The following is a 69676-nucleotide window of genomic DNA, read 5'->3' as shown; positions in this document are numbered from 1 at the left end:
AGAACTCATCTTCTGAGCTGTCGGCCAGCAGCATGGCCTGGTCCTGACGGCTGGTACCGGGGTCTCGAGGTTGCTGGGGATGAAAAATAAATGCAATACTCAATAGAGGATTGATCCTCAGTGATAAGTAAAATGAATAATGAGTGATAAATACAAGTAGGGTATTGACCTCTGGCTGTCTGACCTTCCTCCTCTGGTGTTTGAAGCTGTTCCTCCTTTTGCGATGAATCATCCTGATGCTGTAGAGGGCGCCGACGATTAGCAGGGCCCCAGTGATGCCAATGCCCACAGGGGCCAGCATCCCAGACACGTAGCCCGCCTGCCGAGGGTGGAGACACAGAGGTAAAAATAGACCAGCCGTAAACATGTCTAATCCAGGTGAATCCACTGAATCTCTCCTGCACCCAAAGTTTTTAAGAAATAGTGGTGGCTAGTTTGCCCAGATGAAGAAAGATGACTTAAGCAGTGCCGTGATCCTATAATTTTGTCATTCTCAACAAATCCAATGAAAAGAATTAGTGTGTCTGCACTCTGTCTGTGGCTCTCGGCCCAAGCCCTATGTGTAAAGACAGAAACCTTTAAAAGCAGGTCACATGTATATATATGTTTATTTATCTTTTGGGGAAAAAAGCTAATTCATTTCTTAAAACAGCTGGTTGTAAATTGAGTAAATGGTTCTTTTATGGTGGATTATTTTCAGCTGTGGATTAATACACATTTGGTGCTCAGGTGCTTCTTTAATTTATGGCAGCAGGATATTTTGTGTGATATTTTAGTGTCAGAGTAAGCCCCACACTTATAATAATCTGTAGGAACAGAGGAATAAAATACACCAGGCTTTAGATATGTGTTAGTAGAATTAAAAATGATTGGTTTTGATCTTTTCATGACACTTAATCACAATAAGAAAAACTGAATATTCCTGGCTAATTCCATCACTTACCGAAGGAGTGATGGCAATTGACATTTTTTGATGGACAAGCAAGGCTTTTCAAGGACAGCAGGGGGCAGTCTTACCTTTTCTCTGATCAGCTCTACCCAACTCCGCACTGGAAGAAAAGAGCCATTGATTTACCAGGGCAACATTCTGCAAAACTACCTCTCACTTATACTTGCCATTATAGAATAAACCATGAATTCACATGCATTTAAACTACTGCTGATATGAGCATTAAATACATTCTGTTAAACTCCGAGGTTCACAAAAAGATGATTTAGAAGCTATGTTATCATACTCAGCCCCTGGTTGCGTTGAACCCAGACAGGAGGTGGAGGGATGAGGCTGTACGGGGGCTGCGTTGAGGATGTTTTAGGTGTTTCTGTTAGGTCCTCTTCGCTCTCATCCTCCACAGATTCCTCAGAGTTCTCATCGTCCTCGTCTTCATCTGCCTCCTCTGCGGGGAACAAAGTGGAAAAACATCAACTCTGTAGCCAATTTATGATTGGAAGAAAATAGGAAAATGTAAAATAAAAATGTTATTAAGATGATACAGGAATAATCTTACCTTCAGACTCCATCTCCTCTAACCCTGATCTGGATCTGTGGACCGACTGATGGGTTGCCATAGTAACCGTTGTCATAGCATGCTGGAAGGATGAGGAGGGGCGGCCAGTGGTGGGCAAGTTCTCCTCAAGGTTCGGTGTCCTCGTGGCACCTACACGGCGCAAATCACACAGCGCAAGGAGGAAGCAAGAGAAGTGGAGGTTTCTCACACACTCTGAGGACAACTGCAGCTCATATTATCACCTGATGATGTATGAGTGTACAAGATGCCTGATAAGACTTTGCGTGACCTTCTGTCGTTCTGCTTCAGTGATTCAGACATTCGCAGATGCCTCTGAGACACCAAGCGGTATTACTTTTTGAAGTTATGTTGGAAATCCAGTGAGCAGGCAGGAACATTACACACTGCATATGAACTATGTGGTAGCTTCTCAGATTCAAGATGTTGCTGTTTGAATCTTAAGTCTGAGATGTGGATTCTCAAGCAAGTCTGTACAAGTTCACATTGATGAATTAGGGGGAAAAGATTTTGTCAAACTAACACTAAAAAGATAATTACACATATATACAAAGAAATGGTGCTGCACCATCATGATGTATTGTGGCACTATAATCCCACTTTCAAATGCAGATTCTCATAAAAATGTTACTCTGAATTACTATGTTGATAACACACTTTGTGAAATTGGTAACTCCATCATATTTGTGAATTATGTCTCTATGGTTGACAGTAACATGAAGCAGAAGTGATTTGTACCTCTCTCTGACTGGTCCTCCAGCTCAGTGCCCGCTGGCCGCTGTGAAACAGTCGGACCCGAGGAGCTGATTGGCTCCAGGAGCTCAGCGCCAGACGTCTGCCAAGGTGACGTCCAGTCTGGCATCAGCAGGGGTGGGGCGTGCGAGGGTCCGTCGCTGTCTGTCTCCACGGTGACCAGCTGGTCCAAGTCCGCCTCTGACAGAGGCATTCCTCCGGTCGCCATGGCAGCGGGAGGCTGAGCGCTGCCGGGCACCAGTGTGACCGCTGCAGCCGCTTCAGCCGGTGCCCCCTCTGGTGTGACATCTTCAAAAGGCTCAAAGATGAGAGGGAGAGCCTCAGATGACATGGTGCTCTCTGTGGCTTCATCCTGAGACAGCGGGACCACAGTGTCCACTGTAATGGTGTCAACACAAGCAGAATGGCAGAATGGGCGTCAGAATATGTGGGGAGGTATTTGATTTCTAAAGAGCCTGTTTGTTCAGACCTTCAGTGAACTACTGAACTATTCTACAGTCTGAAATTATGTTTTTTCAGGGCAAATGAACGAGGATCTTGCAGTTTCTTTACACACGATTTTGCACCCAGCTAAAATTAAAAATGTATGTGTTTTCAGCATATAGCACTAAAGTATTTATGGCAGAATTCAGCTTTTTGAAACAGGTACACGCGGTGTGGACGTGCAGTTTTCTCATTAGAAGCACTTGCACTCTCTCAGAGCCGAGTTCACAGTGCAGCTGAGACACAATGAAAGGAGGATTGTTTGAAAAGAGGTTACCACAGAGGGGGCTGTTACAGGGGAAAAACTGTTACTGCATATCTCTCAGGCATTTCCTTTAGTCCAAAGCATTTCTAAAGTAGGCTGAAAAATGCTTATAAAGACTGCAATCCTTTTACATAATGCCGTTTTGGGAATAGAGGTTTTTTTTGTCAGCTTCCTTTCTGTTGGGAGGAAGCTTCATCAAACAGACAATCCCCAAATGGACGGCAGGAACACATATTGGCTCAGACAGACTCCTTTAATCCATTTCCCTCTCCTGCCTCACTGAATAATAACCTGCCTGCTTCTTTACAATAGTCTGGATTGGGAGTGTGGAGGGTGGGAAATAAAGAGAAGAGGTTTGAGACGAGGAAAGGGGGGGCTTATATAGATATAGAGAGAAAGAGGTTGAATCCTCCACAGACTTGTATAACACACCCTGCCACCAGCCTTTTGCTGGCAGTTGTGTGTGTTCTCTTTTTTTCTCTGAGGCTCGAGTCAGGAATAGAAAGTAATTAGACTGCCACGGGTCCCAGCTGGGGTTCAAAGTGGAGCGTGGAAAAGCGGGCGCCTTCTTTGCCAATCATCAAAGGCAATCTCTGCCACTAGACGTGTCGCTTTTATTTCCGCCTCACTTTTTAATGAAGCCTCCTGGAACCCTGCAAACTCCAGCAAGCCTGAAAATATCGCTTATTGTGGGGGGAATTCTTATATGGTGACAACGACTGCAGCACATTACCTTACACCACTTTGGAGGGATTTAGTGTGTCTTAAATTTGGGCATGTTGAATTAATGACTAATAAGGGATTATGGAGAGCTTTAACCCAATAAAAAAGCCATGCACGTCCATTTTCCATCAACATTAATAACACCTTTCCAATTATTTGACTCACCCCCACTGGGCCTCACAGCCTCAGTCCACAGGCTTTCTGGTCCGTCCTCTCTGGGCATCAGGTTTGGTCCGATCTCAGGTAACAGGGGGTCTGGGAGGGAGGACATCGTAGCCCCATCACGGCCCCAAATTGACAAAGGTGTGGAGGTACGAGGGGAGGCAAAGACAGAGGGAGGAATGGGGCTATGGGCGGTCACTTTCTGGATCAGTGCTCCAGGATTTGGAGGTTCTGTAGAGGATGGCGAGCCTGTTTCTGAGTCTTTATCCTGGAGAGAATCACTGTAACCAGGTAGTTTTGCTTGGTCTTCTCCACTTTGATCTTTTCTCTCCTTGGCTGTGATGCTCAGCTGTGGTGGCACCGTGGTGGAGGCTGGAAATCCATCTGGAATCAACCTTGTGGTCCTCACAGCTGCGTCCAGCTGCTTTCTCCCATCTGCAGGACTCAATGTAGGCTCATTGGTGACAGGTATGACCTCCCTCTTACCTTCTGGATCAACAGGCGCCACTGAAGCTGCCTCCGACTGTCTTTGAGCGTCTCCCATCTCAGATGTGCTCCCGACCTTCTTTACCTCGCTCCTTGGGCTCCATGCTTCGCCGCCAGTCTCGCTCGGCCCAGATCTTCCATCAAGGCTGCCCCCGTTTTCTGCCTGCGTCACTGGATCCATCCTCTCAGGTCGTCCATGTGGGCCAACCCCTCCTCCCGCACCTACATTCAGCATCAGGCCCGTCTCATGTTCTGCATCTGAGGGTCCAGACTTAACATGCCTTGACCCAGTAGTTGTTACTGGGCTGGCACACTGCTTGTCACAGTCGCTGTCCTGGGTGGGGGTGACACCGGGGAGGTGGACAGGGGTTCCATAGATGCAGAGATAGGTCCCAGCCAGGAGGAGGGGATGGAGCATCGGAAACATCAGCATCTCTGTCTCGTCTCAGTGCCTGCTGAGAATGGACCACAAATTACAGATGCTAATAGGCTTAACTGAGGTGTGAGCAGTTCCTGCCTGCAACTTCAACGCTCTGTCACCCAGCAGCAGACATGAGGACAAAGCAAAGGTTGTTCTTCCCATGTCTGAGAGGGGAGGCGGGTGACAGGGCACATTTCAAAGATGTGCAACTGCGGATTAAAGGGTCAGAATGCAAAGTTTATTTCATTTGCGAACTTCATGCTGCCCGTGACAACCACAGAGAACAGGATTAACTGTGCATTTCTGCCCGCCTTCGCTTTGATGCTGCAGTTGCACCGTTTTGAATAATTTGGATGAAATTCCTTTTCATCTCAGACTCTTCTGTTCATTTTGCTTAAACAGAAGGAAATGCACACCCGCACAAGGAGAGAGGGAGAGTGACAAACAAAGAAAGAGAGAGAGAAAGAGAGAGAGAGAGAGAGACTGGGAATCTGACACAGCAATCCTTAGCACCCCTCCACACTTCACCTATAAATAGCAGCAGGTTTTCTATCCTCTAGGATCCTCTACAGATGGATCCATGAATGTTGGATTTTTTGCACAGCACAGACCTGCGTCTATCTAAAAAAGAGGGGATTTTTCAAACAGCATATATGCACGTTATCAAGCACTAAACTGGATCAAAAACAAAGCAACAACTGTGTGTGGCGCATATGTTGCCTCGCATGATGTGACAGCAGTAATCCCCTAATGATCAATCACTGCTGTGGAAAAGATAGAGAAACGACACGTATGTTGTTAACTGGGTGACACCCTTTCATGTTGCCTGAGTCAGACAAACGTCTGAGAGAAACCATCATCCAGCCCTGATGATGCACAGTCCAACAATGTCACAATACAACCCACTTTTCTGCCTGCGCACCTCCCCTGTGATCAATACGGTCCTCAGCCAGGACCATCGTGCAGCCCACCACCTCACAACATGATCGCTCGAGCATTTTTGGACTGTAAACAAATTCACACTGCGGCGTTGAATCACCTTTCTCCAGTCTGACTGCACAGACTGGAGCTAATCTGAGCCTCACGCAGACTATAGTGCATCCCCATAAACCGCACCATCATATTCTGGCATTGAGAGCGAAAAATAAAACTGCCTTTACCTTCCAGAGTTCATGACGGATCTTTGTGCCTGGAGGATGCAGAGCTTCTTTGGCAGTATGCAAAAAGAAAATGTAGTTGGTACGTTGCAAATTGAGGATAGTGAGGTGGAAGCAAGCTGGAGGAGAGGCTTGTTGTTGTGCAGCTCAGCGTCACTGACTCAAAGTCTCCGTCTTCTGTGCGTGTGTCCGCCTGCTTCAGAGGCGCTGCCACCAAAGGCTTCAGGATTTATTCAAACTGAGGCTCTGACATCCGCTTTATGATGCCATCCAGGGCATCTATTTCTTATTCATTTTCACTGTCTACTTTCATTTACCCCCCCCCCCCCCCCATACACACACACACACACGCACACACACACACACACACACAAGGGGTCAAGTCAGGCTCGTGGTGGTGCTGAATGGACAGCTCCTTCACCTCAGGTAAAGGTTACAGGGAGCCGTCTGGTGTGACGTATATGATCACCTTTGTCAACAAAGGCAGAGGCAAATAAATAAAATCATATTTATCAATCTTAAATCATAAATCATAAATAAATGGCAGTTATCAATCATCATGATTAATACTTTTATCCACACCTACATGATGGCTTACAAACCTGTGATATTATACATGCAAAAGTTGGTACCAGCTTTGGAATCATATTTTCATATCTGGGGAGACCATGTCTGCAAAAACTAAAGTTAAAGTATTTTTTCAATAAAATGAGTCTACATGGGACATATTGAGGATGTCCTTGTCAGTTTGGTGTAACAATGCTCTGTGTTAGAGCGAAGGGTGAACACAGAAGGTATCAGTGATTATACACACGTTCTTAGAGTGACTGATTATGCTCTGCCATGCTTTTACATGCAATCACATTGTTAGCATTTTGGCTGTTGTGCTACAGTTTGTTTTCCTTTGACTGCACAGGCCTGTTCAGTTGGCTCAGTTACTACACTGCTACTTATACAGTTAGTGTGCACTGTGGTGTATGTGCATTTCATAATCACAAGTAACTCAATTTTCTTAATTTACATAACCAACAGGTCTGTACAACTACAAAGTCTGAATTGTGTATTATGTCCCAACAACAAAAGATACTGAAGGTTTCATTGCAAATGTTTTGTTCACTGTAAATCATGAGGTTGCATTTATGCAGGAATTGAGTGATACTGAGTATATTTCATGCTAATTGCTAGATATTAACCTTGAGAAGCTCCAATGGACAGCTCAGCAAAAGTGGAGTCTGCTTGTAGTTGGGGCAGACAGAAAAAGTTCCAGTGACACCATGTGGTCAGCCAGCGAGGTTACAGCATCAGCATCAAAGGAGAAGATATACACAACACAACACAATATATCTGCAATTTGTGAAAATAAGGAGATAATGAAAGCTGCTGGAAAATATACTTTGAACTTGTCTGTCAGGTCTGTAGCGTCGGGGTAAATCAAAAAATATTGTACTTTTAATAGAGAAGTCTGTTTGACAAGTGTGCATTTGATTGATTATTCTGAAATTAACTGATTCAATATAAAGTTTCCACCTGTTTAATAATTTTGAGCATTTTTGATCAGGCAAGCTCGTGTGACGTCATCACGTTTGTAAGGTCCCAACCCAGCCGGAAGACAACAGACTTTTTTTTTTTATCTCTTAGATACGATGCAAATGTGCTGTTGTCACCGCTAAGTGTTGACAAAAAGCAATAAAATGCCCTTGTTCGATGGGTTGGGAAGTGGAGGAGAAAAGACTGCGATCGTCATTGACTTGGGAGCAGCATACACAAAGTGAGTTAACAGAGCCTTTCCGTTAGCATAGCATGCTAGCGTGGCGTTTTGTTTTCTTAGCTAGCCGCCCTTGTCTTGGCACTTCAGGTCTAACACACTTGTTAGACATCACAAGCACACAATAAATTCATTGAATTCACCGGTAGTAAATGCTGTACTTTGCGGTGTCAGCTAGTGCGCCACCCAGGCAATGCTAACTATACAAGTCAGTGTTTAGCCGCCGTTAGCTATCGCCAAGACAGAGCTAACATCAAATCCAATAACGTTAAGTAGAGAAAAACAGCTGTTCTGTAGCATCATAATAAGCTTCAGTGCCAACGCCCTACATCTCAATATCTGCATACACAGACAGTTCACTTCCTTTAGAGTTGAACTTAATCAGATTTTCATTCAGTACTGTATTACTGAAGATGTAACTGGTTTTGTTTAACCAGACCAAACCAGGCTCCCGTTAGATGAAAAGTCCCTCCATATTAAGTGCTGTTTGAGTGACCTAAATAGTTTTAAGTAAGGGCTTGCTTATCTGGAAGCTGTCTGCCACTAAAACTCATGTCATTATACCCTAAATATCTTTCCACATGTAGTGCATTTACAGTCAGGACATAACTGGAGATTTACCAAAAATGATACAAAAAAAAATCCTAATATTTGTTGCTGCATCGATGCTACATAATCTATCTTGCTGTAAGTTTAAGGAATGGTATAATTTAGTAATGATTAGAAAGTGGCCTGAGGGAAGTCACATGAAGATCAAGAGGAACTGTTTTTCTCTTTTAACAATGGAGGCTTTGTCTGCAGTTTGATACAGAGCTGCACTGATATTTTATTTATACTCAACTTACTAAAGTTTTGCCATTTCATAAAATTGTTATGTGGCCCCAAATCTTTGTTCCTTATTGTTCCTGACTAAAACTTGATTGCTATGTTGGTATGCATCATGTTTACACAGTTCACTAGCATTGCTTATTGTATTTGTAGGAACTTGGAAAAGAGTTACTGGTTGCATTAGTCTTGCTAATAAGGTTACTGAGCAATCATTAATTTAAAACATATTTCCAATATGTGAATTTTCTGTGTGCGTCCTCTAGTAGCTCCACTGATAATTTCCTTTTCTTGCAGATGTGGCTTTGCAGGGGAAACGGGGCCCAGGTTCATCATTCCGAGCGAGATCCGGAAACCAGGACAACAACAGGTGGAGCGCCGCTGTGCTTAGCTCAGTGTAATGATTTAGAAGGATGTGTTAGAAATTGCAGAATATATGTTAATGTTGTATGTGACGTCTCACTTTCAGGCCATAAAAGTGGTTCAGTACAACATCAACACAGAAGAGCTGTATGTCATTCTCAAAGAGTTTATCCATTTACTGTACTTCAGGTGAGACTCGTCTGCTGTGTTAAACATCCTTTTTAAGAACATACACTATTCTTAGCTGAAAATCAGAGTGGTTGAGCCTCATCAAATCAGAGTCTGTCCTGCTTGTCTCAACCAGGCACCTGCTGGTGAATCCTCGCGATCGAAGAGTGGTCATCATCGAGTCCATCCTCTGCCCGTCTCACTTCAGGGAGACGCTCACCAAGGTTTTCTTCAAACAGTTTGAGGTATTAAAACCAAGTAGATCAGAGTGTTGACATGGAGCATGTGTGTCATAAATGTATTTTGTATTTGCAGACAAGCTTATCTCTGCTCATTAAACTGACAAAATGCGATCTCTACATCGACTTGAAAAGTAAAGGGACTTAAGTTTGACAAGAATAAACACAACTTCTGTTTAATTTCACTGACAGCCTTAATAGTAAGTGTAAGCTACAGTGTGTAGTTAGTTAAGAGTTATTATTTGTTGGTGTTTTTCAGGTGCCCTCTGTGCTGTTTGCCCCAAGTCACCTCATGGCCATCATGACTTTGGGCATCAACTCTGCTCTGGTGATGGACTGTGGCTACACAGAGACACTGGTGCTGCCTGTATCCTTTCCCTGTCATCTTGGAGTCTTTGACCCTTAAAGGAATGCTGCTTTAAATACTCCATTAAGCACGTCCCTTAAGTCTCTTGTTAGTTCAAAGGAGAGACATTGTTAGCCCATTCTATCACAAAGGCTTGGAGCAGGGGAAAACCACATTATAGCATCTTGTTTGGTGGCACACTAGTCATCCATACATCTGAGAGTCAGTAGGGTTTTGTTCTAAAGCTCACTATGTGGACACAAGCTCAAGAGAGTTGTTGTTGGGTCACTCAGTGGCTCCAGTGCATGAATCAACTGCTCATTAAACCACAAAGTCTTGCTTTGTTTTCTGTGTTTGTAAATGATACAGCCTGTGGTTGTTTGGAGGCACCCTCATCAGTGCTTTGTTAGCTTTCCCCTCCATTATCACGCTAAGCTAGGCTAAACATCTGTTGGACCAATCCCTGTCACGTTAAAACTTACTTCATCTTCAGTAAGAATGGCTGCCTCACTATTGAGGGATTACTGAAGTCGTCTTTTATTGCTTTGTGATATTTCTGACTGCGTACGTGCAAAATGAGGGTTTATTGTATTGTGTGTAATTTTTCAATTTCAGGGGTTTATGTTGCCGCCTTAACTGTGAAATCAGGTTTATGAGTGCACTCCTATTCTGCCAGCATGGGAGGCTTTGCCTTTGGGAGGGAAAGCCATCCATAAGTACGTAGCTTTGATGTATTTAAGAGGAGTGTGTAAGCTTGCATGTCGGTGTACTATTTTGAAAATCTTGTGTGTTCTTGTTTCCTCCCATGACTGCATGTGTCTGTATTTATTGCAGAGAAATGGATGCACTTCTTGTGGAGCAGTGCACTGTGGACACAGACACCACCACTGGGCAGAGTGTACCAGCTGCCATTGGTAATTACAGAAAAAATACTTATACACTGTATGTCTTTGTCTTTAAATGGATAAACTGACTCTGATGTGGACTGCTGATTTGCTTTACAATGCAGGGAGCAGAAAAATACAATGGCTTTGACCCGTTATGAGTCATTTACTATTCATAAGAAGAACTTGTTTCTGTGTGACAATTGAGTGAATTCCTATCTCAATTTGTGAATTATACATATGCACACAGTCTATTTTAGAGTTTTCTCTCCACACTTTTTCTTAAATGGAGGAAACCAAACTGAATCATCGTGTTGAGCTTTGAGATCTAGAGCTGCAGCGGAGTGAGGGAAGCTACACATACAGTGTATGCATCAATAATTAAGACAGACAGCTCACTTGACTGGACTGTTGAACGAGCTGCATTTCTGCAGTAAGCACAGAAGGGCTGAGGTCTCTGTAATCAGCCATTTACACTGTGCATGACTCAGGAAGAAAAATGAATGTCCAAAATCTGAAGTCGTCTGCATGACAATAGTGACAAAATACCAAAAAACAAGTTTTGTTTGCAGCAACTTCTGTCTCTGTTTTACACCATCATTTGTATTTGATACTTGTCATTTGCTGCAGTGTCAGCTCACACATTACCCAATCGCTGATTCAGCCTCAGCATATATCTAACTTGGAAGTGAAATGAGAGAAACGGCTGATTTATGCATAAGTGAACCAAAGTAAATTAAGCTTCACTTTATCTCTTTTTCTCGTTTCTTGTTTTTGATCTTTTCTGCAGGGACCATCCCAGAGGAGACCGTGGAGGATATCAAGGGTACGTTTGATTGAGTTGTTTTCTGCTTTAAAAACTGCACGTCCCACTTGGCTCCCGTGAGGATAATGGATCAAGCTTTTATTTATTCCCTTCAAAGACAGCGTTCCCAAAGGAAAATTACACACAAAAAAACAAACTTCTGTTGAGGCTGTGGCTGCTTCCTCTTTACCATTCCTACAGTAGAATATTATTCGAGCAACACTGACCTGCCAAAATGTTATCAACTAGGAGTTGACGCGAACCTGACTGTAGATATGGTCATTTTCTTCAATAGAAACAGATTTAACGCTGGTTTTAGGATGTTTGGGCGGACAAATGTAATTTACTTTTAGTTTAGTATCATTTATGTCTGCAAATAAAGCTGTAAATTGCACAGAAATATGGGTTCATTCTCTTTTATGATTCTAATATTTTACTTAATAATTAATGCAGATGTGTAATTTATGTGGTTTGTGCTAGAAAATGGGAAATGTCAGTTATGTATTTGGAGCTTTCATTGAGAACTAATGTTGTTAACATTGCCTGCAGTCATTGATTACATTGATCAAATGTTGATCCTTAGTTACAAAGCTATCTGTCTTTTAGTGCTCATTGGTTCCATTTTGTCTCCTGCAGTCAGAACATGCTTCGTCAGTGACCTGCAGAGAGGCCTCACGATCCAGGAAGCCAAATTTAACCTGGATGGTACAGCGGAGGTACGCAGAATGTTGTTTGTATACTGATCTCTATGCTAGTTGTCCTCAGTCTGTAAACATTCGCATTAAATAATGCACTGCTGTAGAATTATGTACAACTCTTTGTTTGTGTGAATGTGTTTGTAGCGTCCAGCCCCTCCTCCAGATGTTGATTACCCTCTGGATGGTGAGAAGATCCTGCACATCAAAGGATCTATCAGGTAGTCCATCAAATGATGTAACTGAGCAGACAGACCCTGAGATTTACTAACTGTTTTCTATACATATACATACTAAACAAAACTAGAATGTGTTACAGCTTGAGATATTTGCATGTTTGTGTATTTTATTTTTCAGTGTAGTCATGTTTCCTTTTGTGCTGGTCGAAGGTCCCTCTGTACATTGAGATCATCACTGGCGTTGATGTCTTTGTCTCTCTGCTGTAATGTCCATCTGTGAGACTTTACATTTGTGTTGTAACTTGCTTGTTTTCTTTACTGTTGTTGTTGTTGCTCATTGAAATTTTTTTTTTGTCCAGGGACTCTGTGATGGAGATCCTGTTTGAACAGGACAACGAAGAGAAGAGTGTGGCCTCCCTGATACTTGACGCACTGGTCAAGGTAGAGAAAAGTTATTCATCCCATGTGTGAGGGCAAGATCGTATGTTTATGCTGCTGATGATGCAGTCTGAACTTAAGTAAACTGTGGAAGATTTAATAGGATCTTCAATGGCTCTCTTTGTCATCTTTGTTGCCTTTGTTGAGATTATTTCATTTGGATTTTGCCTCACTCAACGTCCTTTTGGTGGATATCAGTTTATGTCCAATGATCTTGCAGCAAACCATCAGTATATTTGGCAGGAGGAATGCAGCAACCCAGTTTTGTGCTCCATATTGTTTAACCGTTGAGTTGATCGTACAGTTTGCCTCGGTGTGGTTGCTATGGCTACACTCAGCTGTGGCCATGCCACATAACTGAGAGCAGATTTGTTGCTCCATGTGCACAGCCTAATTAATCTCAGTGGGTGCAGCGGCAGCAGCATTAGACAACCTCTAACTGCCTTTAACTGTAGCAGCAATATGTTTAATCCCCAGTCTGTGCAGTACTCCACTCAGGATATATTGATACTGATGAATCATTTGGGCTCTACACACGTGAGAGGGCACTGCAGCAATGCCCTCCTCAGCTGCTTCCACATTGTGTTTTAGTCTGCACGTGTACAGAAAAGCAGAAAGTGCTGTCCTGTAGTGGCTGACCTGCTGCTTCCTCCTGCCTCATCTTTCCTCCTGCCGCACTGATGTAACGGAATATGGTGATTGTTTATGTTAATTTCATCTGTTTGTTTCATGTTTATCTTTATCTGAAAAGTCAAAGGCCGTGTACAGAATATAATGTAATTCCATTCGGGTCACATCAGGGTGGCACATATGCAAATAATCCAGATTTTTGAATGTGTGATGTGTTTCCCCCGCAGTGCCCCATTGACGCACGCAAGGTGCTCTCTGAGAACCTGGTGGTGATCGGAGGCACAGCCATGCTGCCGGGTTTCATGCACCGCCTGCTGGCAGAGTTACGCCTCCTGGTGGAGAAACCCAAGTACAGCGAGGTGCTGGCCAGCAAGAGCCTGCGTATACACGCTCCACCTGCCAAGCCCAACTGCACCGCCTGGCTCGGAGGTCAGATATGACGTTTTATTTAAATATTGGCTGCTGAGTTGAATGTTTAAATTGGAAAAACAGCATTGTGGCTGAAATTCTTTTCACTTTAAAAAAACAGTGAGGACTGACATGGTTTTTGAAAGAGAAGATTTTGGAAAAATATTGTCTATGGCCTCTGATGTTATTTGGAAAGTCCGCTCTCTGTATTCACATCGTCCTCTTCTCAACAGGTGCCATCTTTGGGGCGCTGCAGGACATCCTGGGCAGCAGATCGGTGTCACGAGACTACTACAACCAGACAGGCCGCATCCCAGACTGGTGCTGCCTGAGCTCCCCCCCTCCTGAATCTCTCTACGAAACAGGAAAGACCCCTCCTCCACTTATGAAGAGAGCCTTCTCCACAGAGAAGTAGAACTTGCTGTAACATATTTATACAATGTGTTACTCTACCTGATGGAACAGTTCACTAATCTTAAAGGTAACATCTCAAATCTTGTTAATGTTCTAACTTCACAAACAGCTGTAGATGTTTGTAATGTCTACCCATGTTTTATATGCACTGATTGTGGACTGTTTGATCGGGAGAGCTGGTTTCTGACCTTACCAGACAGATTCTGGATCGTTATGGAGTTACATTGATATCCTACAAGGAACACAGTGTTAGAATTTCAAATCGCTCCTGTGCCACGTGCAGCCATGTTTTCTGTTTCATTTGAAGTCCCATTTAGCAAGACACTGAACATGCACGTGCATGCTCTCAGTGCACTTTGTTCTAGACTTATTTGGCAGTCAAACTGAAAAAGCATCACCATCTGTTCGCCAGAAATGTTCCAGATGATTACCAAGTAAAGCTTTTGTCATCCATTTGTCAGAAAAATTACACGAAACGTTGCAAAGCTTTGAAGAAAACATTATTCCAGTGTGATGTATGTGTATGTGTGACTGCATTAACAGTAATGTCCCATGGAGTCAAAAAAAGTTTCACTTATTTATTGTTATCTTGTAATAAAGGCCCTGTACACTCAAACAGGCATTCTGTTATTTTGGGCTAATTAACAGGCTTTTTATTTGCGGAGGTGTCATGGGAGGTTGTTGAGGTCCAGTTGAGGTGATGAGTCCAGAGAAACAAAGAGTCCAATCAAGCAAAATAATTGTGTTTGTGTCGACCGTAGCTGTTGTTGTTTACAGACTTTAAAATACAGACCAAATGGTGTCATCATGCTCTGTAACCTTTAAACCTTCAAATTCAACTATTACAGCAAATAAATATTCAGAGTTCAATCAGATGTGCTTTTTCTGTGCTTTTTATCAGAGAGGGACGTCTGTTTAAAAAAAACAATGGAAAGTAAATTAGTAACTCAAATATTTCCTAATTAAACCAGTGATCAGAGGGATATTTTTGCTTGATGAAAGCTTACAGTATAAATCACCCTGCCAGACCCAAAGTCTTCAAACAGTCCACAGACCTACTTCCACAAGCTATAAAACAAGCAACTGATTTGTAATGCTGTACCACAGCTCACTGCTAAAGATTACTCACAAAGAAACTTTAAAGACACTGGATTAGTAATGTCTGAATCGTGTGTAGTTTCAAATAGGCTGAAGGTCAATCCAGGAAAAGTACCTTTTTTTCCCACATTACTGCCACGAGTGCAGCCAAAAAAAACCTTGTATGACAGGGAGATATGTTTTATCAGGCCTCACCTCAGTCTGAATTTCTAAAAAACATGAAAGAGGAAACGCTTGCCTGTAAATTCAATCTACACAAGAAAATGCATACATCTCAACTCTAATCCAACAGAGTGCAGTGGTACACGTATAATCCATGAAGGGACTGTATGTTCCCCTCATCTATACCAGTGTCCTGAGCTGCGTCCACCAGCTCTTTTCTCTGAGGAGGAGAGAGTGTTGGTGGAGCCAAACTGCACACAGTGTAGGTTATGTCCTTGTTAGGCTAAATTTATTCAAGAAACTCCCAACACACTGTTAAAGTGTGCGTGTCCCAGAATGGAGCTGCATCTGTTTGGCCTTTTGGGTCACATTCATCACTCTGTAGGTCCGTCTAGCTGCTGTGGGCTTGGGAACCAGTAGCGTTACCCACAATGCACCTGCAGCTCAAGACTGGCAAAAAGTGTGGGAAATCAGATTCTAATCACAGGCATAAAAATAGACAAGCCTGTACATGAAGAGGTGTGTATCTGTTCCTTTGAGTGGCAGCAATAAACCTCAGCAAGCCTTATGGTCAAATAAGGTCATTTTCTTAGTGCACATTTAGATGAATAGTTTACTTTCCAGGTTATGTTTCAGTTTCATCTCTTTCCATGTGATGTAAGGTCAGAAAAGATGAAACTCAAGAGGGATTCTTCAGAGGAAAAGAAAAGCTTTGTTTACTGATATGACCATATAACGAAAGACAGTCTTAGGCACATCTGAGGATTTTACAGCAGAGCTGTGTAGTCCCACCTGCTCCAGCTGAGGGAATCCTCATTCTCCCTCGACGGGGACTGGGACTGGAGCATCGGTGTGGTTCCCAGAGACAGGAAGCAGCAGCTGTCCGTCTCAGACTGGGACCCCAGGAGGGGAGGGGAAACCCCGGAAAGTGGGTGAGTCCTGCCTGTAAGGAGCGCTGGCAAACATTCATTAGAAGACCAGGAAGTTCAAAAACAGTTCACACACTCAAATCTGTCTGAGTGTTGGCTCAGTGCTCATGGTGGGCTTTACAGATGTTAAACGATTACTAGACATTATCTGGATTTAGAGATCGCCCTGATAGATTTGGGTTTGAGCCCAGTGCTTTTGTCTTTCTCTGATACCAAGAATATTGCAGAATACTCACTTCGTACATTAATTAACCTCATGCACAAGGGGACATAAACATGACTCTTCCTACATGGGCGCCTCGCTACTCCACCATCACAGCCTGCAAAGACTGAGGGGCGAGAGGAGAGGCGCCATCCGTCTTGCTTATCTCCTTCACGGACAACACACACCGGCCCAATTATCCCATAAATCACACTGGCTGTGAAAACACATCTGAGCCCTCCTAATAAATGTAGGGGCACTGCTGTGCTTGTTATTTACACCCTGCAGAACGAACCAACAAGAATCGTGGCTGGTATCGCTGCACCTGAAAGTAATTTTGGGAAGTGAACATCATCAAGAATCAGCACTAACTGTAAGACAGGTATTGTGTAATAAGAAGTCTTAATTTATAGAGCAGATGTTTATAGAGCTCATGGACACTGAAGATAACAGATATGGTATCTGTAGTAAACACATGATTGTGTGTAAACTTGCCACGATCAGGAATGAAGGAGGGCGCCTCTGACACATTCTGCTCATTCCAGCAGCATCAGTGTTGATAACCAGCGTTTGTGCCAGGCCACAAACTGTGCAGAAGAGCCAAACTGCTTAAACCGGGAATCAGATCCAGAAGTGGACCCAGAGCACCTCTGTGTTGGCTCTTAGTGCAGAGGTGCAGGGATCCCCTGGTACTGTGGACTTACCCTGGCAGACAGCATTTCATAATCATAATCAGGACAAGACAAAAGAACGAGGGCACTTAAAAGCACCATATCAGTGTGTGTCTGTGCAGATGGCAGCCATTGGTTTTCATTCATTTCTGTTAACACTTTGCTGTGCTGTTGAAAGCATGTATGTCTAAAATGTAAACTTTTTATGAGGCATGAAATACATCCCTGTTTCAGCTTTGGAACAGTGTTTCAGATAATCCAGTTGCTTTTTAAATTGTTATTTAGCTTTTGAGAAATCAGAGCTTTTTCGCAACCCACAGAGAAACACCTAATTCATCATTTTAAATGAAAAATTCACCAAAACTCTCACTGAACAGTGACCATAGTATGCAAATCAATTAGTCTGGAAACTTTCTGAAGTTGTATAATCACATCAAGTCTGCACTAATTCTCTCAGTGTTACATTATTGTTGTGTGGGACTGCAGTTTGAATGCAGGTTGACTTGAAAAGTCTGCACTGTGTTACCTCATTAAGATAATGAGACTTTGAGAAAAAAGAATGTACGACATGAGAGTTTCCTCGTAGATTATCATATTGTATAGAAATGAATGGCAACCAATAGCTGCCTGCCAGTGAAGTTCCTAAAGTACAATTGTAGTTTGCAACTTATTATTTATAGTAAAGGGGCTAAAAAAAATAAGAATGTACAGTAGATATGGTATGGATCTGTAACATACTTCATACAGACTTGTGGCAGGAGCACACAAAGGAGATTCACTTGGACAGCAGAACATGACACTAGACACTGATATATTCCTAATTATAGTCATCATTATTTATCTATGCATTAATTATTGTCTGTTTATATCTTACATCATGACCTGACATTTTGGACAGAAATGATAGAGACATTCTGTGGTAACTCACATCATCCTCTCTCTTCTCTTTTCTCTCTCCTGTTGATCATCAGCTGTTCATATATATATCCATGGTGTTTGGTGCGCGCCCTCCATCCCGGCTCGCGCACAGCGGGACTGCGCGCCAATCAAAAGCCGGACCGCTTCAGGACGCTGCTGCTCAGACTTTTTCACTTCAGCCCGGAGGAGAGGGGAGGTGACTTGTCCTCGGAATCATGCAAAGTTTCGCCCGAGTCTCGCATCTCTTATTGGTTCTTCTGCCGCAGCTGCTACCTGCGCAGGTAATGCACATGTTTTACAGGATGTAATGTCATTAAAATCAACTGTTTTTCTAAGTTAAGATGGGAAGTTTCAGGGTTCAGCTGTGGAGAAATGCTTAAATGTGTTATTTATCACGGTATATTTTGCACGTTGAAGCGCGGACTTATTTCTCTGTGAGAGGACACATCTGTTGTGTTCTGGCTGGCTGTGGCCCACCATGAAGACACCATCTGTGTTTAGGGGTTTGGGAATCGTCGTGTTTGCAGCCATGTGCACAGATATTGACTCAGCCAGCCAGCCTCAGATGCAGCTGCTGCATGTTACTGATCCAGGTTCAGACAGTCAGAGTCACCCATTGAAATTCTATGTAGGTGTCTCTCACATGAACTTTTGAAGTCCAGAAAGGAGTACAGATGTGAGTCACCTCAAAATAGATTGAAATGCTTTGTTTGTTTGTTTGTTTTAGCATCCAGAGGACTATTTCATCCATCCACACAGTTCTGCTGTGTTTGAAGGGACACAGCAGTGGGTCAGGGATGGAAATCTTAGTACTGATACAAATGCAATCAGCTTTCATTGTGACTGGTTGGGCTTAATTTAATGTAAAAAAATCAAAACCAGTGCATGTTTTGTAATATAACATTGATGTCCTGCATGTGTAAGGCACAGCGTCAGTAATAAAAGCTAGTTCATTTTTAGGCTGCCATTTTTAAAAATCTATAATGACCACTACATGAATAATTGGTTGCCCTCAGTATGTATCCAAAATGCAGGTTTGCAAATCTCAACAAATTTGAAGAAAAGATCAAATCGGGACCCTGACAGATACTTTGATTTACTAGAATCTCATCATCCCAGATGATACTTTGTTTTTCAGTGTTATAAAAGAGCAAAGCCAATCTTATTTGCCAGGCACTCAATCAAAACATGCATGTTACATTGGAATATCACACGGAGAGAGACAGCAGGAAGGGTGGAGAGAGAGAAAGACACATGAAACCAGTGGATGGAAAAAAATGCCAAGAACAACTCGAACGTCATGCCGTTTTTAATTTTTGGTCATATGCTAATAATTATTGTGCATTGTGCTTTGTGTAAGTTTCAAACTTAGAGGAACAAAAATGGAAAACAAGATAAGGGACAATTAAGCAGTAAAGACTCCGGATTTGGTGCAAACATAAAACAATAAACCTACAAACCTACAATAAAACCTCCTGTTGTCTGTGCTGAGAGGCGTTCCCTGTCTGTGGCATGTGGAAGACAATGTTCCCATCAATGTTCACAGAGCGAGAGGAGAAGAAGAAGATTGTTGATGTTCAAAAGAAGACGAGAGCCAAGATCAACTTTGCTTTCTGCTCAATTTGCCGTTCAGAAATCGGGATCATTGCCATTGAGGGTTTGGAGGCTGGATTGTGAGAACTTAACTAAATTCATGTTGTGCCATGATACTCCACAGTGCTGCCTTTGTTTTAACTGTGTTTATTGTGTGTGAAACTCCCATGAGTAAAAAGAAGCAGCTATTCTTTGCTGTTATTCTTCGCATACTTTGAAGGTTTTCACTCTTGTGATAATAAACCCTCTAGTATTTCAGCAAATTGCGAAATCATGTGTGTTTTTAGTTGTTGCTTGGCTCATCTTACTGCTTTTTTGCTGATTTTCAAACAGGGCGCAGTGGTACTCTCCTGACACCATGCTGCATCACTGTTTTTACTGGACCATTGTGTGTGCACTACTTTTTCTCTGCCACGAGAGGGCGCTCTGCAGCTACTTCTACCATCCTTATTTCTCCTTTTTTATCAGTTTCCGGATTGTATGCAGGTTCTTCCTCATCACAACCTTGTTTGGCATTAATGCTAATACTTTTATTGAATGAAATCGAAGGTTGGTCTCTGTAGATATCAATTTTTAAAATTTTTTTTAATGTATTTTGCAGATTTCACACTCTCCAGTGGATGGTCACTCAACAGGTAAGGGCCATGCTCTTCATTATGTCCCACTGAACAAACATGTCTACTTGCAAATGCTTGAAAGACCAAAGAATGAACTTGTCTTATAGCAATGGCGTTCAGGGAGGTGTGGGCAAAGAGCATGTGCCGGCCCATGGAGCAGTTGGTGGATGTGGAGCAGGAGTACCCTGGAGAAGTGGAGTATATCTACCTGCCTGCTTGTGTTCCACTTTGGCGGTGCTCTGGCTGCTGTGGGGATGAGTACCTGGAGTGCCAGCCTACACTTGAACGCAACGTCACTCTGGAGGTGTAGCATGATGTCTAATCAGAAATGATTTATCGGAAGCACATAAAGGGGAGTGTTTAAAATGCACTTTTGGCTAACATTAAATATGTGATCCTATATTCAGCTTTAGTTTTTCCTTCCCTTTGTTTCTCAGGTGATGAGGATTCATCCCATGACATCTATGCACCATGTGCAGCTCAAATTTGTGGAGCATCAGAGGTGTGAATGCAGGTAAATTACTGATTGTTTCTAATAAATGCCAGATGCTAACAGACATTTTTATAGCACAGCTGATTGCCAATTGTTTTTTCTCCTATTTCAGAGCCCGTCAGCAACTTCTAAATAATAAAAGGTCAGTAGATGAACACTTTCTCTATCAGGCTTTAACACATCGGTATCCTCATTGCTCTTCGCTCTTCCTCCACAGCAGCGGCGAGTCTATCAAGAACAAACCACGAAGGAGGAAACAAAAGAAGACAGCAAACGGCTGTGGCAAGTAAGAGATGGATTGCCCCCTTGTGGGCTACACACACACACACTGTTTCATAATGTTTAGACATTTGTGGCTACATTCATCACCGTTTCCTCCTCACTGTGTGGCTACCAAGGACAGATGGGATTGAATATCACAATATATTGTCTGCTGTGTTGCTCTTCTCTTTGGCAGGCCTGTAATCCAACAGCAACAGAGCATTTGTAGCACAATAATCCAAAGCTGCTGATATTTCCAACCAAGGACTGCCAGTGTAAGAATAACCAAATTCACATATCAGGGGAACAACAAAAAGAATACCACAAAAAAGGAAGGGAAACGAGGGGATCAGTAAAGATTTTGGGGTATTTTCTGTGTTATAACACTGGAGATGAAGGTTCAACTCTGACCAAGGGATAAATCCAAAAAGCAGCCAAATTCAAATTCAATACATGAAAATACCTTTTTGAAGTCGAATCCAAAGGACCCAGGGCACAATCAGACGCATCATTTGACAGACCAATTCAAGAGTTTGGTGTTTTGTTTGTCTTGGACTTCAGTCTTTTCACATACAGATCAAAAGGGCAGCGTGTGTCACAGGTAATCTCTCTGTGCTGCTCTCCCTCTCTTTTATTTGAAAGGGGAAATTGTCGTGAAACCAATTTTGAATTACTTTGTAATGACGTAATAAAGAACGAGATGCCCGAAATAAGTAATAAGTAATGGGCACTGGAAAGGCTCCATTGTGAGGTTTAAACGTTTAAGGCTGCAACCAGAGGGTTATGAAGTGCTTCTGTAAAAAATGCCACCCCACAGACTTTTACATATAGAGATCAGATTAATCAGTATTAAGAATCAAGCAAGGCCTCGTTATCAGCACTGGAAGTGTCACTACTGGCTCAGTAAATGAAGTACGTAAACCTTTCCCTCTTGAGGACTAAGGAACAGCGGTGGAAGCCGGGTCAGCTGTTTGAAGCAGGGACTATAGGCTTTCTACATCTCCTCTGATAAGAAGAAGGGGGAGGGAACATCTTATCCAGCAGCCTTAAAAGAGTTTGAAAGAAATCTATCTGCTGAATCGGCTTCAATAAAAGCCAGACATCGGGGTTGAGGTCATCGTGGGGTAAGGGTGCGTCTGGTGGTGGTCCGCAGATTTCCCCACATTATGTATCAACAGCGTAGTGACCTGTGTGGCCATGTTGCTCTGGCTCCTGTCTGGTCACGCATTCCTTTGTAAACCATTGCTTACCCATGACCTCACAACACCCCCACCCCATCTTTAGCGGTCATGGTACCACACAGTTGCAGAGTTTTTAATTTCTTCCAGCAGATTCAAAATCGTATGACGCCATTAGTGAACAGAAACTGAAATGGAGGAAAGCTTCCCACATAAAACCAGAGGGAACAGACATTGGCTTTGATTGTTTCATGGTGGCTTCATTCACGTTGCTTCTGTTATTCAGAGGGAAATGTCACTTCACACAGAGGCTCAGTCTTAAGGGACCTATAACCCCATGAGCTCCTGAGCCTGTGCCCTGTAGGCTTGCTCTGTGATCCATCCGGCTAAATGTCAAAACCATCATTCGGGTGGAGCTTTGGAGCGCTTTTTAGCACATCAGTGGGTTTCATAATATTAGGTCAACTTGCAATTTGGAACATCTATGGATAAGAAAAATCACAATGTAGACAACTTTACAGATGCTTTTCATAGACATATAGTTCAATTGTTTTTGTATTTTTGTCTTTTCAGGTGCCAGTTGCCTCAAAACAAGATAACTCTTCACTGATTCATGCATCTGTCCAGTTTCATCCTGAGGTGTGACTTTGGAGTGTCGAACAACAGCACATCCGTGAATTGATCGTATCTGACTATTCGTCCTCTGTCCATATATCTTTCCTCATCCAGTGCATCCGTCAGACATCAGGCTCTCCATCTTGTCCATGACACTCTTTTCTTTATTGATGAATTATCAAAAAAACTTCATCTGCTGTGTTATAACAGACTAAAATCAATGTCCATTTGAGATTTTAAAAACCTAGTTGTTTTTGAGTGAGGGACATGGGATACAACCAGATTCAGAATAATGGGTGTAATGCTGTGAGGGTGTTGCCAGGGGAAAGGATTAAGGCCTTGATGTGTTCACTGATTAACTGTCAGATCAATGGCAACTTTCACAGAAAGGCCACAGACCTTCTCTATGACTGCATGTTCATTGTGACTCTTGCAGTGGGATCCCTGTTATAATCCGAAACATATTCTTTGCACAGCTACACTGACAAAATACATCATCTTGTGTGACTTTCTTGTTTTTTAACTCTGCCTAATTATGGGACGTGACAAGTCCATGAAATAAAATGCACCCAAAATACAAGGATCGTCTGTGTTATCTACTTTTTTGTGTTTGGGATGGGTGATATGTGAGGACACTGAGCTTTTTATCGGTCACGACTCTGTAGTAGCACTGTTAACAAAGCACAGTGGGTTACTGTTATCCTTTGATCTGTATTAGGTTTCACAGCCTTTCAGAGACATGTGAGACGACAGAGGTGTGGTTAGATTTACAGCCAATATTCATCACATCATACGAAACTTTAGAGGACAATAGCCTTGCTAGACAACTTTGTGAATGATTTAAATAAACCCTACTTGGGTTTTGTTTATAGATTTCAAATGAGGGCCATCAGATACTGTAGCTACTATGACTGTATACATTTCTATGACAGTATATAAAACGGCCTATTATGCAGCTCTTAGTGTGTTATAAGTTGTCTTTTGTGGTTGTTTTCTCTTCCTAGGCATGCACGCACACTTTCTTCACCCTCCATTTGTGTTATTGCAGGCATGGAAACGAACAGTAAGAGCACAAGTGCTTAAGATCAACATGCATGCACGTGAACGAGGACGTTTTGTACCGTGGGGGAGTGTTGTGTTTACTTCTTCAAACGTGCAGCACAGCAGACTTGCTCTGCTTGGGTTAACGTTAGGCCAAGCGGGCTGTTATGTAATACACAAGAACATTACTCTTTACACACCTCACGTCACCGGGGTTCCCATAAGAGATGCTGGCGCTGTACAGTACACATCCCAACAGCACGGCGTACACAATGTCCTTAACTTGCCACACATTTGGCCTGGGTCACGTTTTTCAGCTGCTGCCCGCGCCGACCAATCAGAAGCCAGGAAAGCTACCAGGTGGGCGGGCATAGCAGCGTAAAGAATGTGACGTATGTGGTACTCCAGACAGCGCTCCGCCCTTAACTGCCAAATATGGCAGAGCGGCTCTAACGAATATCCTGTCCTTAGCATTTTTTCGCCGTCCAGAAACAAACGCCTGGAGAAAACCAAAGGCGCTCAAGTCGACCACAGCCTACTTTTCCGTTTTGACGCTCTCGGGGGACAATTAACCCGCCATCGTTAGCGGCTGTTGCCACCGTGCTCTGCATGTGACCGAGCGGACTGGGAGGGGCGCTCTGTCTCGTGTGTTGTACCGTGGAACACTGAGTCCCAGTCAGCGTAGCAGCAGCGGCCACACCAGCGGGCGACAGCACACACGACGATCCGTCTGTGAGCTCGTATCCCGCGTCCTCGGAGACAGCGTCGTAGGAGCAAGCAGTAAGGACAAAGTACGCCTGTTTTTCTGCGTTTCCCAGACGTTTTTTGGAGCTTTTGTACCCAGACTGCTGTTTACTTGGTGTCAGTTGACGCTGCGACGTCAGCTTTGCCATCAGCCGTTAAATTAACATTAGCGTTAGCTAACTGATGTTGCCAACTAGTGCTGAGTTTAACTGTGTGTTGGACTTTTTAAGAGTTAATTTGCCTTCAGCAAACTTAGCTAGGCCGCCATTAATCATATGTTATAACTACTTCAGTTAACTACCTTTCCTTTTCGTTTTCATTTTCAAAATTGGCTAACGTTTGTGTCACAGTAGACCAATTAGCCTCATCCTAACTATCTTCATAGTTTCAGCTATCTTAATACTGTAATAACGGTACTTTCTACTATATTTTTTCTACAACAGTTATGATTTTTGGTGTGTTTTTCAATTTTCAGTGCGCAACTCCATATTCAGTCATTGATGTGAAAAGAGGATCCATTCAGTGTTGTTTGAAAATGGCACCCAGCTTTTAATGTGCTGATATATTTGCTGTCAGAGACTGTCGAAGCAAGGACATTCATTGTCAGTACAGCAGGAAAGCGAGATGAGCACCAAGAGGAAGGCAGAGAGTCACTCAAGGCCAGCAAACAGACCTCGCATTATGAAGTCTGGAAACTCCCGGGCTGATTCAGAAAGAGACTCCGGATTCTCAGGTTCGATCTTGTTCCTTCCACTATTTTATTATAAGGTATCACTTCATTATTATCCTTATTTGATGTTACTCTTCTTCCTGGTTTATAGATGCAAGCTCGGAGCACATGAGCACAGTGGATGCCACAGACTATGAGGATTCACCCCGCCTTGTTGCACAGCAGGGGCCACAGACTTCTGGCTCGGGTCCCCAGCCCTCTCAGCTGGCTGTGGTCAGAAGCTCCTACTCCAACCTCTCTCCCATGATCATCATGAACAACGTCCTCCTGAAGCAGGTATGATGCTGCTGCACAGCACGAACTTAACTATTCTAACAAGAATCTGAGTTTGTATGTGTGGATCAACTCGTTCTCTGCTTCCAGTCAGGTTCAGCCCTCATCCTTTTAACCTCAGGCAGTCGTATAAGCAGGTCACAACAGGAAAGTTGTGGTCCAGTTTTAGTTGTGCCTGTGTTTAACTCGAGTGTCTTCACAGTCTAATCACAGCTGCCTGGAATATGTCACCTAAAAAAGACTGACCATTCACACAAGGTTGAGACTATTTGCAGAGAAAAAGCAGAACTGTAAAAGTAAAGTTGAAGTAGCACAAAAGTTAATGCAGATTTCATTAAATAATGAAAATAGGAAAAAACATCAGACAGTGAAAACTAAGACAGCAGCTTTCTTTTTGAGTGTATTTTATTGGTAACTGGTAACCCCATTTTGACTTCAGCTGTCACATGAATGGGTCAAATGCAGGTTGAACATGTGGTCAGTAGACCCGTTTCATACGCCAGTCCCCAAAAAGAGGATTAGCTATCGCAGAACAACTGTTCAAGTTGATATGTAGCCATGAAAAAATGTGTGGGGAGTTGTGTTGAAACTAATACTGACAGTTAATCAACAGAGAAAATATTGAAATCCTTATAACTATTGATTGTTGTAGTCATTTGTCAAGTAGTAAGTAATCAATTTTAGCTGGAGTATCTGCCTCCTGGAAAATTGCGTTGGGTACTGTATTTACCATTTAATAGACTAAATGATTAACTGGCACAGTGTGTGCTTGGTTGTTCTTATTTTGCATTGGAAGAGTTCTCAGCTCTCCAATTTTGAATTCCTTTTCACTGTGTGTCATTGTAAACAATGAAAAAGAGGTTTAAATGGGCACGTCTGTGTGGGGGACACACTCTCTAAAGCTCTCAATTTTGTTGCATTTACAGCCTGGAGATAATCCTTCTTCTCTGAAGCCCTGGGGGTTTAGTCCCACTGTGGAGGTGGTTCAGCCTGTGGTGCAGCAGCCTCAGGTGGTCTTCCTTCAGCCTGTAGTCTCTCGTCAAGCTTCCCCTGCCTCCAAAGAGTCCTCCTCTAGACATCGACGCCCTAAGAAGTATCTTCCAATCCTGAAATCATACCCCAAGATCGCTCCACACCCTGGAGACAGCTCAAGTTCCTCAGGGAGAGGAACTGCTTCCTCATCTTCCTCCACCTCCTCCTCCTCTTCTTACTCCCCATCCTCTGCTTCAGGGTCAGAGAGAGGCAGTAGTTTGACCTCCAGCCACCGAGAACACTGTCAGAGAGAGAAGCAGCAGAGAAGTCAGCGTGCAGGTGCCACTGACCCTGGCTCAACCACTCCCAGTCTCCCTGCTAGCCCTATCAGTATGTCTCCTCTGCCACAGAGCCGACTTTCTCTCCACACAACAGAAGCTGGCACCAGCTTTAGTCCTGCCAGCGAGAGGCCTTCATCAACCGTCAGCCAGACAGAGGTTACCACCTCCTTGTCTTTCACTCACACCACTTGCTCCAACAGCCACACACTCCCTGTTCCTCTGGGCACCACCCAAGAGAGCAGCTCACCGGGCCAACATCAGCAGACCGACACTGAGACTGAGACTGAGACTGAGAATGATGCTAATGTAAAGAGGAAGCGCTTCTATAACACTTACAACATCCTGAGCAATTCTGGCCTGCTTGGCATCGCACTCCGCACCAAGGAGCTCCATCGGCAGAACCGCCGCAGCCAGAACGACCTAGACCAGCTCAAAGAAGACACAGACCTCTTCCTTCAGGCTCTGTGGAGCGGTGACACCAGCATCTGTGTTAAACTGCAGGCCAGACTTCAGGAGGAAGACAGAGAGAAAGAGAAGGAGATAGCTGCTCACACCAGCTTAAAGGCAGATTAGACCTAGACTAGACTAATGTTAGTAATCCCGTAGTCTGAGATGGCATGGGAAGGCCAGGGTTGGGGGTTGCAGCGTGCAGAGACAGATGGACCGAAAGTAATGTGCTCTATAATACACCCCCATTCCCAGACTCTCTCATACAGACAGTGTGCTGTGGCCTACATTTTGGCTGCCTTAGGGCCCTGACACACCAAGCCGACCTCAAAAATTTAGTGAAGGTAAAGACTTTTTGTTGCCTCATGTCTTCTGTTACAATTTGCAACTCAGTGTAAGACTAGCAGCAGTCTGGTGACCAGCTGACCTCCAACCAGCACATATGTGCTGCTCCTGTGTGAGAGGAAACATTTCAGTCAGCAGTCTGTACTTGTAATCCAGGCTAGTAGACCTGTGGTCAAGCCATTAGTGAAGTAGTCGTCAATGGTTATGATATTAATTTAATTATTTAAAATTTTTTTGTGAGGAATAAGAAAATGGTTTGCGACCCCGAGCTGAGAAAGAATGAGCCTTTATAATAGAAATGCACACACAAAGTGGGCTTCCTGTTAATGATTCTGAATGTGTCAGAACAAGCATTGAGACCAGCCATGAAAACGTGACTGACTGAGTGTCGTCACTTCCTGTGTCTGTCGTTTCAAAATAAATGTCCTCTAGGTATCATGCACGGTACAGCTGTATAGGTTTTATTTTAATTATGACAAGGTGTAGGTCCTGAAGGGAGCTTGAGGCTTGTCTGAAGATTCTCAGTCATCCAGGTCATAGTTGTGTCCTTAGGAGTTGAGCAAAAGTCAAGTCTTTTGACTTGACTTGTTGAACCTTTTGACTTTTTTGTTGAATCTTTGACTTTTGACCTTTGCTCAACTCCGAAGGAAGAGCTTGAGGCTTGTTTCATTTTTTTTTTTTTTTTTCTGTGACCAGCTGAGCAAAGAAAACTCGGTCGACTGAGACTCTTCTCATCGATTACTGTTTGGTCGACTCGTAGGGGACAGCCCTAAGCGAAGCAAACTGCACTACTATTTTTTGCCACAGAATTTGTGAAAATAATCTCACTATATGCTCAGATTATGAATTGGGAATATCATTATATCTCCCTTAAAACTGTGGTCTTTAGACTGTGTTAAAGAAGAAGGTGGTGGATGTGGGAAAACCACACCAAATATGTGAAATCACAGATTTGCTAGGTCAGTCAGAGAGCCCTCTCTAATCGTCTCCATGGCTGATTCAACAAGCTCGTCCCATTAGCCACAGAGAAGGTCTGACTAGTGCTATCAGCGAAGGACATGCTGTAGCTGTCAGCTTGGTGTGTCGGGGACCTACGGCGAAACAAGGCCAGAACCACAGCTCACTGTTCTGCCACAGCGAATCTCTCCCACTAAAACGGCCTCTCTGCTGCACAGAATCCTTTCATTCATTGGCAATCAAGACCCAAAAGCCCCGAGAGGTTTGGATCAAAGGCATGAAAGGGTAAACAAATATAAAACTTTTACTAAATGCACAGTACAGGCTCAGAATCTGAAAGCTTGATTAAAACCCTTAATCAAGACTGGATATTTAAACTTCAATGTCAGTAAACTACTCATTCTGAGTTAGGGTGATGTTTCTGTTTTCGGTTGTGTTTCATCATTTGTGGTATTTCCAGTTAAGAGTTAAAGTGTGTACATGAACCTGAAAACTTTAATGCAGCGGTTACAATAACGTAAATATTCTCATGCCACATTGTTTGCATGCAGAGCCTTTCGCCAGTCTGCACCTTTTCAATAGACTAACGTGCCTGAAGTGTCTTTTTAGTTCCTGCTGCATTTTAAAACTTGATGTGGAAGATTTGGCACGACACGTCGATGGCCTCGACGTTAGCATTCCCATCACGTTGATGGCAGCTGTAATACAGGGCAAACTGGCTGGAAGTAAAGCTCTTAACAGCCATTTAGATTCTTCCCTGACACCATCCCAGCGCAAAGGGTGCTTCCTGTAGATCAACCATATTTATCAGTGACTTGTATCTATGTTCTGTCAAATGTTTGTGTTTTTTTTATTATGTACACGTGGATGTAATTTAACGTGGCAATGTTATCTAACTTAAGTGCAGACTTTTTCTATTTTAAGTTCATTTCTGAATGTGTGAAATATTCATTGGGTGAAACTTTTTTGTCCTTTTTTTTCTCTTAACACAACCATCAAGTCGGACTTCTTGATGAAGACTGGTTGTTGTGCATCAACTTTGGGCCTCATAAATCCAGATTTTTATTTTCAGTGGACACAGGGAGTCTGACTATTACAACGTCCAGATTAGGAACAGTTGTGCAGTTTTGTGATGCTTTATTTTACTTCTTTTTTTTTATGTTTATAAATGATGGCCTTAATATCCAAACCCAGTATATGTCACAGAACTTTGCACTAAAATAATAAAAAAGGAGCTCTCAGAATTTAATGGCAGCTATGGCAGCTCATTAAGGCAGACTGCAGGTCTCTTTGTTTAAGTTACAGTACTTGAAGTGTGAGGCAACATTAGCTCACAACCGTAGACGATCCCTGTAGTAGCAGTGCACAGCATTTATTTTGTCAGATTTTTGTATTAACTAGCAGTTTCTGCTGTATTAAACCAGTTTTGCATTTTCTGTTTTTAACTACATACTATTTGATGTGATGATAATGTGCTTGCTGTGCTAATGTTGATGAATATCTCCATTAAGGGATGATTTACAGTCGACTCTTGCAGTCTCACTGTGTGAACATTAATAGAGTCGTGTCGGGCCATGTATGCTGCCATGAACTGAGCAGAAGCCTTTGTCACACAAACTCAGACGTTTGGATTCTTTTGTGACTGAACTGTTGGCGTTCTGCAAATAACATCACATCTGTCTTTGTTGCATATCAGTTTTTAAAGGGACCGGAGGGCACTGATTAACTTTCAGCTTTTATTTTGTAAACAGACAAAACTCCACTGTTGAACTGTTTTGTACTCGGGGAAAATTATTAATAGAGAAGAATTTGTGTGTTTTTTTTTTTTTTTAACTTACTTTGGCTCCAAGTAAAATTCCTGACTTGTGTAGATCTCTTATCTGCTTTCCAGTACATCTTAAATGAGCTCCTTGTGTCTTGTCGCCATAACAAATGTGGTTCAAGCTAATGAGCGACGCCAAACTGGCTCTGACTGCACAGACAGAGACGGACATTGTAGACCCGTCCAGTTGACCCACAATTCATTTATGATGGGTTTTTTTTTTGTGGTGTGTTAAAGGTGCATGTTTAGCAGACATAAAAATAGAAGTTGCAGAAATAATTGAATTTCTTCCGCGCCATGACCTAGACATGCATCTTACAAGTATGTAAACCTCATGACCTCACTTGTAAATCTATTTAGATTTTAAATCGGTGTTTCAAAAGCCACCTGCGAGTTCATAGCAAAATAGGTTTTGATGCATAGAAAAGAAAACACACGGCTGTAATATGCGCGCTGTTGTCCCTGCAGTAGACCGGTCATTTGTTTTAATACCACTTGTCCTTAATGAAGGCCTTATCGAGACACTCGAGCCAGGACAGCAGCAAGATCGCTGGAACTATTTTGGTCTTTTGGCCAAAAATAAATGCCTCTGTGTGTGAGAGAGAGCTCGTTTTACAGCAGATTTGAGACCCCACCATTGCTAATTTTCTTTTCCTTCATTTCTTTTACTAATAATACACCTCACACATTTACCTAAACTCTAAATTTATAATTATTACAGAATCAATTTGAATTCTTTCGTCGACCCCGTCCTCATCAATCAGCTGCACAGAGTTTGTTTTTCTTTCCTAACGAGTGAAAATGGTTTGATGGACTCTGATATTGGTTCATAGTAAAATGTCAAAAAGTTTTGGCTGAAAGTAGCACAACAACGCCGGTCAGGTCCATCTTTTTGAAGCTGCCGTCAGCTACCACGTCACATTTATTTATTAGAGGGTGGCTAAGTTTGTTTCTGTTTACGTGGATCCACACTGCTGTCTCTCTCTCTCTCCCGGATCCTGTCCGTGTGATTTTGACTATTGCCTGAACTAAGTGGAACCACGAGTCTCTGATTTCTCTGTTATATATGCTAAATGCTGTGTCATGGATTGTTACTGCCGTTGTCTTGACAAGATCGTGTTATGTGGCTGCAATTTTTCAACTTTGAGTTCACTGAAAAAGAGTAAAGACTTTTTTTTGTTATTGTTGTACAGTGGCACTGGATTTTGAGTTTTTCATCTAAATGTTGGCAGCTTTGTTGCCTCAGTGCATTTCAGTCTGCCTTCTTTCATTTTAAAGATGCTGGACATGTTTGTGTAAAGGATTGTGATTTTGTTTCAGCCGTAGTAATAATGGACAGAATGATCATCAGCCCAAATAATTCCTTTTCGTAGAATTAGGCAGACTGAATGTAATGTGGCTCGCTGGCAGTCTTTTTTTGCTATTCTAAAAATGTAGATGCAGACAGTTGTCGAAATCCTCATGGGACTGTGGAGGATTCACCAAAACATCTGTTTCATGTCTTACAGTTGAAAAACCACTGAGGACATAGAACTTACTTCAGTTACAGCAGATCAATAAAATACAACTAAACGTGGGTTCGATGTGACGTATCTTTAGGGCTCTTTTTGTACATTTTAAGCTAGAGACTCATTGCTTGTGTAATAAATGTCATTCCAAAAGGTGTGTTCTTGTTTAGTGTGGTGTTATTCGCCTCATTTCTACACTGACTGAGGAGGAGCACTAAGTTTTTAGTCTCGGACAGAGGTGAGAGAAAGGAGGACTGAAGTGTCTATTTTTGGAGTTGTTCATACACCTCTATCATCACACTAGCCCACTGAGAGGAAGACTGTGATTAGACAGAAATGTGTGTTTGATACAAACAGTGTGAACAATGTGAGGATTTTGCAAACATGAGATCACACTTCAGGAGCTATAAAGTCTGTTATGCCTCTGCAGTCTTATTGAAAGTTTATTATCTCCACCAGAGAGGTCGTGTTTAGGGTGCTGATGGTTTTTCTGTGTCAGCAGGATTACAGAAACACCACTGGCCTCTATTATTCAGTTTTCATGAAACTTGGTGGAAGGATGTCACTGTACCTCCGCCAGTGTGAAGATCCTGTATATCCTATAATGAGAAACTTTCTCAAAATAATGACTTGAGATACTGGGTGTGTTTATTTTGAAAAAGTTTCTCATTATTTTGAGATACTACATCATTATCTCAAGAAAGTTTCTCATTATAATGACTTCCAAGAACTTTTTTTTATTGCTTCACATTGGCAGAAATGGATTTCCACTGCACATTACATTTTGGAGAGGATCCAGATCCATCTCATGAACAAGCAATGATACTGATCAAATTGTAACATCGGCGTCTACAGCAAAGTGAGTGGTGTGGTTCAACTATACACACAACAAAACATTTTTTGACAAAATTCTTATATGTAGATATATCCAGACATATTATACACATACACACACACACACACACGCTGCTTATCTAGTTCTTTCATTCTTTAAAACAGATATAGTGTACATATGTTTATTGTATTTTTTATTTTATTTGTTAGATTCTACATCGTAAATATCTATAGTTGAACTTTTTTTCTTGTTTATGCACCAAGGGAAATCCCCTGTAATGTGAAAACTTGTGAAAACAAACAGCGTTTGTGCTTGCAGACTTTCATATAATGGAGGACTAGACAATTGGAGACCTGTCTGTCCTGGTGCCCCTCTAAGTTTTTATGTTTTTGGTGAGAACTACTTGTTGTAAATACCCCAAAATCATAAAATACACGTGACTTAATTGTATTCAAAATGACTTGGACCTTTATTACAAATGGTAACACCTCTGGTGGACCCAGTGTTTGTTTTCGTGTCTCTTGTGCATGCATGGAGGATTAACTCCAGATCGCCTGCCTCGATTAAGCATTGATTAATGGATCTTGTTAAATAATCAACAACAAGATTAGAGATTAAGACAAAACGTCAGAAGATAGGGAATAGTAAGGGCTTGGTATTTATCTATTTGTTAACTCACCAAGAAGCAATAATGCCTCACTATCTTTGTGATTCCCCACTGGATTTTGACCTTATAGTGTAGTTCACAGTTTTGACCGCTGGGTGGCGCCCACGGTACAGGCTCACTGTGTGGCAAACGCGGAAGTGCTCTATTATTGTTCCATCAGAGATTCCGTAGAACAAACCTGCTACTCTGTTGTGGGATATTTATCTAGCTTCTCTTAGGTTGTAGCTCGATTATACAACTATTACAAGGTAAACGGAGTAGTTTTATGTTACTAAAGATTTAAATGGTGGATAATTAGCTACCTTGGTTTGACACCGGGCTGCTAACATCAGGGTGGTAGCCCCAGTGCTAGTTTGGTAACTGCTAACCCTGCTAGCTAAGTTAGCAACGCAGACTGTCACCCGTCTGTTTTATCCTGCACAGTTTAGACTGCCGCTGTGCTGTCGTCTTTTAGCTACATTACATGAGCGATTAGTTATTTGCTCTTTAATTGTCACACTTGCAGCGGCTGGCTGTCAACTAGCCGAGAGTGAGGCTTGATAAATTTGACGTTTTGTCCTGATGTCTGACCGCAGACTGTGCGATGGTTTTCACTCAGAGATGATCTGCAGCCTGCGCGTATGACCGACAGAGAATCACAATCAGTAGGTCAAAGCTGAGGTGAGTGCTGCTTTGATTAAACTTGAGAAAATCGTAGTAATTTCGGGTGCGTTTGATGCATCAGTGTCATCCTGTCATTCTGCAGACTCCACACAGGGTGACCCATGCTTTCTGATGAGCTTGACTCCAAACCAGAGGTGATCTTCTCTTCATGTTCACGCTTCAATGCATTACATAAGACGGAAGCTTCACATCCAGACTGTCTCACTCTTCTCTCTTTTGTCACCTCTCAGCTGCTGGTGCAGTTTGTGCAGAACGCGTCCATCCCCTTGGTGCAGGGTCTGGAGGACTCGGAGTCCAAACACTCCTGTCTGCCTCTGCTGGCTCCAGCTGAGAGCTCACTGTGCGGCCCTCTGGAGCTCACAGGTCAGCAGCAGCTCACCGCTCCTGTCCAAAATATTAGCAGTAGCAGAGCTTACTGATCATCAGTGTTATTGTGGAGCACACAGTCCCTCAACTGATTGTTTTTAATGTTGTTGTTTTTACATTGTTATCTCTTCCTACTTTGTCACATGTTTTACTGTTGTAGTAGAAGAATAATTCCACAAATGTTGCATAACAAAACAGAGATGAGATTTACAGGGTATCCCAGATTATGTTGTTCATGTTAGAGGTATCCAGTACAAATGATTTTGCATCTTGTTGTCTAAGACAATCATTTCTGCTTTATCACTCATACCTGTGGAATTAAAGAAGAAAACATAATATTAATGTTATAAATAATAATTTCTTAAAAATGTCTGAAACAGTTGCATTTTTATTTACAACGCTATAAAATGTTTTTAATAAACATTTGCAATAAATAAATATCTAAATATTTAAGAAGCTATAATTGATATTTGCACAATACCCATGTGTCAAACAACAAGATGAAAATATGTGTCCTTTGCTGCAGCAACAGGCAGTGTTTTTATTGGTGAAAAGCTGTGAAAATCCAACTGAACACAACGTCCTCGGCACCAAATATGGACACAGAAAGTTAGCAGCAGGCTGGAGAACAACGTGGAGCATGTAGCAGCTAGAGAGACAGATATTCCCCTCGGGAGTAGGTGGACTTTGCATTCATCATATGGTCAGAAACACCTCTCAAACTGAATGATAATGTTGCTTTGTAACTGCTGGATGTGTAAACAAGCAGCTGTTTGCTCACAGTGGTTCACCATATTGATTTAAAAGGTGATGACATGCCAGTGATGATAGATCGGCTTGTTTGTGCCTCCTGCCAAAAAACAAGTTATTGCAAGTTGACAGAATGATCAAAATTATACATTATTGTAAGAAAAATAGTCAACTGTCAGAAAGATTCCCCAATCAAGAGATTTTTTCAAATCTGGATCCAACTCTGCACCAAAATGCACAAGTGACAGACGGTCATGGAGCGCACATACATTTTTTTAATTCAAGACCTTCATGATTAAAGGGTGAATATGTGCAAAAATGCCTTTTATGCAATGTTAAGGAAATGTTTAGAAACTGAATCTGTTTGTCCCACTGTTCTAGGTTTGTTTATATTCTTATCTTTGAATAAATTTCTTTGCTCTTTACATGACTGAAAAGGTTATTTATACATGTATATGTATTTTGAACCTGCATTGTTTCACTGTGCACGTACCTGGCAAACAGTGTAACCCATAGGTTGATTATTCGTGGGATGCACTTGCAGATAACAGTTTGCAAAGTTTTATTCAGGACTAAAATGAACAAACACTGTTTTTCTCCGCAGATGGAGGCCTGAGCCATGAGACTGAAAGTTCTCCTTCCCTGTCAGAGTTCGGAGGCGTGTCAGACCGAAGCCCATTAGTGGTCCAGACACACTCTCACCCACAGGCCTCACCCAGCCCCCCACCCATCCTCCACGACCTACAGCAGTCAGACAGCACTTCCTACGTCCTACTGAACCTTGCTAAAGGTAAAGCATAAGCCAGAGTCCAAAGTTTACACCCACCATGTGCCAGTTAAAAGTCTGTGCATTTTAAATTGTTACACAGCAGAATAGAAATTTATGCTGATTAATTAATCAATTAATAAAAAAAAATAAATCAATAGATCAATCGATAATGAAAACAATAGTCAGTTGCCGCCCTAACAGACACTCAACGCTATTCCTGTATGATAAGTCACTTGATGGATTTCCAACATCAAGAAGATGAGGAAGTAGTTTGACATTAAAACTCTTCAGTCTGATTTTGTGTCTCGCCAGGCACTAAAAAGAAATGAGGTGACACATTTTCATGAAGGAAACTGAATTATTTTGGCTAGAAGAAATGATCCTTGGCAGGCACATTCTCCTGGTTCATCAGCGTTTGGCAGGAGAGCCAAAAAATTAATTTTGGTCCCTTGACATACACCTTTTGTGCGGTGTGCAGGGTTCTGTCTGTGAGTCAGTGTGAAGGAGGGAAAAGATTTTTCAGTAGACAAAATCACTGTCTGTATATTGTTACATTAGATTAAAAGCCTGAATAAAGAGGGATGTTTTTTTGTGCTTTTTCAATGAGGCCAGCATCCTCTCTGCCTTTCAGAATAAAGCCATAACTATAAACCTAAAACTGCTTAGCGTGATGAGAGGACAATAATGAATTCAGAAATGTGACCTAGAGGGCCACAGGCCACTGATGATCTTGCTGAATATTGCATTTGCCTTGAATTTCTTGCTTCACGGTGATCCTCCTCTCCCCTCTCAGGCATCACAGCCTCCTCAGAGTCCCTGATATTCGCCGCAGATGGCGCCGGGGAGGATGATGATGAGGGGGTCTCATCAGGGGACTATGGGATAGATGGCAGTGCTCCCTGGTATCTGCGGGTACAGGAGCTTGCACACGACAGCCTGATTGCCGCCACACGGGCACAGCTTGCGAGAGACGCCAAGGCCAGTCAGGACGCCAGAGCTCCAAGTGTCAGTAACGGTAAAGTCACTTTGTTTCATCAACACGAACAGAAACACTTTTAGAGGTCTTTTACTCTGGAAAGTAAAGTCAAACAGGCTCTTCAGGAGTCTGTGTGTGTGTGTGTGTGTGTGTGTGTGTATGTGTATGTGTATGTGTATGTGTATGTGTGTGTGTGTGTGTGTGTGTGTGTGTGTGTGTGTGTGTGTGTGTGTGTGTGTGTGTGTGTGTGTGTGTGTGTGTGTGTGTGTGTGTGTGTGTGTGTGTGTGTGTGTGTTAAAACAGTACTCTCAGACAAATGTCAGGTTACGTGTTTTAACATAAGCATATGTGCAGTGCAATATAAGAGACATGTGCATTACAGCCAGCTACCTGTGATGTAATAACATTTCTGCAGGAGGTAGACTGTAGATCACAGATGGACATCGTGCTCTGGACGCCACAGGAAAAATACACAGAAACAAAAGAAAACACATGATGACACATTTTTATGGTGATGTTATATAGCTTACAAAAAATGGATTAAAATGTATTACGTAGAATTATTACACAGTGCATTATGTAAAGGGATAATGCACAGCGATCCGGTCATTGTTGCAAAACAATATGGTGATGCAACACATTATCCTGCTTATTACACGACTTCGTACTGAAGACATCAACGATTTCACACAAAATACTGACTTAAAAAAGTTTATTGATTGAAGAATGATTTTCTTGCTTTCGCTATCAGAAGTGTTTCCATAGCAACGGTCTGCTATACAGAAATAGAATATATAAACTGAAATAAGTATTCAACAAAATATAATACAGCAATATATGGTATATTATCCTATATTGCATGTTTTCTCCTTGTGTGAGGGAGATATGCAACATCCAGGTGTACATTTTGTCATGGAGGACAGTAAAAAGTTAAAATATTTGTACTCAATATGACATTGACATCCACTGTTACTGATGCTAGTGCTCTCCACCGGTCTCGCTGAATTTTACCGTCCTGCTCTCATCCATTAAAATGATATCCGGTTTGCTGTCTACTGTCTGCCCGAATCCATGTGAACGCAGCTTAAGACTTAAATTAGAAAAAGAAAAAAAAAAATCAAAGAAACTAAAAAAGAAAGTAAGCCTGTGTACGGGAAGCAGCACATTTCATGGGGAGATAACATCCGCTGGTCTACTTACGGCAGGCATCAAAGACAGAAAGAGGAGAAACGAGGTCAGCGATGAGATGAAAATGTAGTGTAATCAGCACTGACTGAAGCTGTGTTCAACACTTCTCATTGTAAGTCTCTCAATCACAATTAATTTGTAGCTTTTTTCTACATGGACTCACAAGTCTGACTGCAAATATCCAGCAGAGTTTGTCAATGCCACATCATTATGAAGCATTGATCATGCTTTAGTGCTCGTGCTGTGATGATGTAATGTTTAGTACGATGGCGAATGCAGGCTTATGAGAGGGAGAGAGCCCTAAACCAAACCTAGCAGGAGTCGTAGCTCAACATAAACACTTGAAATGGGAGAAACAACAACGCTTTTTCTAAAAGTACCAAAATCAACCAGCAAAACTTGTCAAAATATGTTTGAATGTGTTGCTTATCATGAGTTAAAGGTTGTCCACGCCTTAATCTCTTCTCAGTCTTCTTGCTGTAAAGCTCTCCACTCTGGTCTCAGACAGACTTTCCTCTCCTGCAGCACACAGCGCTGCAGACAGCTGTTGACCCACAGCAGGAGTCAGGACTACATCACAACCCATCTTAACTTCCCTCCACAGGCTGCCCGTTGGATAGAGATTTTACCCGTGACATTCACGGCTCTTTGACTCCCAGCTACGTCTCTGATCTTTGAACTCCATCTGAGCCAAATTGCAGCCAGAGGTCCCGGTTGGAGAAGAGATATGAGACTGAAGTTTATTCCCATCTTTGCCTGCCCTTAGTTTATTTCCCCCCCCCATTACAGACCTGAATTTACTTTCATGGTGTATGATCTTTAACTTGAATGCTCCTTCATTGTATGTGCTGTTTCATTATCATTACTGTCAGTGGTTTAGAATTTACATATGCTGTATTTTGGTGGTTAATCCCCAACATGCTCAGGAAACTTGCTTCAGTGCCTCAACTCTTGAAGCTAAATATATATATATATATATATAGCCTATATAGAGTTGGCACACAATTCTCTACTTAAATTGAAAACTGGGCGTTTCTGGCTGACCTCAGGTGATCATGTAACCTAGTTTAATTTCAGTTGGACCCTCATGGTGTTCTTTCTTTACCTACTTATGATTTGTCCACATCTATCCTTGACCTCATTTCATTACCAATTAATCTGAAGTAATAACGTTTAGCAAAGGAAAGGAGAAAACATTTTTTCGACTATGCAGATCCAGCCTCGTACATCTTTTTTATGTGAACTCCCAACACCAAAATGAAGTGTTTTTCACATGGTAGCACACTGAAAAATATAAAGGTTTGTTCTGAGCCAGTGTGACATTTGACAAAGGGCTTGAAATACTTTGTACCTTGTTGAATAAAATGTCTGCAAAAAACACTGTAGCTGGTTTCAGTGTGGGACTAAAACTCCCTCTATCTGAGCCAGTGTAATGGCTGCCCTCCCACTATCATGCATTAGATTAGACAAGTTTCCTTCAGCAGCGGGGTAGCAGTTATAGGTGCATTACAGCTGGCACGCTGTAAGCCAAATTGGATGTGTTAAAGGCATTCAAAGTGGTAGATCTGTGCAGGTGAAAAGGGAGTGATTGCATTCAGCTCTGGGTTGTTTTCTTTTGGCTGCAGTTGTTCAGCAGGTCTCAGTCAGTACCCGATGATTAGCTTTTATACAGGCGGGCTCCAGAGGGCGGCCACCTGGCACTCCTGGATTGTTTTCTGCCCCACTCACTCTCCTCCTGTGGTTGCCTAGGTGACCACACACACAGTCTGACAGCAGATGGGGACAAGCGAGAGCTGCCGCCTCGGACCAGCCGCCCCCTCGCCAAGCAGATCCTCCGCTGCTCGTTTGAGGGTTGCTGCAGGACGTTCACCTGGCCGGCTCATCTCAAGTACCACCTTAAAACACACAGGTAGCGCATCGCACACACAGCGGCACAAGATAATGGATCCAGGCATCAGTCCCAACAACACGCCCCTGCTAAAGCATCAATATTCAACCCTGAGCACATCGTGGCTAATGTGGATTTTCCAAATTGAAAAGTGATTATGCAAGCTTGCAGGCTAATATAGTTTCCAACTTTTCATGCAAGTAATCACACACTGTAGCTGTTAAATCATCCATCTCATTAAATTAGATTTTGTTAATAGGAAATTCCAAGACATTATTACACATAAAACCAAAACACAGTACAGATATTTGAAGTCTAAAATACAAGGTATCCCTTCTAAAGCGCTTCTGTGATAATTGTGCAGGCATCTCATTCAAACAACTATGGCCAGTCATTTTTAACAAATGTATATACCCCAGATTGAAGATCTAAAAATAAAGAAAGACCATTTGAGTAATTTTCACGGATTTTAAAACCTCTATGTCTACAATAGAATTCTTAATATCACTGACAAAAACATTTAGTGTATAAAGCTGCAGAAAATAGAGTAAATACTAATGAAATAGTTCATCTTGTCAACTTTAACCCGACTCAAAGTCGGAGGGACGTGTTGGAGCTGTACAGATGTTTTACAGCTTAGGAGTGATCACATGATGTTTTCCACAGGTTGTTTGTGATGGAGGCAGACAGAGAAACACAGCTGAGACTCAGAAAGAAGTGTGTGCTTGTGCTGCAGGAGCTTTCTTAACACCAGTGTAGGAAATCTATTTGTGGCTGCCCTGTCTGACCTCGTGGCGGGCTGCTTCAAATGAATCGTGTGCACAGGAGACGCCAAGTCTTGCTTGTTTGGTTATCTCGGCACCCAGGAACGACCGAATGTTCAGGTGCGCCGCGGAGGGCTGCGGGAAGAGCTTCTACGTGCTGCAGAGGCTGCAGGTTCACATGAGGACTCACAACGGCGAGAAGCCCTTCATCTGCAAGGAGAAGAACTGTGGCAAGAAGTTCACCACCGCCGGAAACCTGAAGAACCACAGACGCATACACACAGGTGGGGAGCAGGAGATACCCACGTAACGCTGGAAGCAATAACTGACTCAGGCCATTTGCCTCTGCTCATTTAATGCTTCCTTGGTGCTGTCAGGGCTGGAGATTTGAAGAGTCAGCAGCACTGGCGCCTCCATTTCACTGCTGCAATGAGTAACAGCACTCTGTCATATTTTATTTAGGTTGACATTAAGATTTTTGATGGCCTGTTCCACAGGCTGCGTCTTCTATCTTGGGACCAGTTAGCAGACCAGCTACACTGTGTACAGTGTTTATATTTTGCCCATATGTCTGGAAGAACAGCTTTCTATGAGCTATTATATCTACTATAGAGCTGAGCTACTATATCCTCTTAGTTGGATACGTTTGTGTACGTCAAAATAGGTCAGCTGTCACCACAGGAAAACAACAAGAAAAGATGCATTCTACACTTTTTCATCTGACAGTTCAGTACAGTTCTGCAGTAATGAGTTTACTACATGTAGTCTCTGTATTATGGAGTTCTGTGTGTGTGTGTGTGTGTGTGTGTGTGTGTGTGTGTGTGTGTGCCCCCGCGGTGGGTGGCTGCTTCCAGGAGAGAAGCCTTTTCTGTGTGAAGCAGATGGTTGTGGGCGATCCTTTGCAGAGTATTCCAGTCTACGAAAACACATGCTCGTGCATTCTGGTGAGTGGGACAGAGTTTACAGCTGTACAGCTGAGCACCTTATTTTTATTTTTTTTTGTAATTACAACGCTACTGATATAGTACATCATCATGAGCCTTGTCGAGATGCATCCTGCATCAGTTCAGAAGGGATCACAGGAGAGTACATCTGTTTGCGTTTGCGTCTGTGTTTACCAGGTGAGAAGCCTCATCACTGCGGGATCTGTGGGAAAACGTTCTCTCAGTCCGGCAGCAGAAACGTCCACATGAGGAAGAGACACGGAGAGGAGGGGCTCGGTAGTGAAAGCAGAGAAACAGGTTATCTTTTACACACTCACACACACACGCACGCTGCAGTAGGTGGTTATGCTAATCCATGGATTATGTAGCTGCAAGCAGCCCATATATTTTAAAATGTGCATAGAGATGATGTTGGTTTAAGTTACATTTAGGAACATTTTTGAATAATTAATGCCTTTTAGCACTTAAAAATTTATCATTCAGTTTTTTATTCTTCGGGGCCAGTAGCTGAATTGTTTTAGACCGCTTCATATCTCCGGAAAAGCAGAGACAGCACAACTCTACCGCAGAAATAGGCCTGTTAGGCGTCTTGTGATGGGGTCAGATTCATCTGAAAAGTATGTTACGTTAAAATGGCTCAGTAACTCAAATTCGTGTCTTCAAGCTCCTCTTGCCTTTCTCAAATGTCTTCTTACTGACTTAAATGAGTGGATACTTGAGTGATTCCGTCACTGCAGCTGTGGGAAATTGACTGTAGTTCACTCAAGTCTTTGTATCAGTTTCAGGACCTCCTCAGATTAAAGGCATCTCTCGACGAGCTCTTTACATTCCAACATATGGTCTAATTGTACAAAATCAGCTTAAATTAGGGTTTTCTCTGCGTGAAACAATGAGAGCAGACAGTGCATTTGCCTCTTTGTCACACTTGTGTAGAAGTGGGAAGCACCGCAGCTGAATCACCACAGACGAAACGCTGCCAAAGCTCTAATTATAAACAGCAGATTTATTCGGGTCAGCCTCCCCAAAGAGGCTGGTCTTTTGTAAAAGCAGAGCACAGGAGGATGCAGCCTCACAACACAGGGACAGTTTCTGTGTTATTTATACAGGATGAATTATTAAATCGACTGTGTTGGAATACCTACAGTCCTAAAAACAACCCAAAAAGAGATTTTTGTATTGAACATCAAACATTCTCAGACTTGCAGTCAGTTGGGTGGCTGTAGGTCCTGTAAAAATGGCAGATTAAGTACAGCGCATGTCAATTTCCTGTTGAGGGGCGGGAAACCAAAAGTTTCTTGTCTGTTTTGCGGCCGACAGGAGAGGCTCTGACACAAAGCAGTCTGCTGGAGGCAGACGGCGAAAACGGAGACGGTATGGTCGCCATGACGACGACTGTGGAGCCCATGAATCTTCACCATGCCATGCTGAGATCACCAGGTAGGCACTTCAGTTCGTATAGAAGGGAAAACACAGTGGTGGTGGTGGGGGGGGGGGAAACCATCTCACAGCACATAAACCCTGCTGTCAACAGAAGTTTAGAGAAGCTCTGTGAACGTCCGGAGCGCTGAGTCGACCTGTGGTGCTGCAAATGTCCTGTTAGTGTTTTTCAGTCCTTGCTTGAGACTTTTGGTAGCCACTGTTTGACAGTCCAGGTTTATGGTGTTTCCCAAAGCTGTCAAGACTTGAAGAGGTTTTCTTTCAGATTTTTAGAGCAACAACCGAACAGGCAGCAGGTTTTCAGGCCTCTCTGTTTAGTTTGCTTATGCTGCCTTGAACACTCGCATTACACTAACATGTTGATTGTCAAAATAGAAAAACAGCCAGTTGGTAGCTCGCTCTACTGAGTGTGACTCAGATGTGACATTGCTTTTGTAATGATGTAGAAGATTTTTGTGACTTTTTCTTCCTCACACATTACATAACTTTGTGTTTACAGTGTTAACTTTGTTTAGCTGCAGTTTCATCCCCTCTAAAAACCTCACCATCCCGCTTATAAATTACACATTCTTACAGAGGACACCTGAGGCCCGCTGCTAGATTGAGGATCAGCCTTTGAGAATCTGATAAATGTAGCACCTGCTCTTCTGCCGTGGGCACATACACTACTCACAAAAAGTTAGGGATATTCGGCTTTCGGGTGAAATTTCAGGATGAACCTAAAATGCATTCTCACCTTTCCAGGTGAACTTAATGTGACCTTCTCTAAACCTTTGAATGCACATGTCCAACTGTTCAGTGTTTCAGTACTTTTTGCACAAGTTGCTGTTCTCTAACAAGAAGCTTAACAGCAACATTCACAACAGGTTTGATCCATGAATCCACCAATACATTTCCTGCTTCAGTTAGAATTGGTATTTAAACAGTCCTCCTCATCGTGCTGTTCACATTCTGACATCACGAGACCAAGACGACACCTAACAGTTGATCAGCAGCACCTCAACACTGGAGGCTTCAAACAGGAAGTCCTCAGACGGAGGTGTTCACTGAGCTTAGAGGGTCACAGAGTGTCATCAGGAGGTTGTAACAGTGATACAGAGACTGGAAGAGTCACAGAAAGGAGAGGAGTGGACGTCCTTTGGTCACATCCCAATTTATTGAGACACTGAAAATCTTTTGTTGTGGTATACCCACCACTGTTGTTTGCTTTTCTTTCAATAAATTGTTTAAAATGAAGAAATCACCATTGCATGCTTCTACTTAAATGCCCTACTTTCATGATATAATATCACTGTCGCATTAACTTTTTCCATAAATTTCACCTGAAAGTCGAATATCCCTAACTTTTTGTGTATATGCGTATGTTTAGCTATTGTGACGCTGTTTATGTGTTACACCGTAAGCAGTCTGCTCAGCAAACCTCTCCCCATCTGTCCCGCCTTGTGTCTTTCTTTCTATAGTCCTGCTGTTCATCTCGGATACATTGCTAAAATCGCTCAGTCAGGTCCAACCCAGCAATGATTTCATAAACTTAAAATAATATTTTACCACTGGAGCGCTGAAGTTACATGGTGCAGTTATTGGTCCCATGCTGTCAGTATGTCATATTTAAAAATGTTGATGCAGGAAACGCTGACGTATGTTAATGTGTGGCTGTAAAACTTATCTGCCTGTGCAGCGTCGATCCTGTAGTTATCACCTAATGAAAAAGGGCTGTTTCTCCGGTACACACTGGATACATGTTTTCTTAATTTGTTTTTTCCTGCTGATATTCCCATATTTTTTGGCCAAATCTTCTGCAATCTAAACCCAACATAGTGAACCAAAACAACGAACTTTAATGGTGTTCTTAAGTAGACTTTTACTACCACTTACTGAAATTCACTAAAGCATTTGAATAAATATTTAAGTAACAAAACTGCAAAAATTGACAAGTTTAGTACACACCTCCTTTACGAAACTAGTACTGACTCCTGTGTTGTCATTTTGTCCACTGTAGTAGCTTTTGTCCACAGCTAAGTGCTTGTTCAATATTAGTGTACTGTTTTCTACAGTATATTGTGCTAACATTTCTTGAATATAGTTCATAGACTCAGACACATCTTTGCACCTCCTTCAGTTCTCCCTAACTCCCTAATTGGTCTGTTAGCATTAAAATCAAAGGCATAACCAGATGAAAGTTTGCAGAAACTGCAGGACAAATGTGTTAGTGGAGTTTTTGCCCTGACAGGTGTTTCATCTCCTGAGTGTCGCTGGACCTTTCTGTAGGTGCAGACAGATTGACGGGGGTCTCACTATTCAGCAGAGCTTATCTAAGCAGGTTTCTCATTAAACTCGTCTTTGTGTCCCTCCCTCCAGGCTCTGCAGACTCGGTGGTCGTTCTCTCTCAGCCACATGAATTGGTGACCATGACAACTGAGGGCCATGCATATGGAGAGGACGTGGTGGCGCTGCTGTAGATCGCCATCATGAAAAAATGTCACACACTGCCTGTTTAAGCGGCACGGAGCATCACAGTGGACTTACAGACATCTATTTGTAAATAGATTCATCTCTGACCTTCACCCCTGTAGATATTTGTAATTAGCAATTGATGATGGTTTTATTTTGACAAGCGTGAAATGGCAAAGTTTGTATAAGCAATCTTTTTTCCTTAAGTTTTTAAAAAAAAATTCTCCCAAAGAAAAACTGAGACGGGTTTAAAAGTTTATGAAAATATAACGACCATGCATCGTTATGTGTATTATTGTAAACAGAAGTCTGAGGTTGAACTGCAGTGATGATATTCTCCAATGAATAATGAGTCCCTCTTATCTTTAAACTATCAGTGGTTGACATGATCGACTGAAATGTGACACACATGCGTAAACCCCACAATCATCATCCTTATTAATAATAACAACACATCTGACATTAAAAACTGCTAAAGTGTCACATTTCTGCATGTAAACACTGGTCAGCTGAACCAGCCTCACAAGCCAGGTCGCCCTGTTCACCAGCCTGAGTAAAGCACACAAACATGTCAACTTGTGTATCTAGTAATGCCCAAAGCTGCATTAACTCTGTGTTATTGGTAACATCTTTCACTCAAATGTCAACCTCCAGTGCTGCACTTGTTCTCTGAGTGAGGCACACATTGCTCATTTACAGCTCAGTAAATTAACACTTGAGAATAATTGCTTGTAAAAAATAAATAAATCAAGAATGACTTCTGAGGTTAGTTCTGCTCCTAAGAAACAAACAGCAGATGTCTGGAGCTGTCAGATAAGGTAGTGCAGCATTACTCGTCTTTGTTATTGAGCACCGTCTAAATCGGCAGTGTTTGCTCCTCCCTTCTCCTCAGTGGATCTTCAGGTTGTGGAAGTGGTCCAACGTGGCGCCCAAAGCCCAGCTTGCCTCCACGTTGTTCACTTTCTTGGTCAACTAGGAGGGAAAAAAAACCACCAAAATCACTCAAATGCCTTTTTTATTTATTGAAATAAAAAAGTAACAGAAGTGTTGTGAAGAATTTCCCTTTTTTCAGTCGCTTTTTATGTCAGAGAGCATGAATTGTGCTGTTGAGGTTTGGAGCATCACTTCTTTCAGATGACATCAATTCATTACAATTTCAAATGTAATAGAAAAGGGTTAGACATAGTTATTTTAAATCGTATGAATGCTAAATGGAGGCTAAACTTAGCCTGTGTTCTAGTGAAGCTTGTGATTTATATATTTATATCTGAGCTTTAGAGGTTCAAACACGAGTATTTGATTTTCTAATGCCTTGTACCTTTTGATCAATGTTCCTTCCTGTCTTTTCTTTCTGTTGCGTCCTTATAAGAAAGGCATGTATCACACTGCCTTACCTGTAGCACGGTGCGCTCCTTAAAGCCGAACCCATCTTTGAGCAGACAAGTGATGTAGGTCATGTCCATACACAGGAAAGGACTGATGGGAGGGTACTTGGTCATCTTATTGCACACTGAGCAGACAAAGGAGAGAGTCTGTTAGCTTGGATAATCAGTCATCTGTATTCTGCAGAAAGGATGAGGGCAGGATTTCAGATAGCAGCGAGGATGCAAGTTCAGACTATTGAGATGCACCCTGCGTCTCAAGTACAGGGAGCTGCAGATGTGTCATAGTAACGATGCATTGCTCTACCCATCTCACCCTCTTTAGCTCTTTTCTTGAAGTCTCTGACCTCCAGCATTCCTCCTTGAACCCCATCTGAAAAGGGGTGATACGGGTCATTTCCTTCACATATAAAATGCTATACCATTCATTACGAGAGCTGATCTACATGCACATTTCCATAATACTAATAACAGAGCTTGCGCCCTTTCAGCTTGGACTAGCAGAGGATAGCAATTTCTTTAATAACTACACACCTATGGCTCGTCAAATCCACAGACGTGCAGACACTGAGTGTTCTGCCTCTGTCTCACATTGGAATGGGTAATAACACCCTGCTGGGTCTGTATAATTATGTAAGGTGTGTGTGAGTGTGTGCTAACCGATAAGGCCTGCATCCACCGCTCTGTCAAAGTAATAGGAGAATGCATAGAAAACATTGCTGTCTTCAAGCTCATACGGCTGATGAATAATCCCCTTCACCACTGAAAGCACTTCTTGATAACAAAGCTTGTATCCTGCATAACCTGGAGAAGAAACGGAGACAGTGGTGTGAATTATGCATCTTATGTTGGAACGACAATATGAAATGATGTGTAATTCTACTAAGTCCATTTTAATGGGCTTTGGAGACATTGCTGCAGATGTTTGGTTGCAAGTACAAGGATTTCTGTTTTGTTTTTTGCTCAAATCTGTCACTTATCTTGATTTAATCTGGATATTGGTAGTCTGCAGAAATCCTGAGTTTAGCCCCATCACAATAAAATTCAGAGGGATGTTTAAAAAGCATTCAGTTCCCCCATTCATTAGCTTTGGGTTTACTTGACTCAGCAGATTGATTGTACTTTAAATAAACAGAATCTTACCATCAGGGTCCCCGCTCACTTGATATGTCAGCCCTCCAAAGCTCCATTCATCCCTGAACTTCTTTGGCAGGCATGAACTTCTAAAAACCCGCCACTCCAACCCTTTGAGAGAAGACATGACTCGTTTAATCTTTTAACTGGCTCAAAGGCTGCACACTTGGTCAGACTGACTCAAGAATTCACTAACACAATCTCTTCTGAAGCCCTGCGGTGATTCATCTCAGGGTCTCGCTTGAATTGTTTATTAGAATGAAAGACCAGAAGTACATCCATCAGAAACACCTTTCTTACGTTGCCTCCTTTACTCAGTATTTGGAGAACAAGCCAGAAAGGGAAAAAAAAAACACCCGAGAGAACAACATGGAGAACTGACTCACTGTTGTGTCTCAGCGTACTTTAGAGACACGCTCACAATGAACAACACTGAACCACAGCTAATTACAGTGGGCCGCCTTTTCTTCAGCACAGTACCTTCTGCACCCAAAGCGCCCAGTGTGGCCAGTCGCGCTGCCATCAGTCCATTTCCAAGGTAACTGGCGGAAGTCGAAGGATAATTACACAGTCAGAAAACCAGTCGGGAACAGACTGCGTATGTAACAAGTCAGTCGTTGAGAAAATAAGCCAAACAAATGGTCTGCCTATTATTCACATCCCGATGACTAAACAGATTACAGAAGTTTTCCTAATAAAAAACATCCAAATAAAGTTGGAAAGTTGCATTTTTAACTGGTCGATGCTGGAGGCCAGTTAAGAACAGAACAGCGATTAAATCAGGATTCATTTGATGCTATCATGAATAATTCACTGTGTTTTATGAAACATGCAGTAATTATTGAATCTTTTACCTGTGGGTGTACAATTCAAATGTTGAGTTGAAGATGACAAATCTGGCAACGTAATCAGCCGCAGGGACACTTTCAATGGTTTTCTACAGCGGAACATGCAGGACAGAATGGGCTATTAACCACTTAAGAGTTCACAAAATATACGTTTTCACAAATCTCTAAACATGCCAACAGACAACTGACCCTCAGCTTAGGCAGGAAGGTGATCTGCGTGGATCCTCCTCCCAGATCCAAGATTCCTACTGTATTCTTGGTTTGTGCATTCAGGTGACCTGCGAATATTTCCCACTTAAATCTGGCAGCCACGACAAAGAAGAGCAAATCAGCTGTACCTTTGATGCTATCTTCAAAAGGCCCACTTGGCGCAGAACATGCAACGCAAAAGTATGAAATCCCAAAGCTGAGCCTGATAAAGATCAGAGGTAACCCCTCTAGGCAACAAAATCATGGCTGTGTGCATTCAGCCTGTATTTGTGTACCAGGGTCTATTATAAGACACTATGACAATGTCAGACACTAAGTTAAATTTGAGTATACAGTAGCTGAGCTCAAAGAATATAATATAATCAGGAAAAACATTTGTGGCGTTATGTTGCAGACCACAAAGACGTGAGTTTACAGCACTCACCTGTCAGAAAGTTCAAAGATATCCAAGCCAGGATTCCTATGTTAAAGAGATTAGCGAACAGGCAAACAAAGAAACAGAAAACAATAATTTCAGGTGGAACGCACAAGTTCATTTTAGAAAAGCTGACGGCAAATTTTCACAGAAATTACAATGCTTACAGCATATACAAACACGTGCAAACATGTGAGTAAGAGCTATAATTCAAAAAACAAGGCTGTAATGCTGACAAATCAATTTCAGTGGCATGACAGACAACAGATTTTCACCACATAATTACAGACTTTTAATGTCACAACTACTTTGTGGTGATGAGCTATTTCATTTTCTTAACTGTCATCATAAAGAGATGGCAATAATATTCTGAACTTTAGTTAAATGTCTGCAGTAAACAAAGGTTCCTTAAGGAAATTGCACAGCACGCTAAAAGTAGGGCAAACGGATCATTGATGCCACCTACAAAGTACTGCAGGAGGAACATGAGTGGCTGTGGTAACAGACGAACGTGTTACTTGTCAGGGCAGAAGGCAGGGCGGACGCTACCTTCATTTGTGCCGTTCATAATGCTGACGCCGTTGTCTGGGACCAAAAAAGGAGATTCATCAAACACATGTTGAACCTGTGGGGGGAGAAGAGGAAAGCGAGGGAAGGCATAATAAAGGGAGAGAGAGAAAGGGAGAAAGAAAGCAAGAGGGAGCCGAGGAAAGCAGCAGAGAAACGGCCTTAATATTATCTACTGTAATGGTAGCTCATCCAGAGGTGCCCTCTGTTTGAAGGGATTAATTAATTCCCTCAGGGGGATTAATAAAGTATCACTTATCTTCCAAGGTGCCCCAGGGCCATCCATTACTATCTTATCCCCTACACAAGACCCGTCCACACTAAGCTCACACCACTGCGATAACAATACTCTTCCTCTTGTCTCTGTACCACCTGCCACAGCACTGAAAATGTTCTTCTCTTTGCTGTCTGGATAAGAGGTTGCACTTTCCTTTGAAAGTGTCAAACAGTGTAGCGTTTAACAACTCCCGTGCACTCTGCCTAACAGCCTCAGTGCCGCTGCACTCCTTTACCTGGTCCAGAAGAGCCTGGGCTTTCTCTGCAGCCAGCAGCCGAAGTCCGGCTGTGGCTCTGAGGACCACTGGGGTCCTCTTCCACTCCAGACGGGGCACAGTCTTCTTAGCCACCTTCAGCAACATCCTCACTGTGTGTCCAGCCTTTAAAAAGGGAGACAGTGCTCACTACAGAACAGCACTGCTCTGAATTAGATTATTTCTTATCTTCATTACATAGCGACAGTGAGAAGCCGGCTGGCAATTGGGCAGAGGGGGTTTACAAAGTTGTCGGCTGGAATCGAACAAGCGACGGTTTCGACCATATAGCCATGTAGCATGTAGTGTAACCATTCAGCTGTTCAGCTGTCTTTTAACAACAGGGTGACTGGCTAAAGTCGAGAAAACACTTCAAGTGTCACATATCAGGCTGCTTAAAAATTCACTTGTTTGTCATTTTGCTTCTCTCACCTCCTACTTTCATTAGCAATGCGATTCCCCACAGAGGGAGGTTATTGGCAGTGTTTCTGAATACAATGCAGAGCCAGCCGACCTTTTCCTTTGGGCTCAATATGATTGATTAGCTTTGACAATGAACTCACCATTTCAGGGGAGTCAGCATATGCTGACAAACCAGGCTTTATGGAATGGAACATCTCATTGTCCAAAACAGGCAGCTCCGCTAAAAGATACAACATCCACCCACATCAAATATGAAACAGCTATTAAAGCATTAAGAGGCCTAAATCTGCTTAGCATACATGTGTAGAATATATCCCCTTATTCGAGATGAGGCATGTCGGCTCAAATCTGACAAAAATATGTCCTACTTAAATAGTTAATGAAGTCAAGTATAACCTATGCCCCCTGAAGTGCAGACAGGTTTGCAGAACTGAGAAAGGAATAGAGACCGTTACTCTGCTGTTTGTAAATCAAATAATCTTTTTAAGTATTTCACAGGCCATGTAAATACATTACATGACACCATTAATGCAGTAAATACACACATGATTGGACCTGCCTCTAACCCTAGATGTTTATATCATGACATGACTAAAAAAACAGGTGGAAGCAGGTCAGATTAACCTGGAGTGATTTACCTGAGTCACTCTGGATGAAGGTGTAGACATGAATTCGCGTCCCCGTGCTCCCTGCGTCAAACATCACCGCATAAAAGATGCGGCTGTGGTTTGCTGGTTGGCTGAGAGCAGGAAGGATGCTCCCGACGCCGTTGGTCAAATCCAGAAGAGAGGTCTTGACCTGTGTTCGGCTCAGCCCTGCGACAGCGAGCAGGACCAGGAGTACAAGTGGCACGGTGAGCTTCATCTTCACTCTGGAGAAACAGCAAAAAACAACAGCACAGTAACACTATTATTCTATCAAGTTGTTTTGAACTACTCAAACTACTGTTGACTGGTATGGAGAGGTGTTAAATCACTGCATGACAACAGAAGAGTACCAAGGGATAGTTATTCACAGCAGGGTATTTGACCACTCCCCGTCAGACTTTCTAACCAACCACACACGTAAACCCCAAATCAACCTCTCCACCTGCTGAGTCGCTTTGTAGACACTTTAGAAAACATCGCAATTTCATCATGTTGGGCTTAAATTGGTGGACATCAATCCTTTGATCTTGATGATCAATAAACAGCAACTCAGGCATGTCTCAGCACCTCTCCACATAACTCAGATATCTAATGTGAGGAATTATGTCTTAAAAGCCTCAGTCAGGCACTGCACTGTGGGAAGCCCCAGATGAGACACTCTCATCCTGTTTACAAAGAAAACTAAGGGACCAAGGACATTTTTAATTTTACCGCCTACGAGTTCCAACTTAAGTTTTATATTTCGGTCATTTAAACTGCACTACTGTCTAATGCATGTAAAGCATTCCTTTACAGTTAGAGGACTGTCTAACTACTGTCTGACTGGCCTGCCTTGCTGTGTCCCTTTATTCATCACTGAAATGTTTCATAAGCTAAGTGCCATCTATGAAAAAAAGAGTTATTGCTAGAATTCCTCAAGGTTTTTATTTGCCTACTGCAGAGGGTGCATGCTCCTCTGTGTGAATTTTAAATGAAGCTCATTTTCACTTGTGGCCTTGCTCATTTGAAGCTATCCTCTATCCTCTTTGAAGTTAAAAATTCAAATGCACCAGCCTACATAAATTTACAGAACCAGTTGTGTGTAAGACACTGGCAAATGTGTTGGGTGATTCAGAGAACTTGTGAACTTGTCATGACCGTCTTCCTCAAAAACAGGTATTCAAAAGTCTGGCAGTAGTTGCTTTGTTTTACTGACATCTGAGGTGACTTGTATCAATGTAAAATAAATCTGTGGCTCCAGAGTGGACTGTTTGCTCTGAAGCAGAGCAAAAGAAGAAAGTATGGCAGACTCTGAGAACAAAGAAAACTTTACATGATTCACTCAAAGCACCTTATAATCCTGTTTAGTTTTTATAACTTTATTTTTTTTTATTATTTTCTTAAATAGCTCAATTCCCACTGCTGACAAAACACATGTAACTGAGGCTCTGCATTCTCAGAGTCGTACTGCAGAACTAGTCCTTCATTTTAAATAATGTTCTCACAGCTGCCTGGTAAAGCATCACTGTTTATCAAACCATACAAACAATATTAACTATTTGGAATTTATACTGGAAACAAAAAACTCCTGGAGTCTACAAGATCCTATAAAAGATTAGCACTGGAAGTTAGTTATTAGTTTCAGGCAGCTGTGTTTTTCTATAGTTGTATAAAGTTGTCTACATTTGTTGTGCTTTTGGATCACCATATTAGTGCTTTGGGGTGGTTTAAGATGCTTTGATGCTGGATCCTATTAGGGCTGCATCCCTTGACAGCGGATATAATAAGTGGACTGCAGATACTGCAGCATTGATAAAAATGGTCCACAAAATGTTTGCATAAAAACCTACAGCGTCCATAAAGTTAATAATTCACAGTCAGTGATGAATTTGAACTAACGGGGCGTCAGTGAACAGGAAGTTTTATCGTCCACTGTGCTCTGGCTGAGTGAGTTCAGTAGATAGAAACACTGTTATCAGTTTAGTGTTAACTACCCACAGCACTGCAGCATTTCTACAAGACAAACTCCAGTCCTCAAGGTTATTACAGTGTGTTCTAGATAATTAAATTAATTAAACCAGCTTTGTTTGAAGGATAGCGAGTATTAACTTTCAGTGGTGTCGATGCAATTCAATTCAAAGCGTATTCACAGTAGTTTGACTCCTCAGTCACACTGTTTCCAGTCAACTACAGTAAGGTTAGCTAGCTAAGCTAAGCTAGTTAGCTGGTTAGCCATCTGCCGCGGGTCACAGCGGGTCCCTGAAGCTACAAGTGGAGGCAAAAGTCTGAAAACAAGCCGAAAACAATAAAAATCCAACAGCACTGAACGTGTAATTCACTCATAAAGGTGTTTTCTGGCCGCTACAGTCAGTCCGAGCTCACCATGATGTCCCTCTTTGACTCCTGGTGGGGTCACGTGTGTTGTGATGACGTAGTTTTGAGCTCGTGCAGGGTCAAATAAACAATAATAATGATGATGACGATGATGATAATAATAATAATAATAATAGCAGCAGTAAAATGATAGTCTAGTCATTGTTGAGTCAGAATGCAGCCATTGCAAATTAGGTGTAAAAAAAATTAACAAACTTTCAGCTGTGTTCAATGAACTCAAAGAACAATTTGAATAGCTCAACACAACTAATATTGGAAGTGGTTTCTCCAAATTCAACACACCTATGGATCAGCGTTATGTCTGGAGGAGGAAGAATGAGGCATATACTGAAAAGAAAACCCTGCCTACAGTGAAGCATGGTGGTGGCTCAGTGATGCTCTGGTCCTGTTTTGCTTCTTTTGGCACTGGAAACATGCAGAGTTTGGAGGGCAAGATGGATTCAATCAAGCATCAGGAAATCCGGGGGGGAAAACGTCAGACTGTCTGTGAGGAAGCTGAAGCTTGGACATCATTGGACCTTTAAACAGCACAACAATCCCAAACATACCTCAAAGTCCACTGAGGCTTGGCCTCAGAAAAAGTCCTGGAAGATACTACAGCGGATGTCACAGTCGTCTGACTTGAATCCCATATAAAGTCTCAGGTGGGACTTGAAGAAGGCGGTTGCAGCAAGCAAACCCAAGAATATTAGAGAGCTGGAGGCTCTTGCTCATGAGGAATTGGCTAAGATTCCTCAAGAACGCTGTCTGAACCTGGTGTCTAGATATGAATCAAGTTTGCAGCAGGTCATAACAGATAAATGGTGCTTCACTAAGTACTAAAGATGCTTTCAAGAAGGGCTTGAATAGTTTTAGCACTGCAGTAGTCATTAAAAGTGGCATATTGTGCTGAATTTGAGTTGTTCATTGAACACAGCTGAAAGTTTGTAAATTTTGCCAATGAATCTAATTTGCAAAGGGGGTTGTAACTATAACTCAAGCTCACACTCATCTACTTTTCCTACTTTATATCTGATTCTTTGCTCCAGTTTGATAGTTTTCTTTGTGTAATAAAGGGTTAGGGTTATCATTTCAACAAAAATCAATTCAAATCAAAAATTCAATTGAATCAAATTACAGTGTCTTTATTCAAACAGGCTCAAATACTCTTTTCATCTCTTAATCTTCAGCCACATGACCTAAGAGAGAAATCAAGGGGACAAAGTTTGAAATACCTCAAATGCTTTGGATGAAAAGATGTCTAGTACATACTGTAGTCTAACTCTAAGCACTGCAATTTAATCCCTTTGCTATTCATGAACACAAAAAAACACCACTCTGACATTACAGTACAAAACTGACCACCTCTATTCCGACACACAGGACACATGGTAATCCCATCACTGGACAGTATACAGCAGGATTTACATTTGGAGGACAAGAAGTGCAGCCATTACTTCAGTTTTAATGGAGTAGCAAGGAACAGGTGTGCCCTTGTTCTGATGTAGCATTTGTTCTATTTATATCTACTTTTCAGAACAAGCTGAAGAACCTCAGAGGATACTGGTGGAAGACGGTTGCTGTCAGTGCTTTAAAAGGCAGAATCCATGCTGTGGGTTTTAGGAAATGTGATACCAGAGCACATAATGAATCATGATAATGATTGACCATTGCTAAATCATAGTCCACCCAGTCAGAATAGGACAATGACGGAGAAAACGGGTATAAAAATACAATAAACCCACGAAGACACGCACAGCACCATTCATTGCATCAGCTCAGTTCATCCCCTCCACCTCCAAGTGAGGTTTAAGTTTCATTTGTGTGTATTTGTGCAACAACACTGTCTAGGATGTTCAAACAATCACCAACTAATAATCCCCAGTGTGAATAATTCTCGACATGTAACCTTTTTCCCCCCCATGGGCTTCCTCTTAAGGCATGTAAGAAGTCACTGAAGGTTACGCTGGATGTGCCGTCAGTTTAGCGTCCCATGGTTGGCATGGTAACAGCCGGGCTCGTCACAGTGGCGTCCTCAGCCTTCCACTGCGAGGTCACAGTCTTGATCTGAGTATAGAACTGGATGCCCTGGTGACAAAGAGACAAGTCAGCTGCCTGGTAGATGTGCGATTTTCATTCGGAAACAGGAGTATTTTTAGGATCTAACACACGTCAAACTGCCTTTTTACCTGCTTGCCATAGAAGTTGGTGTCTCCTCTGAATGATCCTCTGGAGCCGGTGAAGGAGAACATGGGGAGGGGGACGGGAATCGGCACATTCACGCCAATCTATAAAAATGCATACATATATACTTAAATAGGAAGTCATGTGTAACTACTGCAGGGGTACAAATCAGGGTCATTTGGTTGGTATAGCCTTCCCAAAATTTGACAGAAAGCATGTCTAAAAGCCAGATGTGACAGATCAGTGTACTGTATTTTCATCTTTGAGCATGTACTCGGTGGTGCTCTGAATTCCCATTAAGAGTAAAAGTGAGAGGAACATGGACAAAGAATTCACTTCAGATGAAGGTTGTACTTGAGAAATGTTGCTATACAAAACTGTACATCAGTAAAACCATTTCTATTATTTATAAATAAAAACTCATCAAATGTCATCATTTAACCGTCTGGAAGTTAAAAAATAGGTTCACAGGTTTTCAAACTTGGTTTAAAACAGTATACAGTTTTTGCTTACTGTAATCATTCCTCCAGTTCATACTGGCCATTAAATATTGCTTCCCATTATACCTTCAATGTAAATTTGAGTATATGCATATTGACTTAAAAACTGGGGACCTATCCTTTAATGCCACTAAAATAATTACAAGTGTGAAACTCAGGTTTAAAAGGGATTAACTGTTAAATGATTGATTGCATTATTTCTTCAAACCTTCAAGTCTTTCCAATAAATATTCCTGCTTCACCATGAATGATGTGCGTCTCCTCTCTCTGAAACAGGAAGCCTCCCACATAAAACTGTCTCACATCTCACACAGGTGACTCACCGAGGACCAAAATAACACCAAAAGGTGACCAATTTGGCTCCTGACAGTCACTCTGAAAGCACAGCCAACAGCTTTCTCTACTACATTTCCAGTGTCTTTCTATCCAGCGAGTCTCACCTGGCCCACGTCCACCTCATGTGTGTATTTGCGTGCTGTGGCTCCATTGGTGGTGAAGATGGCGGTGCCGTTGCCGTAGGGGTTATTGTTGATTAAAGAAATCGCCTCGTCAAGACTGTCGGCCTCCAGGACGACAAGCACTGGTCCGAAGATTTCCTCTTTGTAACACTTCATGTTCGGCTACAAGAAATGATGAGAATGAGTTTCCTCCAGCACTGAACATCATTTACAACTAAAACTCTACGAGGCATTAACAGTACATGTAAATGTCCCCTTCGTGGGATTAATAACGGAATATCTCATCTTATTACCAGTTTGTTCAGAGTTTATGGTGTTACATCAACACAGAAGACGGAGAAAACAATGCATTTAGTAATATTTACAGCTACTTTCTGTTTTGTATCAATGTGTATTACCATCACAATAGGAAACCTTGATGGGTGGGAGAAATGTCACTGAGTGATGAGTATTAGGTGATGCGTTTTCGAGTCTATACTGTGACAGCCAAGTGGTCTGGGTGAGAAGATCAGTCCCAAGGCCCCAAAATTCAGAGTGGTCTGACTTTTAGGCTTAAGAGTAAAAGCATTTAATCAGCTTTCTTAAACTTGACAATTACTTCCATCTCCTCAGGTTATAGAGAGAGCTGGAGAGCCGCTCTAACCTCTGCTCGGCAGAAAAAAGGAGGCTGAAATATGATATAAATTAGCAAACAGTCTTCTCAAACATACTGAATCGATTCAAGGATCTTGTGTTTATATTTTGTTTGGTATATCTGCTCGAGAAGCCCCACAGAAGTAAGTTCTTGCAATTTCGCTTTAGGGAAGGACGTGTTGTGTTCTTGGTAAAATGTTACAAATGTTGTACATTTTTCACAATCTCCCATTGGAAAAACAAATTCTAATCATTAAAAAAAAAAAAAAACTCACCTCAACACCGCTCAGGATGGTGGGTCCAACAAAGTTTCCATTTTCATACCCTTTGACTTTGACGTTTCTCCCATCCAGCAGCAGCTTGGCACCTTCATTCACCCCACTCTGGATTAGAAACTCCACCCTGGCCTTGGCTTCAGGGGAGATCAGGGGACCCACATCTGCCCCAGGCTGATCGCCTTAAGGACACGTACATGTAAAATAAATAAATAATAATAATAGATTCTATTATATCATTATGAAGGGTAGTATCCTGCTGCAACAACTTATATGAACTGCATAATTACAAATACTATTTAAATGCTTGGCAAATTTGTTGTGAACCGGTTCCTGATTAAGTTACCTGCATTTACACGCAGTGATTTGGAGCGCTCCACCAGCTCTCCAAGCCATTCACGAGATTCCCCTACAAAAATGGCAGTGGAGAGAGCCATACAGCGCTGGCCAGCTGCTCCGAAGGCAGCACCCACCAACTGGTTAATGGTGTTCTCTTTGTTGGCATCAGGCATCACCACACCATGATTCTTGGCACCCTAAAATGAAAATGTAGGACACAACTCAGTTGGGTTTCTCTCCAGTTAGACAGTAAGACTCCAAACAGAGACAGCACAGTGCTAATCACATGTTAAAAATATCAGTGATTGGCAGCTAAGCACTAGTTTTACTAACAGTTATAGAAAATGCTTTGCTCCATTTTTTTCTGTCTGAGACAATAAAGACCAGAGTTTAGTATGTGGGTTATCATGAAGTTTTCATAATCCCTACTTTAAGAGCAGTATCTTTAGTCTAAAGATGGTAAAAACAGAAAGAAAAGTAAAGTAAAATGAGCACTGCGAGTTGTGGAGTACCATGTTGGACTGCACTCTCTTTCCATTCTTGGATCCCCGCTCGTAGATGTGCTCTCCAGCCGGGTTGGAGCCCACAAAGCTGATGGCTTTGATGGCCGGATGGTCACAGATGAAGTTCACCGCTACACAAAGATAGGAACGGATATTGTAAATCCTCTCATCTTCATCCGTGCTACACCCTCAGGGCCCTCAATATAAGAACACAAAGGCCTTGGATACACAGATTCAAATCGTCTTGCCTCAAACACTTGTGAATTACTTACAGATATACGCTGCACAAAAATTTCCCCATCTACATATTGCCAGAGGGTATGTGATTGTGTTTGAATTATCCTTGGACCTTTCCCCACTGCTTATTATACACACACAGATTGTGCATTTCTAAAATTAAGATGGAGAAATAGACACTCACCTGCGTGCTGGCCGTGGATGATGTTGAGTGTACCATCTGGTGCTCCGGCATCCTGGAGCATTTTGGCCAGGAGCATGGTGCATCCAGGAACCCGTTCAGAGGGCTTCATCAGGTAGGTGTTGCCACATACCATGCCAATGGGGAACATCCACAGAGGAATCATGGCAGGGAAATTAAATGGGGCGATACCGGCACACACTCCGATGGGCAGGCGGTAGGTGTAAGTGTCCATGTCCTTGGTGATGGAAGGTAAGGTCTCCCCCAGCATGAGGGACGTAATGCTGCAGGCGTGCTCAACCACCTCTGAGGAATGAACAGGAAGAGAAAGGATGAAGTGAAGCAACACAAAAGTGAAGAGATAAATATGAGACACACAATAAACTAATGGAACTCCGTTAAGACGTAAACATAACGATGCATTATCCCACGAGTACTTGTGCCTCTTACTTAAGAATAAAAAACTGACTGTAAATTGATTTCTTTTCCCTAAAAGTAAACTGTGAAAGAACTTGTGAAAAAGTCAAGCACTATTGGTCCCAATACTGTAGGAACATCTCTAAAGCTGGCAGCACACCTGCAGATGTAGCCTGCCTTTCAGCTGATAAGTTAAAAGTTAACATGCCAGAATAGCTCGGGCATCCCAAAACTGGGACCTGTACCAAGAACATAAAATACTTTGGCAACCTCCATCTTGTAACAACCAAAATATATCTTCCTTCATTTGGAAGTATGCATGGCTGTTTTAATTTCTCAACATGGTTCTCCATGTAAGTCTGCCAAAGTGAGCGGGTGCTCCTCAATGAGGGGAACTGCATAACTATCTTTATATATCAAGAAACTAAAAGCAGAGCCTGCAAAGCGTTTCGTATAAAAACTAACTAGCTACTTGAACTTAACCATGAGGACTTAACAATATGATGCTGCAGGGAAACCGTTTCCTAAACTCTTGTTTTGTTATAATTGGACACTTTAAAAGCCTCTTGAAAAGCAGTTTAAGCCTCTATATGCCAAAGTGGCCAAAACAGAGCCCATGCCCCATTACTAATTTAAAAGTGAAAGTCACTTTCACAATGAGTGTCTAGTTACACGCAAACAATGGACACCCTGCAGCCACTTAGGTCACCCAGGCAATGGCATAAAGGGTTGCCAAAGGCACAGACTTTTCATCAGGAGATACAGATACTATAGACAACAGTTGAAACAGAGAAATTTGATCCGTGCTATATATTCACCAGCACTTTAATCAGGATATCAAAACCCAATAGCATTCTGGGAGGTCTTCACTTTACTTACGCAGTCCCCTAAATACATCTCCCTCTGCATCAGCTAGAGTTTTTCCCTGTTCCAAGGTGATCATTTTGGCCAGTTCTTTCTGAAATATCACAGAAAAACGCAGAAAATTCAAGACATCAGCGAAGAAATAAAATAACAAGATGTAAACAAAACTACTTCTTTGCTTTCTTAAAATGGAAACACAGGTGAATGATCAAACAGTGACAAATTTCCCTACAATGTTGTCCTTGATGAGCTGCTGGTAGCGCAGGAAGATCTGCTGCCTGCTGAGGATGGACGTCTCGGACCAGGACTGAAAGGCTCTGGAGCAGGAATCCACGGCTGCCAGCATCTCCTCCTGGGTAGCTTTGGGAACACGTCCCACCACCTCATTAGTGGCCTGAGGAGCAGGAGACAGTCCATACAGACAGGTTGACTGAGAGCAGTGGAAGTCATTTGTTGATATTACTGCATGCATGTCAATTCATTAATATTAATGACTGAATGTTTGTTTTCTATCCTTAACTTGTTTGATATTAAGTGATGGAAGTAGATTGCTGCTCTTGTATGCTATAAGCATCCATCACATCCTGGCTAGAGGCTTATACTTGACAAGCTAAACTACACGGCTGGCTGTGTGGGCTGAGCTCTGATTTCTCTCGCTTTACAGAAGACGCTACAAGAAATTAGCAAATTAAGACTGAATTATTATCTCCTCTCCAATGTTCACAAGTTACCAGTACAAAGTTGCACTGGTTATTTGCAGCCTCTTTGCAGGGTGGATATAGTTCATCCAAGGATACTTACAGGGTTGTGAATGTCAAGCCATTCGGAGGTGGTGGACTCAATGAACTTGCCATCAATGAACAGCTTGGTGGTGGGCTATAGGATCACAGAAGCATATGGTTAAATCCCTTCCTGCCTGGTTACATAATCACCAAGTTTATTAAGGACATCCGCGCATCATTTCCACATACAGTATACAGCGACTTTCTAAAGCATTAACTTAAGAACCTTCACTTTAACGGCCTCCACTTTCTGTACATGGAGTTGAATTAATGGTTCATTTTGACAATTTAAAAGAAGAGTCTTCCTGATCAGACATGTATAAGCAGGGTCTTGATGGTTCAGAGAGTCTGGCATGTTACATTAGCCATCTCCCCGTAAAACATACTAAATCTGAGCAGGTTTTGAGTATATGATGTGAACACACTGGAATAGTGATAACACTATCAAAATGGTAGATTTTTGAATGTGTTCTTGGTGTATGATTTTGTCCCATGCAATGAACAGAGGAAATGTAAAAGCTAAAAGCAGGGATTAATTCTTAATTCTTTGCTCTCTTCATGTTTGAGCAGTGTTTTTCCTAAGCTGTAGTTTGACTGAAGTCTGATGGCATACATGTTGTAATATTTCTTGTAAAACAGTATAATGATTTCTTGAACACTAACTGCAAACAGTGATGTTTTGGGGGAGTTTTCCATGCAGTCTTGAACAGGCAGAACATCCTCCATCCTACAATGAGTACTGGGAACTTCTAGAGCTTTAAAAATGTCTTTTAAAAAATCCCTTTTTGGATTCATACCCCAGCACAAGCCTTACATAAAGGACATAATTGAAGTTTCTTTGACTCAATGTCATAATTTTTTCATAATTTTGCTCTGACATTCTGAAAACTATGAAACCTTACAGTATAAGGCTTTCACACGTCTTACAAAATCACTTCCTGTCAAATAAAATAGCCAGAATCTTATGTAGAGACTGATCATTCAGCCAGGCCAATACAATCAATGTTACTGCAGATACATCAATGTCCCCTGATACGTTACACAGCTGCTAACAAGATAATGTAGCAAGAATAAGAAATACCAAGATATGTTTGGGATTATTTGTAAATCAATCTCTTCATGGCATTGTTGGTCAACCAGGAAACACTGAAAGGGTAATTTTTCAAAATAATGTTAAAATGTCCCACTTGGTGCATAGCTTGTCAAACTGCTTTAACATTTAAAATTTAAGGGACTGTTACCAAGACTGTTTATGTGAAACAACGAATACCACCCAATTATATTATACTATATTGTATGTGTTAAACTTTGACAAATTAATGTTAGAATCATAAATACAGTATCATTCATGCTATTGTCTTTAGGATTATTTTAGGATAACAGGATGTACCTCAACTCCATTTCACACATTAATGTTAATTGTGATATTTCAATAAAACTTTGCAAACATTTTCAAAATCACGGTGTGGCTTTGACATCACGAGTGTCCAATGATGAAAATATTCATCTATTTTGAGTGACCTGAACAATGTGGTAAATTTCTGGCACTCAGACTGACTAATAGAAAAAGCCTGCGCTGAACACTTGACATTCATTCATTCATTCACTGCTGAGTTACGAAACCTGGTGAGTGGAGGCTCTTACCACTGAGGAGGAGGAGTAACAGCGACCCAGCTGGAGGGGGACCTGCAAGAAATAAAACACCAGAGCATTTAGTCAACTTCATGTCACACTAACCTCATTGTTCAAGGTCTAATTAATAAAAGTCAGGTCTGAGAGCTCCATGGCTTCTCTGCCCTGTTCACATGATGCAAATACAACCCTACTCACCCAACTTAAATTACACATAAATATTAAACGCCTGCAGAGAAGGAGTGTGCAACGTGTTAGGCAACGAGTTTGTTAGCTAGCAGCTCAGGCTGTTAGCTAGTTTGAGTTGCATAAGCGTCTAACTAACCCGACTGCTCTGTAAAAGATAAAGCACGAATTTGTGTCACCTTCTTGCTCAAAATGGAGCGGAGGAGAACTGCTGCCATTGTGGAAAGTCAGGTTTATGTTTTCCTCCTCTGAAGCCCTTCGGCCGACCCAGAAGGTACCGGAGTTCAAAGAGAAGTTCAGCTAGCAGAAATGTTGCAGAGGGCAGAGCGGCGGGATACAAAGCTGCGCTTTTATACGATCTACAAATCATTTATAGGTGTTAGTTTAATGTTAGCAGCAGCGCAGATGATTTGTAGATCTGTGAAAGCTGCGCGTCGCGGCATTCGCTGTTTCCGTTCCATGTGGGCGGGGCAACCCGGATTTAAGAGCCAATCAAAGCGCGCAATTTACCAACCGCCCTAAATTACAGGAAGCTGATTGGCTGTTTTTGTAAACACAGCCTGGAGTCGCCTCTGTTGCTCGATTGAGCCTTTTTAAAAAAACTTCTTAAAGGAACTTTGGTGTCAAAAATAATGCCCACTCGCCTTAAAACGTCCGACACTTCCCGAAGAAACCCACTTTCTTATGACTTAACACATAAAATGTGCTCGTACGTGTGAAGGAAGCGCTCATCAACACCTAGTGACAGGTAACAGTTTCCATGGCAACATGCTTAGAGGCAACATGGAGTTCCTACAGTGGGGTTGTCATGATGTTGCAAGATGGATTGAGTCTTTAGGATTTCCACAATATAAAGTAGGTTAACATTCACCAGACCAAACAGTGATAAACAGGCGGTCACAAGAGATGTTCCTGTCAGCCTCCGAGATAATATTTCACTTTTCAAAGCTCTCATCTCATTATTCATTCCTGTCGCAGGCTTGCTTCACGGACAATCTCATCACTGGAAGAAAGCTCATTTATGTAAATTGTCAGTACTTGCCAAGGCTCGGAGTCACAGATTTTAAAGACATGCAGGTATTAAGAAGAGAGAAATTAGTTTTTGATTTTTCAAGAGATGTCTCATGATCACGGAGGCTTGTTTACATATCAAAGATGGAGGCTTCCACAATATTCAAGGAAGTTCCAAAAGGCTGGGTAGCACTGAGATAATGATGCCACTGTTAAAACTACTGTTATGCATATAACCTACTTTTATCATCTGCTGCTGGTTGCCCTGATTGATTCAGATTTTGATAAGTGATCATTTAATTAGACTCTAGTAGAAATACTATTATTTGCCTCCCCAATTGTACTCCAAACGCCTCTCCAGTAAGTGGACTGTAAACACCAGTAAACTTGTATGTAGTCTGTGCCAACTCAGTTGCACATCCGATTTGGCACTTGCACAGTCTTTCTTTGAACAGTGTGACATCCAATTAAAGTTGTGCGCTGTAACAGAGCATCACTGCCAGCAGACACCTCAGATCAGCTGTATCACATATGTGCTGTTTACAGTTAAAGCGTCTGCTTTTCTTATCTCTCCCTCAGGTCAGAACTAAATTGGCTGAAAGCGTCAGTATGTATTCGGCTTTGCTTTACTGCAGAGGCATCAAACCTCGTATCTTGAGACAGACAGACTCAGTGATGAATTGTCTGTGCTCTATTTAGTTAAGATTTATATTGGTTTAGCCTATAAGTCCTTTGATGCATTTGTGTTTTGGAGTGTAAGTCAGTAACATTTCTTCAAATGATGCCACAATCTTAGCGAGATCTCCTTGAAACAGTAGATACCCCCAGTGGGACCACCGTATTAGATAAAGGTTAGGTAGTGTAAACATTATACTTTATCAAAGGACTCAACCCTGCTGTGTGCCCTGCAGGTCATCTCTGCTCGTGTGCGTGAGCTGCTTGGCATCACAGAGACCCTGTGGAGTCGCAGCATCGCTGACCCTCCACGTGACGGCATGGGCCTGTTCCTGGAGAGAAAGAGCAGGACAGGTGAGCGGGCGGACAGCCTCACCTACCAGCAGTTCCTGGATGCCATGATTCAGTGAGAGACAGAGAGAGAGAGAGAGAGAGAGAGAGAGAGAGAGAGAGACCGACATGAATCACAAGAGTAAAGGAACACAGCAAAAAAAACAAGACATGTCAGTGTCATTTCATATCACCAACTGTCAGCTTGTGATGACTGCGATGAGACACTCACGGTGCAGGTCACATGCAGGCCTTGACATTAACACTTCCCACCAGTAAAATGCTTGCATGTGGCAAAAACAGAAAAACATTATTATTCTCATAACATAGTTCTTGTAGTAGGTTTCTGTGCAGGTAACCAACGTGTTCAGTCTGAAAACACTTCTGAAATGAAATTTTTTTATACATGAATATCAGTGACTTTTTGCACACACATACAGTCTGATAACAGTCTAAATAGCTCTTGCCATTCCAGCTCTGGATAAATATGTTTGAACCACACAGGCAATCCCTATTGATCTCAAGTGGATGCGCTGTAACTGGATGGAGCTATTGATCTGGAGCAGAAACCCTCAGGGTAATTCTGTGGATGACAAGGAACACCTATTTCAAAGTGCCAGGAGGCTTTGGGAGTGGTATAGGTCATTGTTCTTGGGAATAAAAAAACACTGAGTCTGCTAGAAGACTTATGCGTCGCTACTGTAACAGACTTATGAACATATAGGCTACCTTGCCAACTTGCACAAAAGGCCATAGGATCATTGCATCAGATAGTGATGGGTTAGATGCCAAGCAGACCCACAGGGAGCCAAGGCTTTCAGTTTCAGCCAACTCAACACTTTCTTGCCAATAATCTATGTAATACATGCAGGGATATTCAGCTATAGGCTGCTATATTTGGCTTTACCAGACCAGATGTACAATGCACCAAAGGTTTCATCTAAAGGAAATGTTTAGGTCCACTCATTACCTGACTCATTTTTCTACCTGGTATGTCTAAATCTAATAAACACGTCTGGGGAGGGAAAAAAAAAAAAGAGTATTATAGGCCTCCTTCATTTTCGTGCAGTAGAGTTCAACCTACATGAATAAATTATGATGCCTGCCTGTGAGATAGGCTGGGAGGCACTGCATCTGTCTATGCACACAAATGGTCTCTGTGCAGCTCGGAGCGCACTGATTACCATTCCGTGCACAGCACCTCTGGTCAGAAATGGAGCCGGGTCGGTGGTTGACAGTAGTCAGGGGACAGGAGGAGAGGGAGGGTGGGGGGCATGGTATGGCAGCAACCTTTCAGTCAATCTGGATTAACTCGCACTGAGCCCTGCGTCGCCAGCAGAGCCCCGTGAAAGCGATAGGAACATCTGGCTGGATTCAGCACAGCACCAGTCACTCACAGCGCTGTAGATATTAAAGCAGCCTGTCGCTACAAAGGCGTTTTCTCTTCTGGAGGTGCACGCAGGCGGATGCGCAGTAGAGGCGATCCCGCACAGCTGCAGCCTCCGAGCCACACCGGGACCCTTCACGTCGCGTTTTCCAGTGTTTTTCACCCAAGGGGGTACGATGGGGGATATTTCTCCGGCGTGAGCGGATCGCAGAGGAGTCGTCCTTTATCTGCTGGACATGGATTTCTTGAAGGACATCGCTGGTTTCGCAGGCCGTCACATGATATAGGAGCCAAGACGCGTGTTTCGGGACACCTGAATTATCTCCAAGAGGCTCCGTCGGTCCCATTTTAGACGAGCCACTCTGAGAATGCCCTCAGCCCTCCTGGGAGGAAATAAACTGAAACGCATCCTCCTTTGACTTGGCTTCATGTTTCATCTGCAAGGTAAATTCAATATTTTATAGGCTGGGATCGGTGTGAATTGTAGCCTCTGAACTCTTGTGGGGGACTGGCTTGCAAAGAGGCGCAATATAGTCTAGAAGTACTTCTCTCAGGACCCATCTGAAAGGGCTCAGATTCTCCCCTGTGACAGGGGTTGTGGCTGTAACCCACCAGCCCAGGACCTGTACCGCAAGGTCAAAAAAAATCCCCTCAATTGACAAGAATCGCCGTCAGGTAGTGATTTTTTTTTTTCTTAGTCTCCTCTTGGCTGCATTCTGTGCTGTTTTTTCTCCCTACAGGTGAAACTGAGAATCATGCCTAGTGTGGCCATTATCCAGCTCACTGCTGGATATGTGCAGGATAAGATTGTTTTCAGACGTGAGATATTTCTCTGTTTTATTGTGTATCTTTTGACACCACAGAGGATCAAGTGATAGGCTTTCTGCAGCTCTGTGCTGTGGTTAAACCCTATCTGATATGCAAATTAGACATCAGTCATTGAGGTGTGATAAAGTCTAAATTAGTAACAATACTGTTAATAGGACAACTGTGTTTGATGGGAGAACATGTTGCCAGGTGACTGATGAGGGCAGGTGCAAGGGATTTTTTTATAAAGGATGAGGTTGCCCTATGTCGAGTGTTAGTTATCACATATCTTATTATTCATGAGTGCCTGAGGCACCATTGTAACTGCTACACCAGTGAAATCAGGCCCACGCCTCATTTTGCTGCTTCTATTTGCTCTTACTGCTATGTCAATGCACTCAGTGATGTAGCCTGTACGCTGCTACCTTTCACTGATGGCACAGACGTGATATGTGCTTCCTGAGCACCGAGGCTGTTCTGCAGACCAGCTCTTCATTCGCTGACCCAAATTTTTACCCACCACAAAACAAGCTTTTGTTTGTTTGTTTTTTGTCGAAGAAGGGCTTTCATTTACAATAAGGTTACTTGACAGTCACAAACTTGCACACACACACACACACACACCTGGTCCACATATTGTATAAATGTGCTTGTGTGCTGTATGAGAATTATTATTTTGTTTTCACGACACAAGAAGGAGAGAGGATTATGCATTATTTAGTCATTTTGTTGCTGTGTGAGGTGGAAAAAACAAGATCCTGAGGGTCTTTTAAAGAGCGAAAATGTGATCATGGATTTCATTTTGGCTGTCCTCATTCCCCCACATTTAGACGGTAACATGAAAAAAACCCCATGAAACAGAGCATAGTAGTTTCACAAAGAAAGGCAAGAATTTTGCTTTTTCTTACACTTCCCATACCAGAATCTGCACATGGGAATTGGCAGATTTGAAAGTCTACAGACCTGCGGGCCCGCACTGTGGAGAATATTCACTTGAGGAGGCCATATTGATATTCAGAGGTGGTGTTCATGGATTCTGCATTCTTCTTTCTGGGAGAAAATCCCTGGTCATAAGCCCCCTCACATCATGGCCAGAATTAAGATCCTAAGTGAGTAAGTGAGTGAGTAAAACTTGGCCCTTTCGCTACATCACAATATCTAAAATATGAAGAGCGTTGTCTTTGTTTGTTTATTTGTTTGTTGGACGGATGCTCCAGTCAGGAGATATCCAGCATATCAAGGTACCACTGAATTTCCTGTGATAGCGTGTGAAGGAAAACACTTTGAATTACAAGGGGGAGTTGTAAATGCTGATGAACAGCACTTCTGTTGATGCAGTGGGGTCTGCTTAGTATGCTATCCCCCTGGCACACACACACACACACACACACACACACACACACTCACACATTCCCACACAGGCTTGTCTCAAAAATAATTTCAGCTACATGAGTTCTTCATCAAGTCATTTAGGGTTTTATTATGCGCAAGACTGCAAAAGCGGTAATGATTCAGTCACTCCAAACATTGAATTCAATACAAAATTAGTTCAGTGTACAATCTCCTTTCTTCTCATCACTACAGGGCCATAAATGGCACAATGAGTCTGCTCTAGCCCACAGCCAGAACCTGAGTTGTCGAGGCCTTTCCCTCCAGACAGAGCTCTTTGTTCTAAATATTATTAGGTGATCTGAAAATGAACCACTGATTACATCTCACCCAAAACTGACGTTTTCTGTGTTGCCATGGCATCAAGGCTGTCACCCAAGAGCTATCGCGCTCTAACATTGGCAGACTCTGTAGGAAAAGGGTGTCACAGCACATACCCACATTCACAAACACAGATGTGTTAGTTAGACGGTCCATAACAGCATCAGTGTTTGGTCAGGATGTTTGGACTCGAGCTACATGAGCATTTACCCGACAAAATAGAATTTCTAGCTGCTCAGTCAAAATATGATCCACTTCAGCTGATAGAGCAGCTCCATTTGGGCTCATAAAGCAGGCAGGCTGAGGACCC

At 42.3% G+C, this 69676-nt stretch overlaps 6 protein-coding genes across 9 annotated transcripts; 4 read left to right on the top strand and 2 right to left on the bottom strand.

The window, feature by feature from the left end:
* Positions 1-7573: 7573 nt before the first annotated feature.
* Positions 7574-14991, top strand: actr10 (actin related protein 10). Its single transcript, XM_070849079.1, has 13 exons — positions 7574-7741; positions 8861-8933; positions 9033-9115; positions 9231-9339; positions 9593-9700; positions 10328-10395; positions 10514-10593; positions 11354-11389; positions 12005-12084; positions 12211-12284; positions 12602-12683; positions 13538-13739; positions 13952-14991. Exons 1-13 carry the CDS (start codon positions 7665-7667, stop codon positions 14131-14133), a joined length of 1254 nt encoding a protein of 417 aa, XP_070705180.1. The 5' UTR covers positions 7574-7664; the 3' UTR covers positions 14134-14991.
* Positions 14992-18283: 3292 nt separating this feature from the next.
* Positions 18284-23432, top strand: LOC139218025 (snake venom vascular endothelial growth factor toxin HF-like). 3 transcript variants are annotated; one of them, XR_011585643.1, is made up of 8 exons: positions 18284-18393; positions 20307-20340; positions 20430-20626; positions 20760-20836; positions 20928-20957; positions 21033-21101; positions 22828-23119; positions 23152-23432. XR_011585643.1 is itself a non-coding variant. In XM_070849556.1 (7 exons), the coding sequence occupies exons 1-7, from the start codon at positions 18328-18330 to the stop codon at positions 22862-22864; spliced, it is 507 nt and encodes a 168-aa protein (XP_070705657.1). In that variant the 5' UTR covers positions 18284-18327; the 3' UTR covers positions 22865-23432. The 3 variants fall into 3 exon arrangements, 2 of the variants coding, with proteins under 2 accessions (XP_070705657.1, XP_070705655.1); XM_070849556.1 differs by having other exon boundaries at positions 21036-21101; positions 22828-23432; XM_070849554.1 differs by having other exon boundaries at positions 22828-23432.
* A 1699-nt stretch (positions 23433-25131) lies between these two features.
* cipcb (CLOCK-interacting pacemaker b) lies at positions 25132-32206 on the top strand. The gene is made up of 3 exons (XM_070849022.1): positions 25132-25387; positions 25476-25660; positions 26584-32206. Exons 1-3 carry the CDS (start codon positions 25279-25281, stop codon positions 27541-27543), a joined length of 1254 nt encoding a protein of 417 aa, XP_070705123.1. The 5' UTR covers positions 25132-25278; the 3' UTR covers positions 27544-32206.
* Positions 32207-33717: 1511 nt separating this feature from the next.
* On the top strand, positions 33718-46791 carry znf410 (zinc finger protein 410). Of its 2 annotated transcripts, none has more exons than XM_070848930.1 (12): positions 33718-33799; positions 34150-34211; positions 34297-34348; positions 34445-34577; positions 35935-36120; positions 36893-37114; positions 40013-40172; positions 41018-41199; positions 41770-41859; positions 42037-42156; positions 43177-43296; positions 45655-46791. In XM_070848930.1, exons 3-12 carry the CDS (start codon positions 34316-34318, stop codon positions 45753-45755), a joined length of 1347 nt encoding a protein of 448 aa, XP_070705031.1. In that variant the 5' UTR covers positions 33718-33799; positions 34150-34211; positions 34297-34315; the 3' UTR covers positions 45756-46791. The 2 variants fall into 2 exon arrangements, with proteins under 2 accessions (XP_070705031.1, XP_070705030.1); XM_070848929.1 differs by having other exon boundaries at positions 34127-34211.
* Positions 46580-54321, bottom strand: LOC139217581 (ectonucleoside triphosphate diphosphohydrolase 5-like). The gene is made up of 14 exons (XM_070848931.1): positions 54265-54321; positions 51895-52127; positions 51397-51476; positions 50816-50959; positions 50286-50361; positions 49746-49781; positions 49301-49389; positions 49118-49200; positions 48744-48805; positions 48273-48374; positions 47790-47933; positions 47446-47502; positions 47142-47257; positions 46580-46719 (listed from the first exon to the last, which is right to left on the bottom strand). The coding sequence occupies exons 2-14, from the start codon at positions 52118-52120 to the stop codon at positions 46636-46638; spliced, it is 1299 nt and encodes a 432-aa protein (XP_070705032.1). The 5' UTR covers positions 52121-52127; positions 54265-54321; the 3' UTR covers positions 46580-46635.
* A 1053-nt stretch (positions 54322-55374) lies between these two features.
* LOC139217989 (methylmalonate-semialdehyde/malonate-semialdehyde dehydrogenase [acylating], mitochondrial-like) lies at positions 55375-63761 on the bottom strand. The gene is made up of 12 exons (XM_070849511.1): positions 63626-63761; positions 63273-63314; positions 61648-61722; positions 61079-61240; positions 60862-60940; positions 59569-59871; positions 59157-59278; positions 58652-58841; positions 58306-58487; positions 57380-57559; positions 56445-56543; positions 55375-56343 (listed from the first exon to the last, which is right to left on the bottom strand). Exons 1-12 carry the CDS (start codon positions 63662-63664, stop codon positions 56239-56241), a joined length of 1578 nt encoding a protein of 525 aa, XP_070705612.1. The 5' UTR covers positions 63665-63761; the 3' UTR covers positions 55375-56238.
* Positions 63762-69676: the final 5915 nt, after the last annotated feature.

This window comes from Pempheris klunzingeri, chromosome 18 (genome assembly GCF_042242105.1).
Source record: "Pempheris klunzingeri isolate RE-2024b chromosome 18, fPemKlu1.hap1, whole genome shotgun sequence".
Classification (NCBI taxonomy): Eukaryota; Metazoa; Chordata; class Actinopteri; order Acropomatiformes; family Pempheridae; genus Pempheris; species Pempheris klunzingeri.
The sequence above is the reverse complement of the archived record's forward strand: the minus strand, read 5'-3'. Positions and strand labels throughout refer to the sequence as shown.

Coding starts and splice junctions, on each gene's coding strand:
- actr10 (XM_070849079.1), top strand. CDS start 7,665: ATGCCCTTGTTCGATGGGTTGGGAAGTGGAGGAGAAAAGACTGCGATC. Junction 9,701..10,327: donor CAGAGACACTGGTGCTGCCT/GTATCCTTTCCC, acceptor CTGTGAAATCAG/GTTTATGAGTGCACTCCTAT. Junction 12,684..13,537: donor TACTTGACGCACTGGTCAAG/GTAGAGAAAAGT, acceptor TTTCCCCCGCAG/TGCCCCATTGACGCACGCAA.
- LOC139218025 (XM_070849554.1), top strand. CDS start 18,328: ATGCAAAGTTTCGCCCGAGTCTCGCATCTCTTATTGGTTCTTCTGCCG. Junction 20,837..20,927: donor CATCAGAGGTGTGAATGCAG/GTAAATTACTGA, acceptor CTCCTATTTCAG/AGCCCGTCAGCAACTTCTAA. Junction 20,958..21,032: donor CAACTTCTAAATAATAAAAG/GTCAGTAGATGA, acceptor CTTCCTCCACAG/CAGCGGCGAGTCTATCAAGA.
- cipcb (XM_070849022.1), top strand. CDS start 25,279: ATGAGCACCAAGAGGAAGGCAGAGAGTCACTCAAGGCCAGCAAACAGA. Junction 25,388..25,475: donor AAGAGACTCCGGATTCTCAG/GTTCGATCTTGT, acceptor CCTGGTTTATAG/ATGCAAGCTCGGAGCACATG. Junction 25,661..26,583: donor ACAACGTCCTCCTGAAGCAG/GTATGATGCTGC, acceptor TTGCATTTACAG/CCTGGAGATAATCCTTCTTC.
- znf410 (XM_070848930.1), top strand. CDS start 34,316: ATGCTTTCTGATGAGCTTGACTCCAAACCAGAG. Junction 34,578..35,934: donor CGGCCCTCTGGAGCTCACAG/GTCAGCAGCAGC, acceptor TTTTCTCCGCAG/ATGGAGGCCTGAGCCATGAG. Junction 36,121..36,892: donor CCTACTGAACCTTGCTAAAG/GTAAAGCATAAG, acceptor CTCCCCTCTCAG/GCATCACAGCCTCCTCAGAG.
- LOC139217581 (XM_070848931.1), bottom strand. CDS start 52,120: ATGAAGCTCACCGTGCCACTTGTACTCCTGGTCCTGCTCGCTGTCGCA. Junction 49,201..49,300: donor CCTTCCTGCCTAAGCTGAGG/GTCAGTTGTCTG, acceptor GTTCCGCTGTAG/AAAACCATTGAAAGTGTCCC. Junction 47,258..47,445: donor CAAGAAAAGAGCTAAAGAGG/GTGAGATGGGTA, acceptor TTGTCTGCTCAG/TGTGCAATAAGATGACCAAG.
- LOC139217989 (XM_070849511.1), bottom strand. CDS start 63,664: ATGGCAGCAGTTCTCCTCCGCTCCATTTTGAGCAAGAAG. Junction 56,544..57,379: donor ATGAGGTGGACGTGGGCCAG/GTGAGACTCGCT, acceptor GCATTTTTATAG/ATTGGCGTGAATGTGCCGAT. Junction 56,344..56,444: donor CCAACTTCTATGGCAAGCAG/GTAAAAAGGCAG, acceptor CTTTGTCACCAG/GGCATCCAGTTCTATACTCA.